Genomic DNA, 72,089 nt, shown 5'->3' with positions numbered 1-72,089 from the left:
TTCCATAAAACTACATATATGTTGGTAAAATTATCATAAAACTACAAATTTAAAATAATATATCTCTAAACTACAGATTTTACTCCAAATTTATCTCACTACTACATAATTAAGGTATCGCAAAACTATATATTTAGTAAGAGTTATGAAAAGTTATATGTTTACTACCGATTTTATCACAAAACTTGGATGTTTATATGTCAAACATAACATCACTAGTGTTATGGATATAGGCCCTAAAATTGATAGTTTTCTGATAACTTAGCCTTAAATGTTTATTTTTTTATTTATATGGTGCTAAATCTATAGTTTTGTAATAATTTGAACGAAGTATACGTAGTTTTATGAAATTTGTTCTATGATTTATAAGGGACTAGCTATACAATTATTAGACAAAATTTCTACTAAAAATTTATCAAACTTAAATATATACAATAGTAATGTAATTACATTGTAACTTACATTGTAACTTATATTTAATTACAATGTAATTGATATGTAACTTTCATGTAACTTTGAAACCGTTAGATTTGCTTTAAGATTCATGCAAGTGGAGAAGAAGAAAATCACAACGCACACACAACTAAGGGGATTTAGTCCCATAACCTCTACTTCGTAAAAATAGCATGTTATCGCAAGATTTTTTAAAAGTTACATGCAAGTTGCATTGTAGGTACATTCAAGTTGCAATGTAATTACACTATGATTACACTATTTTTACATCTATCAAATTTTTCGGAGAAACTGATTTATAATACAATATCACTTCCTTGTTAAATAAATTACTACCGCTTTTTGCATTTCATTAAGAACATGCAGGTATCCAGCTTATTCATAAGGCCGTTCACAATGCATCTAGGTGGCATTTGCCTCAACCTTCCACATAAAAGATTCTATGCCACATGTACTTCTCCCTTGACCAAAGGAAGAACGGGGAGCCAAAATGGGTCACTCGTTCCTCGTCAAGAATCTGTCAGGGAGGGGAGAGGAAATCGTCGCTCGGCGGTCCTCCCGAGATGCTTCGTTGCCTTCAATGCGGGAGTTTGGAGAGACGGCGACCGGAGTTGGAAGGAGCATACCGGGAGTTCGTTGTCACCCCCGATCTCGGTCGTTGAGCTCCGCCGCTGCCGCCGACCGTCGCCTTCGCCACCGATAGAACCGTTGGGGAGAGGGAGGCGAGCGGCTCCATCATAGGGAAGAAGGGTCGCCGCCTGATCTACGCCTCCTGTGGGATGAGAGGGGGGCAGCGAGCAGGGTCACTGCCATGCCCCCACTCCGCATAGCACCGCCGAAGTTCCCACTGTCCCCCTCCCCTCGGCGGCCCACGGCTCCGCGCCGTCGCTGCCAGATCAGGGCGAACTCGACGGCGACATCGACGGCGTCTTACGGCCCCGACGAGGAGAGGCCCCGGCTTCCCGCTCGCCACCGTCGCTGATTGGGCCTTCTCGACCCCTCGCCGCTCGTCGTCGCCCGCTTTGTGTCTGCTGCGCCGCGCTGAAGGAGGAGAGCACGTGAGTTGAGGAGAGAGAGACAGGGGAGAAAAGGTAGGCGTCGGTTGAGGGGAGATAGGGAAAAAGCTGAGAAAATGTGTTTATTTATGTGGGCCCTACTTAAGGCTACATAGCACTGTGCAACTTGTGACTAACAATATTCTTGGGTGTTAGTCTAGGTGACATATGAGGTCCACCTAAATGTATGGCCGCACTGCTATCCCCGCGTTCGTTGAGGGAGGTTTAGTGAGAAAACACATCATTTTCTGCGCGCACGCTTCCTAAACTACTGTTAAGTGTGTTTTTTTAAAAAATTTTCTATAAAAAAGTCGCTTTAAAAAATCATATTAATCCAACTTTTGAATTTAAAATAGTTAGTACTCAATTAATTATGCGCTAATGACTCACCTAATTTTGCGTATCTTCCCAATCTTCTCAATCCCCTTCTCCTCAAACTCAGCGAAAAGAAGATTGGGAAGATACGCAAATCAAGGTGAGCCGTTAGTGCATGATTAATTGAGTATAAACTATTTTAAATTTCAAAAATGGATTAATATGATTTTTTAAAGTAACTTTTGTATAGATTTTTTTTCAAAAAATACACTGTTTAATAGTTTGAGAAGCGTGTGTGTGGAAAACAGAACTAACTTTCACACAACGTGCTGCTGCCGAACACAGATTTCAGGCGATCAACAGAATACCATGTCATACATAACGGATTACAGATGATGAAACAACAGTAAGGAACACTTCTTCTGCCTGATCTGAGGCGATCAAAAAAGTCTACTCCTACTTGACAATTGATCCATATATAACCACATCTCAGCGCCAGCCGGTCGGCAGAAAGCATTCCATCACCACTACACATCGTCCAAGTCCAGCTAGCCAGCGGACAATTGATACATATATCAACCACTACAACCAATGGCTGACGATTTTTCAGTTATCAGCTACCACCATGGCCGCCTCTTCTTCAGTTATCAGTTGCTGTGCTCTTTTTCTTCCTCCTCCCCCTCCTTTACCTGCTCTTCCTCAGGGGCAGCAATGGCGAAGTACGGGGCCGACAGGGAAACTCTGCTTCTGCTCCTTCCCCGCCGGGGCCCTGCCGCCAGCTGCCGGTGCTGGGCAACCTGCTCCAGATCGGCAGCCGGCCACACCGCTACTTCCAAGCCGTGTCGCGGAGGTATGGCCCGGTGGTGCAGGTGCAGCTCGGCGGTGTCCGTACGGTGGTGGTCCATTCGCCGGAGGCGGCCGAGGATGTTCTCCGCACGAACGACGTGCACTGCTGCAGCCGGCCGCCCTCTCAAGGCATGTTTATAAAACAGCTTACGCCTTGTTATTTTCACATACTTCTTTTAGGGCCAGTTTGGTTTGAACGGAATTGAAGTGAATTGGAGGGGATTGAGGGGGGATAATTTCACACCGTAATAGATATGGAACAAAACCCCTAAAAATACGATTTGACAAATACGGACAAAACTCTTTTCATAGTCGGACAATCAGCAGGTATGCGAGCGCATACTTATAAAAATCACGGCTTTCATAGGTGGGCACTACACCTACTAAAAAATCAGTTTTCTCACACGGCCTCGTAAGCCACCAGTTTACGCAAATGAGTCTCCTATGTCAATGGTGTGAAAATGGGTTTTCACACTCGACGCGCTAAGCGGACCGACTAGAGAAAAAGAAAGAAAAAAATATAAATATATGTTTATGAAAAATTATCCAAACTACTCGAATATCTAAGATCAAAATCGCAAATCCATCTGAGCCGCATGAGCTCATTCACGACATAGCTAAATCACTATCACAAAAAAATAATTCACAGAGAAATTCACAAAGCAGCAGTGCTGACGACGACGACGTAGCACCAGACCGAGCCTCATGAGCTGCTCCAACGCCAACACCGACCGCATGCTCACCAGTCGTGCTATGGTCCTCCGCTGGATCTGTAGCCACCAGTTTACCCAAATGAGTCTCCTATGTTAATGGTGTGAAAATAAGTTTTCGACGCGCTAAGTGGACCAACTAGAGAAAAAGAAAGAAAAAAAATATAAATATATGTTCATGAAAAATTATCCAAACTACTCAATTATCCAAGATCAAAATCGCAAACCCATCTGAGCCGCATGAGCTCATTCACGACATAGTTAAATCACTATCACAAAAAAATAATTCACAGAGAAATTCACAAAGCAGCAGTGCTGACGACGACGACGTAGCACCAGACCGAGCCTCATGAGCTGCTCCAACGCCAACACCGACCGCATGCTCACCAGTCGAGCTATGGTCCTCTCCGCTGGATCCGTGTATCGTCGTTGCTCTTAGAGCAGGTACAATAGCCCAGCTATAAACATATTTTAATGAGATAAAGGATGAGAGAGAAAAGCAGTGGATTACAGATCTGTAGCCAGCTGCAGCACGGACTTCAAGACGCAATGTGGGTATGACAGGTGGGACCATATATTAATAGTATAGTAAGCAACTATTGTATGAATTGGCTATTAGATTGGCTATAGATGAATTGGAGCTAGTAGTAGCAGCTATACTATTAAACCTGCTCTTAGAGATACTGCTGCTCCGACAGCCATCACGGTGGCGTGCGTAGCCATCGATCCCAAGGCAACCGCCTCTCCCATGCTCTCCAGGGATGGATCCACTGCACACGTGGCCTGGGGCGGTGGATCGATCTGCCCATTGCGAGGCTTCTGGCACCAGATATGACTGTCACGAGGGTGTCGTTACCAGATTCCTCCAATCACGAATCCCGACGAGCCATTGTAGCTACTCCCATCGAGTAGGTTTGGAAGAGATGAAGGTGAGCTAATAATAAAGAGGACGTGAGAGAGGGGAGATGATAGAGGGAAACGAGAGAAAATAGATGGGAGAGATAGGATTTGTCTTGGAGAAGAAAAAATTATAAGGAGGGGTGTGTAGCCGAAATTACTTTCACTTGAGCCAAATTATAAGGAGTACAAACATCAAAATTATCTTTTAAATTATAGAAAATTTGAGTGAATTTCTCTAGTGGTACACAAAGACGATGCGATCTAGTAAAAAACTCATAAAACTCTCATTCCAGTACACGAACATGTGTAGGTGCATGTGAACCATATCCAAAATATGATATAACACCTAATGTTGCTGACTTGGACCCCTGATGAGGTCATATCGGGACGCGAGGACAAACATAGGAAATATGAGGAAATTTGCATGAGGTTATACCTCATGTTAAATTTCCTTCAAAATTTATATAGAATGAGGTATTTCATACAAATTTTTATAGAATATATTTCTTTTATTCAAATAGCTATATAGAAAAAAAAAAGAGGTTTTCATGGCAGCCGGTGAGATGAGTAGACGCGAGACGGCGAGATTGCTGGCAAGAAGGCACTCCAGTGAGAAGATGACACCAAAACCGATGGAATCTGCGGCAGGTGGTCGTGGTCTGCAGCGGCTACGGCTGGGAGGTCAGCTCATGCCCAATGGTGGTTGCGACTTGGATGGCTGCGGCGCTGCGGCAGGAGATCAAATAGGTGGTGGGCTGGGGCAACCTGACTCCCGCAACAGCGATGACAACATGAAGCTCAAAGTTAGTTCAATCTTTAAACTGGAGACAACCTCGAATTAGCTGCTAATGGTTCGATCTGGCCACGAACTCATTTTTTACGTTATGGAGAGTACCTCTAAATCTGCAACAGGAAGAAATTCTCAACAGGAATCACATCAGTAGAAATCCACGAACTCATTTTTTACTTTATGGACTGCAGTACTCACCGTATCTGACTCGGAGCCATATTGCCTTGGCCTGCAATGGTGCCAGCTCGCCTATCACTGCTCCTTCAATCATCACCAATGTCTACTAGCACTAGCACAAGTCCCCTTCCGTAGTTCCGTATATGGATCCATTTTGCGCCCTTTGGCCTTACTCATCAACCAATCAATTAGATTGAGACTTTCGTCCTTGGACTCAACCACAGCTATTGTGAAACTGATAATGATCGTGCAAATAACCCCCACACTTTTTCGTCCATAGACTGATAATGATCGTGAAACAGAGGAAGGAAAGAAACAAGTGTGGGGTCATGCCTTGGCCACATGCATGCTGACGTGGCAATCTAATCACCATCTAAGTCAGCAAGATTTAGACATGGTGTCCTGTTTTCATCATGGCTCGCACGCACTATATATACACTATACAAGTTTGTGTACTGCAGTTTGTGCTTTGCTAATTCTTGTACTAAATCCTCAACCACCTCATATGTTTATGTACCATCGACTGTAATTTACTTAGGAAATTTTATAATTTTCTTATGGTATTTTCTACTAGCATCCGTTGTTGTTTATCTGGTGAAGCTCCGAGCCATCAACCTTGAAAACCAAGAAAAGGTCCTAGTTGAGCGCCATAAATATCTGAAAACATATGCTCAAGAGCTAACAGGTGGAACCGACAATAGGGATGGCACAATCGACCACCGCCTATAAAAATCGATTTGCACAGTCGGCCATTTTTAACAGATCCGTCTACGAGAAAAGCTTATTTTCATAAGCGGCCCTGTTGCTACCGGTCATCGTCAGAATATTTTTACATTTGGAATTTCTTTTAGTCTGCTTGCAAATATGATGTGAGTACGTGTCTGAGAAATTTTTTTTATAGTGATATGAATTAAATTTTGTATAATTAAAATGATATATTGCATTGACATTTCAATCTTTTTTTAGGTTACGATTTTATTGTAAATATTATAGTATATATACCCCCTCCGTCCAAAAAAAACCCAATCCAAGCTACGAATCTGGACATATGCGTGTCCAGGTTCGTAGTTAGGGTTTGTCTTTTTTTGGAACAGAGTAGTATGAGTAAGACTCAGTACTACAGAGTATATTTCACAGATATAGTTGTTCCCTGTTTGTCATTTTTCGCATGCATAATGTTACTCCCCGCGTTTCAAGTTATAAGATGTTTTGATTTTGGTCAAAGTTAAATTGCGTTAAGTTTGATTAAGTTTGTAGAAAAAGTAGTAACATTTTCAACCCAAGTCAAATTTATTATGAAAATATATTCAATTATTGATTCGATAAAACTAATTTAGTATTACAAATATTACTATATTTATCTATAAACTTAATCAAACTTAAAATTATTTGACTTTAACCAAAGTCAAAACGTCTTATAAGTTATAATCTGAAACGGAGGGAAACGGAGGGAGTATTAACTAGTACCATTCAGGTCCACGAATGCTGAGCTACAGCTACCTGGACGTGGCCTTCGCCCCCTACAGCGACTACTGGCGTGAGATGAGGAAGCTCTTCGTCGTCGAGCTGACCAGCGTGAGCCGCGTCCACTCCTTCGCCTATGCGCGGGCCGCCGAGGTCGCCCGCCTCGTCGACACCCTCGCCGCCTCCCCGCCAGGCGTCCCCGTCGACCTCAGCTGCGCGCTGTACCAACTCCTCGACGGCATCATCGGTACGGTGGCCTTCGGGAAGGTGTACGGCACGGCGCAGTGGTCGCCGGAGCGGGCCGTCTTCCAGGACGTGCTGAGCGAGCTGCTGCTCGTGCTCGGCAGCTTCAGCTTCGAGGATTTCTTCCCGTCGTCGGCGCTGGCACGGTGGGCGGATGCCCTCGCCGGGGTGGAACGGAGGCGGAGGAGGATATTCCGGCAGATCGACGGCTTCCTCGACTCGGTGATCGACAAGCACCTCGAGCCCGAGAGGCTGAGTACTGGGGTGCAGGAAGACATGGTCGACGCGCTGGTGAAGATGTGGAGGGAGCAGCAGGATAGGCCATCTGGAGTACTAACGCGCGAGCATATCAAGGCAATCTTGATGGTATGGATTTAGTTCGTTTCATTTCTATGCTAAATTTCGTCTCTTTTTTCATGTCAGCATTGCGGATCAGATGTGTCGATATCGTCCATATTCCACTATAATTTGTCAAGTTTTACAACATTACGATTGCTCCGTTCTCTAGCTAGGTTGGAAATATATTTTGCGTCTCACTAATGGCGCATAGAGTTCGTTATTGAAATTATCCACCATATACTGTTAAAGCATAAGTGAACAATGCCAGCTTTGTTTGTATCTTTACACTAATGGCGCTAGAAAAACTATTTTCACAGTCCTCTCATCCTTAAATACACATGACCAAAATAAAAATGCCATGCATTAGGTTGGCAAGGGGAGAGGGGTCAAGAGTTGCTTGTGTAAACACATTATTACGTGAGGTCACCTAAAATTAGTTGGTTATTTTAGGCGGCCACCTATGATAATATAATTTTCCCACGTAGCTCTTCTAAGAAATCGTCTGTCGATTTATTTTACATGTCCAGTGCTTTTAAATACCCGCGTGCTCTCAACTGTTGAGACACCCACCCGTGTGTGTCTTAATACATGTGTGTGTTTGTCCTTTCGTCTTCCTCATACCACTACTTCAACTACTTTCACTTCTATCGGTTATTGTGCAAACTCTTTGGAAGAGGAACCGCTAGAAGCCAATCATATCCTACACTACCAAGCCACACCACGCCACATCCCTCACCTACCACTGTTCATCTACTTTTCAATAAATAGAGGGCAATGCGGGTTTTCTCAGAATACTCTCCCTCTCTGCATTAATCTACATCTCATAAGGATTGCAATTCTTTAAAAGGGGTTTCAGTAAGGAATATAAATGACCTAGATGCCCCTTGTTAAATAAGGGATGGTTGGGAGTGAGAGGGTATGTTTGGTGATAAGATGGGAAGAAATTTAAATGGGAGATGATTGACGACACAACTAGTGTTCTAGGGTGATGATCTTTTCGGAAAAAAATTTGAATTCTAGAATTGTGTTCTTTTGGGGATGGAGGGGTAGGTAAAAGTGACCTTGACCCTAGGTATTTGCTGATGAAATTTTAAAAAATTACAACAAAATTTCAATTCATGTGTGTGGCCGAGGTGAACATGCATAAATATGGTGGGAAGTGCCAAATATTTTGGATGAAAAATGATTGGTTCTTAAGCTAAAGGTAATTTATTAGTTTATGAAAACCTACACATAATTGTGTCTATGGAAGAAATGCGATGGTTGTGTCTTCAACAGTCCTCTTCCGTGCATCTTAGATATTTTGCATGTGGTGGCTAGAGAGAGTTCTTTTTGTTGTATTCCAGAAGCTAAAGCGCTCTGTGAAATTCTGTATGGGTCACTCTCCTTGAATGGCTAGTTCTCCTTAGTGGTGTCTCGGTTGCATGTCCTATTTCGTGATTTTTTTTAGGAAAAAACAACACATAAAATTCTAGTATGAATTGCCTTATTTTCAACAAACTACACATGGGTGTCCCATAGCCCACTACTAAGCCTGTTGCAATTCAGATATATCACATTGTATCATATACTCGGATCACACTTTATCTTTCAGAATACATTTGCCGGAGGAATTGACACAACTGCTATAACTGCAATTTGGATAATGTCCGAGCTCATGAGGAATCCAAGGGTGATGCAAAAGGCACAAGCTGAAGTTCGCAACACCGTGAAAAACAAACCACTGGTAGATGAAGAAGATATCCAAAACCTCAAGTAACTCGAGATGATAATAAAAGAAAATTTTAGGCTGCACCCACCAGGGACCTTGTTGGTTCCAAGACAAACCATGCAACCGTGCTTGATTGGTGGATACAATGTGCCATCAGGAACAGGGGTGTTTATAAACATATGGGCAATGGGAAGAGATCCTATGATATGGGACAATCCAGAGAAATTCTACCCAGAGAGGTTTGAGGACAGAAATATCAATTTTAGAGGCTCCAACTTTGAGCTTGTTCCATTTGGCTCAGGGAGAAGGATTTGTCCTGATGTTGCCATGGCTGTGGCTAGTTTAGAGCTTGTAGTGGCCAATCTGTTGTATTGCTTTGATTGGAAACTTCCAAAGGGAATGAAGGAAGAAGATATTGATATGGAGGAAATAGGGCAGCTTTCTTTTCGCCGGAAAGTGGAACTTTTTATTGTGCCTGTGAAACATGAACAATATCAGCTTATGGGACCCATAAATTAATATGCAATTGAAATAAATTTCCTATAATATTTTCATCTCATAGACATATTTTATTTTTCCCCTTATAGTTTTGTGTTGTCATGCTTTAATTCTTTAAAATTTTAAGGAACAACCTAGATTATGTTGTTTAGCTATGGCATTGGCCTGATTTTCATACCTTATTAAGTTATTATTTAAAATTGGTCCATCAACTCTCAAAACTATTCATGTTTTATCTATGGGCCTAATATAAGGTGGTTCTTTTTTTTTTTGATGATATGGAATTTATGTGGAATCTAATGGACAAAGAGCGATGATGGTACTGTACTAAATAACCAATACAAGAATCCACATACTTTCTCTCTATATGTGTCTTCCACCTTATATCTTCCATATATTTATTTATTTGTTTTGATTTTCCAGCTAAAATGATAAATAACGCATATTGGAAGATTTGGGTGCCACACGGCATATTAGCTATCAAATCAGGAATAAAAGCATATATAAAGAAAAGAAGTTAGCTGACATGTGGAATAATAGTATGTTTTATTATTATGTTCAACACAAATGTCAGGTGATTGAGAATAATAGTATGAATTTTATTAGGCCAAGAGATGAAAGGTGAATAATGTTTTTGAGTTGAAGGACTAATTGCGAATGGTATTACTAGAGCGACCAAATCCAAATATGAGGAACCAAATTAATGTGGACTTCTCCTCCCGTTTTAATAATTCTATTGTGTGTTGCCACCAATAAAGCAGGATAGCATTACCTAACACCCCATGTCCTTAGCCATCTGTAGTAGTGGTTCTAGTGGTAGTTTAGTATCTTCTTTGAAAGAAGTGGTTCTAGTGGTAGTTTAGTATCTTCTTTGATCTTTCAGTTATAGAGCGTTATAATAATATTTCGGTTATAGAGGGTTAGCTTATAAGTCTTAGCACTTCAACAATAGTACCGAATTAACTTTTTTACAGGAAGCAAGCACGCAATCATAAGTGGGGTACGGCCACCATAGGGATGTGTCACACCCCGCCTAGACACTGCCAAACAAACATTACCAAGGAGGGTGCACCACAAGAGAACGATGAACTATCTACACAGAACCACAATGCATACCAGTCTAAGGAAATAAGTGTCGTGGTAACAAAATGAATCATTGCAAAACTAGTAATAAATTCATTACTTTCTGTTGCGACCTCTCAAGTAATCCCTGAGTAGCAACCTTCATCTAGAAACAAGAGCCAGTGTCGAAACTTTAACGTAGCTAGAACACCAATCCACAAGCATCGGCTTGGATCTGTGACAGAAACAAAACATATTCTTCATCTCCATCAACCTGAACTTAGAAATGGAAGAAGAACAACAAAAATAGAAAGTTGTACTTTCATACGCCGCAAGCCACTAAAAAATGTTAATAATACAAGCTTTAAAGTAAGTCTAGGTTTATTTTGCAAATTCTTTATTCCAAAACACTTTTCAAACTTCAAAGCTTAAAGTTTTACAAACCATTTGGAATGATACTTATCGTCTCGATCCATCCGTGAGTTGCTTTGTAACAACTCAAGCAGGAAAGCAAGATTTTAGTTTTATTCATCAATTCTCATTTCCTCTAATAGTTTCTTTTCACTTTCTCAAACATTTCTATCTGTTATCCTCATTTCATATCACTTTATCACACCTTATACCTTGGCTCTTCAAGCTTGTTAATAGTGAAATTTGGTAAGCCCAGAGTAGTCATCGGCTTAGAGTCAACATCGGCTTCGAAGTCCTGAGATTAGCCGATGAGAGTTGTCAAGTCGTCAGTTGTTGGATTCTTGCTATATTCAGTTAAGGAAATTGATCTACTAAAGGAAGCTTATCCAGAAGAGACCGAGTTCAAAGAGAATACGGCATGGCAAGTTATCTATTAATTAGGAATAGTTTGTTAGTTTTCTTTTATCTTTAGGAAAGTGTGTTTAGTACCTATAAGGACTTTATCTTTTCCTTTTATCTTTAGGAAAGTTTCTTTCTTGTCCGACAAGGACTTGTATCAACCCATGGGTATAAATATGTACACTCGGGGTCTATGTAATCTATCGCTATGATCAATACAATTCGGCGCATCGCCACCCTTTTTACTTCTACTTTTGTTTTTACGTTCCGGCGGAACCTGGCACCCGACGCAGGGCTGCATCGTCTTCGATCTCCGGCGAAGGGATAAGTCCAATGTTCCGCCGGTCCAGGCAATTGTATCGTCTACGTTGGCGTCGTTCAAGGTTGCATCAGTACATTCGACCTCTTGGATTACTCTGGTTTGGATAATATATTTGTCTGGCTATTTATCATATGTCTATGTTAATCTAGTCCAAGCATCTCAATTTAGCTCTATCGGCTGTCTCTTACTTTAGGGTTTCTACCGGTATCGGCAAAATTGCTTTGCTAGATTAGATTAGCCTAGGCATCTACCACCATGAAAATCATCCAACGGCATGATTGTCTAGATATTGTGTTTCTTTTCATACTTAATGCTGCATCAGTTAAGTTTGATCTACTAAGTCGTGCTTAGAACCATAATCTCTAGCCTACTTTTTGACTGCCAATAAGGGTTTCATCGGGGTTTCAGTCGGTGAGTTATCTGGACGTTGCATCGGCTCATAAGGATTGCATATACATATAAGTTGGATTTAGCCGATGACAACAAAGGTTTCATTGTTTAATCTAATCTTGTAGATTTCATGACATCGGACCTCCAGCCGATGTGTGCTTTAACCTTCGGATCAATGCTTATTTATCATATCAATGCTAGCCGATTGGTTTATACTTGATTATATTGTTATTTTATTACATCATCATCAGCCGATTGTCTTTATATCATTATCTACATTGGACATATAGCCGATTGCTTAAACCCTATCGCTATCGGCTGGTATTGGCATCGGCAATTATCGGCTATCGGCTGGAACCACTCCATCGGCTTGTCAGCCGATCGGCTATTTGATCTACTATTTGCATATCTTGTCAGTTGCAGGATCAAACTGACTGGCACGCTTGCATCTCATCAATCTTTGGACCTGCACAGGAGCTAAGCAGATCTCCTAAGTCGGTGTGTTCATTTTTTCATCAACACAAATTGGCACACCCGGTGGGACCACGAATTTTATATCCACATGTCTGAAGAAGAAGTCAATGCCAAGATCATGGTCACAGTGGAGAATTTAACGGAGGAACAAAATATCGGCTCGGGGGGCAAGCGCATCAGCTTCAGCATGGTGAAGCGCATCAGTATCAGATCATGAAAGCCGATTACAAGATAGGGAAAGAAGATAATTTTGAAGCATGAATTCTCATACTCTAAAACTAGGGGGCATGTGTTAACAATGAAATTTGGTAAGCCCGGAGTAGTCATCGGCTTAGAGTCAGCATCGGCTTCGAAGTCCTGAAATTAGCCGATGAGAGTTGTCAAGTCGTTAGTTGTCGGATTCTTGCTATATTCGGTTAAGGAAATTGATCTACTAAAGGAAGTTTATCCAGAAGAGACCGAGTTCAAAGAGAATACGGCATGGCAAGTTATCTATTAATTAGGAATAGTTTGTTAGTTTCCTTTTATCTTTAGGAAAGTGTGTTTAGTGTCATATAAGGACTTTATCTTTTCCTTTTATCTTTAGGAAAGTTTCTTTCTTGTCCGACAAGGACTTGTATCAACCCATGGGTATAAATATGTACACCCGGGGTCTATGTAATCTATCGCTACGATCAATATAATTTGGCGCATTGCCACCCTTTTTACTTCTACATTTGTTTTTACGTTCCGGCGGAACCTGGCACCCGACGCGGGGCTGCATCGTCTTCGATCTCCGGCGAAGGGATAAGTCCAATGTTCCGCCGGTCCAGGCAATTGTATCGTCTACGTCGGCGTCGTTCAAGGCTGCATCAGTACATTCGACCTCTTGGATTACTCCGGTTTGGATAATATATTTGCCTGGCTATTTAACATATGTCTATGTTGTGGGATCGAGATGTCGACTAGAGGAGGGTGAATAGGCGATTTAAAACTAAATAGCACCTAATCAAAACTAACCTAAGTTGCTAGGCTTAGTGAGGGTCAACTCTAACTAAGCAACTAAGTTATGTTTTGCAAACCTATGGTGATAGTGGCTCAATTATATCTCTAGGAAAGTAAATCACACTCCTATGTCAAAGTTTAGCAATCCTAGGGTGAAATGATCTCTAGTATGTCTCTAGAAATGTAAATTGCACAAATGTAAATGCAACAAGTAAATGAGACAAGGAGACAAGAGATTTTTCACCGAGGTTCGGAAACTCGCCGGTTTCCTACTCCCCGTTGAGGCGAGCCCAACTTCACCACTCAACCACGAAGCCACCGCACGCCTCCTTCGTCAAGGGGTGGGCAAGGCGGGAGCCGGCCCACGGAGAGGACTACCCAAGCCTCGATCACTAGGGTAGTTCTTCCTTCACTCCGAAGGTGGTGAACTCCAAACCACTCACAAACCGGCGCCGGGCCTCCTCCACAATCTTCTCGGAGAGGTCACCGGGCAACTCCTCCACAAGCCGTCTAGGAGGCGGCAACCTCCAAGAGTAACAAGCAATGACCCGGCGTGGAGATGATCAATCAAGTGCCACACTAGCTCTACAATGGAAACAAATGCACTTGACTCTTGGCTAATTAACCCTCTAACACACTAGATGGATGAACACAAAGCTCAAGTGGGTGTGAGAGAGGTGTAAGGGGTGTATGCAATTGAATTGGGTGCCAAGAGAGCCCCCTTGCTGCTGGAGGGGGAGTATTTATACTCCCACCAACCAAAACTAGCCGTTCGGGGCGAAATCCCCCAACTCTGTGCTCTGCCGGTCTGACCGGAGGTATGTGGCCGGTCAGACTGTGCTACTCTGCAACGGCTAGAAAACTAGCCGTTGTAGCCCTGTCAGAGGGCCCCATCGGCCTGGCCGGTCAGACCACCGTTGAGTGGCCGGTCAGACCGGCCTCGGCTCGGTCAGACCACCATCGGCTCGGTCAGACCGAATACGGCTCCGTTGGCTCTGTATCGGCCACCCCGAGCAACACCATCACGGCCTCCAGGGGGCCGGTCTGACCGCGCATGTGCCGCCGGTCAGACCGGCCTTATGCGCCGGTCAGACCGCCGTTTTGTGGCCGGTCAGACCGGCCAGGGCACGCCGGTTAGACCGCCACTATGTGGCCGGTCTGACCGCCCCTGGTCAGGCCGAACCAAGTGCATACAGTGACCAATATATATAGCAAGTGTGTGTTGGATGAAATGTGAGCACAAGTCTAAATGCATAATGACCTAATGTGGCAATTAAAATCATCTCATTGCTAGGTCATTACCCCCCTTGATAGTACGGCGAAACTAAAAATAAACTAGCAAATTTGATCGCCCTACACCTCGATCAATTCTAAATTAAAGCACTAGATTTACCATCTTCTTTCCCTTTGCTTTGCGCCGTCAATTTTAATCCATCGATAGTCATCCGTGCACACACATGACGTGGATCTAACTTAAAATATATCTCAATAGCAATGGTTAGTCCACAATTAGCGCTTGTCATTAATTACCAAAACTAACAACGGGGGCCTAGATGCTTCAATCTCCCCCTTTTTGGTAATTGACGTCAAACACAACAAATATATATAAACAAACATGGAACATATGGACATATATTGCAAAGGAAATCAAAAGCTCCCCCTAAACATGTGCATATCAATCATAGACAACAAATATGGAGCCAATGCACATTTCAACAAGCACAAACACATAAGCAATATTTCAATGTGAACTTCAAGAAATATTCATCCATGAGCATAAGATGGTCACATATATATCAATATCACATATACCATCCATCATCGCACAAGTTCACATCACTTAACCATTCAACTCACATAAGTCACAAATCATCCTAAAAGGGCTCACAAATAAACATAGGCTATTACAAGACTACGAAGGGTCCAAATGACATAGAGTCCAACAAAACGATAAAGAGCACACGATAGAGTAATAGCCCATACCCATACATAATATAGCCCAAACCACCTTAACCTATTAGATATGAGGTGACTAACCTAACTACCACTAGTCCCAACCCACAAGATATAAAGCACACCTAAGGACATTTTTCTCCCCCTTTTGGCATCAAGTACCAAAAAGGTCTTCATCCTTGTGGAGGGGAAGGAGGACGCGCCGAAGAGGAAGCATGGGGAGCATCACGGCGCGATGATAGACAAAAGCTTGGGTGCTCTCCAACATTTGGACTCGAGAATCCAATGCACCCACTCGAGTGTGCAATCTCCCCATGGAAGCATTCAAGTCTCCAACATTAGTGCGCAAGCCACGAACATCCTCATGCAATGCTTCATGCCCGGTAGACAAGCGTTGAATGCTTTCACTTAGGGTATTAATAGCCCCAAGTACCGGGTTGAAGTATTCATTGGGTTGCATTCCAAAGTAAGCATACTGAGGATGAAAGAAAGCATTTGGATCATACCCATGAGGAGGAGGAGGTGCTGAGCTTGAGCTAGCTCCAGGGTGAGAAGAGGGCAGCGTCCTAGGTGCACGGGGAGCTCCAAGCTGAAGGCGGGGCTTGTACTGCTTGTGCTTCTTCAAATTTTGCCTAGCAACCCCAAGCTTGTCTTGAATCAACCTCATGATGTAAGGGGCATAATAGATTCCCTGAGTCGAAGGTCCCCTTGGATATGGCAATCTCTTGCATCATAAGAGACACAATGTCGAACTGACGACCCTGAATGATTGCATCAATGACGTGCCAAGCCACCCCCTTAATGTCATCATTGTTGCCAAGGCGAGGGAGGATAGTGGCTCTCACAATCCTGTTAACCACACTGGGGATAGTCCTCAAGCCGGCAACCTTCCCATGTGTGTACCACGCTCCATCTTCATAGAACTGAGAGAGATAGTCTATGGAGAGCGGATTGTGGGTGTGCTCCTCATGCAAATCATCTCCAAAATCCAAGCGTATGTTGAGGAGCCGCCGGAACTGCCTCCGAGAGATAGAACACTGAAGGGTGTCGGACATCCACTTCATCTCACTATAGTCTCCAGCTACCCACACTGTAGCATAGAACTGCCGTATCAAATCTTTATTGTAGTCTTGCTTGAGGGTCACAATCCGGTCAATGCCAACAGTCTTGAAGAGATCCTGCAAGCTCTCAAACTCTGGAGTCTCATTGATGTCTCTCCAAGAAATCCACTTATACTCTGCAAAAGCTTTCTCTGCATAAACCTGCTCATACACCGTCTTCTGGAAAGCGGTGTGAAACCGGGGATCCGGGGTGTCCCGAGGCCTCAAGAACTGATCATGATGCCTCAAGATGGTATACTGCGATGGATTCCTCATGTTCACCACAAACTGGATGGAGGAATCAATTTTCATCTCATTACTTTGTTCATCCTCATCCTCCCCACTATCACTGACATCATCTCCACTTGCCTCCTCACTAGCACCCTCAACATTTGCCTCAACCTCTTCATCACTTTGAGCGTAATCGTCTCCGCTCGATTCCTCAGGCTCACTCACGGGATCCGGAGTGGGCGCACGACGACCATGGCGAGTGCGGGGAGGCATCACTGTCAAAGAGCAAAGGATGATAGGATATTAGCAATAATTCTAGAAACAATTTGGAGAGGTGAAAATTTGCTTATATCCTGTGGAGGGGTGGTCAGACCGCAGCCAGTAGGGCGGTCAGACCGTCGGCATCAGGCCGGTCAGACCGCCCATGGTGGCCGGTCAGACCGACGGCTGCCAGCCGGTCAGACCGGGCACACACGCCGGTCAGACGGGCGGCTGACCCACGGTCAGACCGCCTGTGGCTCCAGGCAGACCTCCTCCCACAAGTTTAAGCATCCAAAAATTTTCACACCTACACATTTGAGTCTAAAATTTGCTAGAACAATATTGCACAAGATTGGAACATGAACATCAAAGGGTTGAACCTATTTCATCAAGATTGGAACAACTACCCATAGCCCTAGGGTGAAATAGATCGATTTGAGAGAATGCACAAGAGGGAGAGTGATTTACCGGTTGGAGGAGTTGAATCACACTAAGAAACTACCCTCTATTGGTGCAAATCGAAGAACACCACGTGCTTCACCTAGGGTTCCATGCAATGGATCAAAAACTCAACAAAAACACAAACTAATCCATAGAATAGAGAGAGGAAGCGGAGGAGAATCACTTACGGTGTAACCGGAGAGAAATCCACGGTCAAACCGAATGGATTTGATGGAGGGAGGTGGCTAGGGTTTGGGAGAGGAGAGAGGAGGAGTTTTTTTTCGAGTTGGAGAAGAAGAGGGCTGAATGGGAGGAGATTGGGTCGGGTGGAGAAGAAAGAAGGAAGAAAGGGAGAAAAGTCCTGGGCCCACCTGCTCGGCCGGTCAGACCGGCCCTATGCGGCCGGTCAGACCGCCTCGGCCACGCCGGTCAGACCGGCCCTATATGGGCGGTCAGACCGGGCAGCGCCTTGCCGGCTGTGCACAGCCCTTGCACAAGCCGGCAACCCCCACACAATAAAATTCAACAAAAATATTGATTTTTGGAGCAATTTTTGAAATGTGTGAGTTTAAATATTTCTAACCATCCATAATATTTGAAGATTATGATGATTTGCAACAAAACTCACTTAAGTGCTAGGAGGTGACATTTTATGGTCTATAGGGGTTTTTGGCCGAATTGGTTTTCAAATAACTTTTGAATGATTTGGTTTTTGAAATAGGTTTGAATACCAAAAACATTTCAAATCTTCTTCTCTACCAACTTTATTTTGAAACTTTTCTCAAATTCCTTCTCAATCTCATTTTGGGGATAAATCTCATTTTGGCCAAAAACTAAGAATCTAGTTTCTTCAAAAGAGGGCCAAAATGGCATTTTCATTCAAAAATCATTTTTCTTGCTATGTGAGGCTTGGAAAACATATAGGAAACCTTTTGAAACATTTTCCAAGAGATAGTTTTCAAATTACATTGATTTTGCAAAATTTTTGACTTATGTTGACTTGGGCATTTTGAAAATACTACTAGCACCACTAGTTGATTTGCTCACATATAAAAGGAAGTAGAGCACATGCAAGAGTGCAAAACTTCCCCTTAATGTGACATGCTCCATTTTCGCAATGAAGGACCAAATGGCAATAAATCCAAAGCATAAGAGCAAATGAGAGCAAATATACACAATGCAAAAGAAGCAACCATGGTGCACCATCTCAAGCCACATTAGAGAAATCTATGACATTTAACTCATTCCTCAACTTGCAAAAGCGGGTTTCATCAAGAGGCTTGGTAAATATGTCGGCTAGTTGATCATCGGTTCTTATGTGGTTAATGACTATGTCACACTTGGCAACATGGTCTCTTAGGAAGTGATGGCGAATGTCAATATACTTGGTTCTAGAATGTTGGACCGGGTTATTGGCTATCTTTATGGCACTATCATTGTCACATAGGAGTGGGGTTTTGGTGAAGGATATGCCATAGTCCAACAATGTTTGTTGCATCCAAAGTAATTTGGCACAACAACTACCTGCCGAAACATATTCCGCCTCAGCGGTAGAGAGGGCTACGGAGTTTTGTTTCTTGGATGACCATGACACAAGGGATCTACCAAGCATTTGGCAACTACTGGATGTGCTCTTTCTATCCACTTTGCAACCGGCATAATCCAAGTCGGAATTGCCAACAAGTTTAAATTTAGCACCTTTTGGGTATCACAAGCCAATAGTAGAGGAATGCTTTAAATATCTAAGAATCCATTTCACGGCCACTAAGTGACACTCCTTAGGAGCGGCTTGAAACCGTGCACACATGCAAACACTAAACATGATATCGGGCCTAGATGCGGTAAGGTAAAGCAAGCTACCAATTATGGAACGATAAAGCTTTAAATCTACCGGTTTACCTCCCTCATCAAGGTCGAGATGCCCGTTGGTTGCCATAGGTGTCTTGATGGGCTTCGCATCCTCCAAGCCAAACCTCTTGAGTAGATCCTTGATGTATTTGGTTTGGCTCACGAACGTCCCATCCTTGAGTTGCGCCACCAATCTTGCCTTGTTTCTCACCACCAACCCATTCTCATCTTGTTTGTTCCTAAAGACCCACTTTGTCCCTATAGGTTGTTGGGCCAAGCAAATCCATATGCAAGAGCTCCAATGGTCTAGATGTGGACATGATACTTTTAGTAGGATGAGAACATGCAACTTGCTTGCCGGCTTGACAAGCACTACAAAGCTTATCTTTCACAAACTTCACATCTTTCAAGCCTACAACTAGGTCATGTTTTGAAAGTTTGCTCAATTGATTCATGCCAACATGGGCTAGCCTCCTATGCCAAAGCCAACCCAATGAAGTTTTTGCAACTAAACAAGTTTTCAAATTTGCTTCACTAGAATTGAAATCAACCAAATAAAGATTTCCATATCTAAAACCTTTGAACACACAAGACTTGTCAAGAAGGCTAGAAACAATAACTTTTTGCGGGAAGAAAGCACATGACAAGCCAAGATCACAAATTTGAGCAACCGAAAGCAAATTGAAATTTAGAGATTTAATAAGAGAGACATTATCAATTGACAAATCATTGGAGATAGCAATTTTATCTAACCCAATTACCTTTCCTTTGCTATTGTCTCCAAATGTCACTTTCTCTTGTTCTTTCCCTCCTACTTCAAATGTGGTGAACATAGCCCTATCACCGGTCATGTGTTGAGTGCATCCACTATCAAGCACCCAATGGCTCCCACCAGTGCGGTATTTCACCTACAAAAGAAGATCAAACTCTTTTAGGTACCCAAACTTGTTTGGGTCCTTGGAGGTTAGAGACCAAAGCTTTGGGCACCCAAATGGCATTCTTTTTACCACCGAGTATAGGGGAACCCACATATCTAGCAACAATGCTACCATCATGAGCCTTCCTAAGCATATAATGAGAATCAAACATGCAACTCTTGGAAGGCTTACCACCGAGGCAATCACTCACCAAATGCCCAACCTCACGACACTTGGAGCAATACTTACCATTGCTCTTGACAAAACGAGTGGCACGGTGAGAAGGTTTCTTACCCTTCTTTGGAATGAATCCAAGTCCCTCCTTGTTAAGGATGCACCGTTGCTCACTCAAAATCTTGTCAAGAGTGTTCTTACCCTTGAAGCATCTCTCCAAACTCTTGTTGAGCTTAGCCACTTGCTCCTTAAGCTCATTGTTCTCAACAACAAGTGAGGTATCACAAATAGAAACACAAGAGCTAGAGCTAGGCATATCCACAAGATCATCACAAGAGGTAGAAATGCTAGATGATGCAACATGAGCAAATGGCAAGTAGCACTATCATCAAGCAAATCACAAGATATGCCAACATCAATATGAGCTCCATGTTGAGTAGTGGAAAGGAGGTTGTCATGAGCTTCCTTAAGCTTCTCATGAGAAATGGTGAGTCTCTCATGAGAGGTCTTTAGCTCCTCATATAAGACCTCCAAAGAAGCATGATCCTTCTTTAGAGCCTTTAACTTGACAATCTCCTTCTCACTATAAGCATGGAGCTCCTCAAACATACTCACAAACTCATCATAGGAAACATCATCACAATCATCATCACTCTCACTATCACTAAGAGATGTTACCTTAGAGGAGCCCTTTGCCATGAGACAAAGTGGAGCGAGGAGTGATGGAGTCTCCTTGATGGCAACAACGGCCATCTTCTTCTTCTTGGAGCTTGCATCATCATCACCTTCTTCCTCGGACCCGGATGAGGTGGAGCTCTCCTCATTTGAGTCCCATTCCCCGATAAAGGCCTCAATCTTCTTCCCTTCCTTCTTGAGCTTCTTCATGAGCTTGTAGCCTCCACTCTTCTTCTTGGATGACTTGTCTCCATCATCAACCTTGGAAGGGCACTTGGAAGCAAAGTGTCCCTTCTCACCACACTCAAAGCACCTAAAGTTGGAGAGAGACTTGTTGGGTCTTCTATTTCTTCTCCTATTGGAGTTAGAGCCCCTTCCTCTCTCCTTTCTCCTTCCCAAGAGATCATTGAACCTTCTAGCAAGAAGGGCAATCTCTTCCTCCAAGTCCTCATTGGCTTCATTCACCTTGCCCTTGCCCTTGTCTTCAACTTCAGCTTGGAGAGCAATGCACTTCTTGGAAGGTGATGAGGCTTCCTCCATCTCCTTCTTCTTCAACTTGTACATGTCATTGGTGTTGATCTTCCCCAAGAGGCTTGCAGGTGTCATCCTTGACATGTCGGAGTTGATGAGCATGGTGACAAGGGTCTCATACTTCTCCGGTAGAGCCCTAAGTATCTTTTGGGCAACCTCAAGATCGGTGTAGTTTACCCCAAGCCCCTTGAGATTATTCACAATGACATTGAGCCTCCCATACATGTCATTCACAATCTCATGAGGCAACATGGAGAATGCCTCATATTGGATCTTGAGGAAATGAAGCTTGGCATCCTTGTACTCGCTTGTGCCCTCATGGATCTCCGCCAACTTGTTCCAAATCTCATATGCGGTCTCAAGGTTGCTCACTCTATCGAACTCCTCTTGGCTCAAAGAGTTGAACAAAGCATTCATAGCTTGGTCATTGAGTTGGAGGTTGCGGTGATCAATCTCCGTCAATGGCGTGCCGGTAATAGCAAAGCCTACATCCACAATACTCCAAATATGGAAGCTCAAAGCTTTGAGGTGAGTAGACATTTTAATTTTCCAAGTGGAGTAGTATGTGCCATTAAACATGGGAGCCTTCCCTACCTAGTTCACCTCGTTCGACATCTTCTCTCTAGGCGGTGAAGCCCAATTAAGAGAGACCAAGCTCTGATACCACTTGTAGGATCGAGATGTCGACTAGAGGGGGGTGAATAGGCGATTTAAAACTAAATGACAACTAATCAAAACTAACCTAAGTTGCTAGGCTTGGTGAGGGTCAACTCTAACTAAGCAACTAAGTTATGTTTTGCAAACCTAGGGTGATAGTGGCTCAATTATATCTCTAGGAAAGTAAATCACACTCCTATGTCAATGTTTAGCAATCCTAGAGTGAAATGATCTCTAGTATGTCTCTAGAAATGTAAATTGCACAAATGTAAATGCAACAAGTAAATGAGACAAGAAGACAAGAGATTTTTCACCGAGGTTCGGAAACTCGCCGGTTTCCTACTCCCCGTTGAGGCGAGCCCAACTCCACCGCTCAACCACGATGCCACCGCACGCCCCCTTCGTCAAGGGGTGGGCAAGGCAGGAGCCGGCCCACGGAGAGGACTACCCAAGCCTCGATCACTAGGGTAGTTCTTCCTTCACTCCGAAGGTGGTGAACTCCAAACCACTCACAAACCGGCACCGGGCCTCCTCCACAATCTTCTCGGAGAGGTCACCGGGCAACTCCTCCACAAGCCGTCTAGGAGGCGGCAACCTCCAAGAGTAACAAGCAATGACCCGGCGTGGAGATGATCAATCAAGTGCCACACTAGCTCTACAATGGAAGCAAATGCACTTGACTCTTGGCTAATTAACCCTCTAACACACTAGATGGATGAACACAAAGCTCAAGTGGGTTTGAGAGAGGTGCAAGGGGTGTATGCAATTGAATTGGGTGCCAAGAGAGCCCCCTTGCTGCTGGAGGGGGAGTATTTATACTCCCACCAACCAAAACTAGCCGTTCGGGGCGAAATCCCTCAACTCTGTGCTCTGCCAGTCTGACCGACCGGAGGTATGTGGCCGGTCAGATCGTGCTACTCTGCAACGGCTAGAAAACTAGCCGTTGTAGCCCTGTCAGAGGGCCCCATCGGCCTGGCCGGTCAGACCGCCGTTGAGTGGCCGGTCAGACCGGCCTCGGCTCGGTCAGACCGCCATCGGCTTGGTCAGACCGAATACGGCTCCGTCAGCTCTGTATCGGCCACCCCGAGCAACACCATCCTGGCCTCTAGGGGGCCGGTCTGACCGCGCATGTGCCGCCGGTCAGACCGCCGTTTTGTGGCCGGTCAGACCGGCCAGGGCACGCCGGTTAGACCGCCACTATGTGGCCGGTCTGACTGCCCCTGGTCAGGCCGAACCCAGTGCATACAGTGACCAATATATATAGCAAGTGTGTGTTGGATGAAATGTGAGCACAAGTCTAAATGCATAATGACCTAATGTGGCAATTAAAATCATCTCATTGCTAGGTCATTACCCCCCTTGATAGTACGGCGAAACTAAAAATAAACTAGCAAATTTGATCGCCCTACACCTCGATCAATTCTAAATTAAAGCACTAGATTTACCGTCTTCACCGTCAATTTTAATCCATCGATAGTCATCCATGCGCACACATGACGTGGATCTATCTTAAAATATATCTTAATAGCAGCGGTTAGTCCTCAATTAGCGCTTGTCATTAATTACCAAAACTAACAACGGGGGCCTAGATGCTTCATATGTTAATCTAGTTCTAGCATCTCAATTTAGCTCTATCGGCTGTCTCTCGCTTTAGGGTTTCTGCCTGTATCGGCTAAATCGCTTTGCTAGATTAGATTAGCCTAGGCATCTACCACCTTGAAAATCAGTCAACGGCTTGATTGTCTAGATATTGTGTTTCATTTCATACTTAGTGCTGCATCAGTTAAGTTTGATCTACTAAGTCGTGCTTAGAACCATAATCTCTAGCCTGCTTTTTGACTGCCAATAAGGGTTTCATCGGGGTTTCAGCCGGTGAGTTATCTGGACGTTGCATCGGCTCATAAGGATTGCATATACATATAAGTTGGATTTAGCCGATGACAACAAAGGTTTCATTGTTTACTCTAATCTTGTGGATTTCATGACATCGGACCTCCAGCCGATGTGTGCTTTAACCATCGGATCGATGCTTATTTATCATATCAATGCTAGCCGATTGGTTTATACTGGATTATATTGTTATTTTATTACATCATCATCAGCCGATTGTCTTTATATTATTATCTACATTGGACATATAGCCGATTGCTTAAACCCTATCACTATCGGTTGGTATTGGCATCGGCTATTATCGGCTATTGGCTGGAACCACTCCATCGGCTTGTCAGCCGATCGGCTATTTGATCTACATATTTGCATATCTTGTCCGTTGCAGGATCAAACTGACTGGCACGCTCGCATCTCATCAACCTTTGTACCTGCACAGGAGCTAAGCAGATCTCCCAGCCGGTGTGTTCGATTTTTTCGTCAACAAAGCTATGCATATCCTATAGCACTTTGCTTCCACACAGGAAGCCTACTCTATGATGCCATTCTGAATCACGAGTCATACAAGCCCATTTAAAACCATCCAGGTTATTTGTCACACACATACCAACTTTAGCAACGATTCACATCCCACAAATTAATTTATATAAAGCATAGGCAAAAAAATCTACACTAAGAGATCACCTCACATTCGCCCTTAACTGTGGGCACGACTGTTCAAATAGCTTAGTTAAACTCCGCTGAGGTTATACGCTTTACACACATGACACACTTTACTCCAACACCCGCCGGCATTGAAAGTTCATGACAAGGCCTTTCTAAAGCTAACCAATAAATAGCATATGTCACATAGTTGATCAAGTCCAGGACAAACATCAGGCAAGACAAACCATCGTCTACTTAAGGTATACCGGGGATGCTCCTACATCTATCCATAAACGCCACAATAGATGCAAGTGCCACCATGGCCAATATCAGAACACAAAACTTTGTTTCATCTCCGCTATCCCACAACCACTGGCATACCAGATAAACATGAATCAATAATTTACTTTTCCAAGGGTATCCCACAAACCCCATGTGGTCACACTGTAAGATGATTGGATAAAATTCTTCAAGGCAACACCAGATAGGCAATGCCCCACATCGCGACTCGCAAAATATTATTCCTTTTCAAAAACCACTGGTACCAAGTATCAGGTTTTCTGAAACAGTTTCTAACCCATTATTTCAAAGTTGACATAAAAAGTGGAATGCGAGGGTTTCATTGATATGCATGCCCAAAAAGCATAATAACAACATGAAGTGCAATTGATGAGCCCCCCAGGCTCCTCCCCGCACGCCTATGTGTTGAAGTCGATGGCACTAGAGGCAGCAACACCGTCCTTCTTGCCACCAAACAACTCCATCCTCTCCTTCTCAGCGCAGCCATGCAGCCACGAGTTGGCATCCTACTGCAAGTACTCAAACCACTGCCACTTGTTGGCATCATGCTCTGGGTCAAGGTGCCACTTGTTGGCATCATGCTCTGGGTCAAGGTGGTAGCAGTACGTGTGTGTCCTGTTGGGTACCCACCGGCCACCGCCCCTCGCCACCCTTCTTGTATCATGAACGCGTCATGAACCTATAGGAGGCTCTGGGAAGCATCAATTAACAACACAACATGTATTCACACATTCAAGGGACATATAGCAAATTTTATGGTTTGGAAGCTCCTCCAAGCTACATAGTGCGTGCTCGTGCTCGACGGGAAGGCGAGGCTGTGCACCTCGCCTCCCTGGAGCCGCTGTACCGAAGAGAGAGAGAGAGAGAGAGAGAGAGAGAGAGTAGATTAGATATCAATTCCAGCTTGCTTTATTTCATTTACTCCTGGCCATATAGGGGCTTATAAACTTGTAGCTAATTTGCTGAATAAAAGGATAACAAATGTAATCTAACTGATGTTAAGAACTTCTTCTTGCCGTGCTCACTGTGCACTGCTACCGTCGGTTGGCGTGATTGTTTCCCGCCTATTCTGCACGTAGGTTCATCCATACACACCAGCTTGTTGAATTACATTAGGCTCTGATCTGATCATAGATGCACTGTCAGCAACAAATCTAGACTGGTGAAAAAGGACTGAGAACAATGTTTGAAGGACACTTCTATGAAACGAACAATGTTTGAAGGACACTTCTATGAAACAACGACTACAGGTTTAGATTCCAACCACTGTACTACTATACATACTGTAATTTTAACTATACTGTACCGAAACCAGGTGTAAGTTAAGAGACGCGTTATACCTGATATTGCAATTCAAAGGTGCTATTAAACTCAACATCAAGATGAGGGATTTAAAATAAGGTTATTTCAGAGGGAGACAACCAGGTGAGGAAAAAAAAGGAAGTTGGGCCAGTAGCTAGCTGGGCTGGCTTGAGGAGCTGCGCACAGGCGCCAGAAGAGGTAGGTGAAAGAAATCTAGTTGATCTACAAATGTGGCTAGGCCTTCAAGATGAAGAGATGAGAGAGAGAGAGAGAGAGGGGGGGGGGAGGGGGAGTACTATGCTGAACTTGGATAAAGAGGAGGCTTGGGCCAACCGTTTGGCCTGGGTAGGACAGAAGGAAAATGAATGGGTGGGACCATGTGCACAGTAACTTTTAATATTATTTAGGAAATTTCAGAGACAAGTTTTGGGTGGATTTGAAATTGAGGTTTGGGTAAAAATTTGAGATTTTAAATAAAAGAAACTGTATGAACTCGAAGGATGGTGTTTCTCTTAGATGTTGATATTTTATAAGAGATTGGAGTTGTGAATATACTAAATTTTGGATGGAGGTGTAAAAGAAAAGATTTACATGAGATATTTGGTCAAAAGCTAATACCCAAAATTTTCAGAAATCCTAGGCATTCAGAGGAGAGATATTTGATTGAAATTTTGATGGGTGAAATGAAGTTCAAATTTGTACGGAGAGAATATCGGTCAAAATGGGAGGTTTTATGAGAAATATTTTCGAACATAAAAAGTGGAATAAGGGGGGTTTTATTTGAAAAAATAGTTTTGGGTGAGTTTTAGGATTGCAAGGGTTTATTTGATTTGAGACCTTCGCACTAATCATAATACACACACAAAAAAAAGAAATTTCAAACATATAATTTTTATAGAACCCTGCCTATTATGATTCAGGTTGCACAAAACCACATGAATTTTAGCACATGACACATAACCTTGGGTATTATGTTTATGTTTCTAAACTTTAATAAACCACACTACTTACCATTTTAACATACTCCTATATCAAAATTTAACAAAGTGGAGGTCCTATAGTGGATGTCATGGAAGTTTAGTACTATAGTACTTGTGGCTATGCACCATATGCCGAAATCCCTATGGTTTAGTGCAAATTAGACCATAATAAATAGAGTTTTATGAAATTTACTCAAATTTACTCTAGTAAAATAAGTATTACATGACATTCTAGACGATATCTGAACTAAACTTTTGAAACATTTGACTATCAATGACTTTTAAGATTTGCCTTTCAAAATATGGTCTTTGTAGATTTGCCTTGATAAGTAATTTTATAATCATATGAAATTATAAGATTTTATAAATTTATTCAAATATAACATTATGGTCAAAGCCACATCGATGAATCAAACCAAGTATTTTCGACAATAGAGAATACGGGTAGACATTATTAATTAGCATTGTACAAACCCTGTCTAGGGCTAGGGCTAATAAGTACAAAACTTGCATAAGTGGCTGCTTGTCCATAATTACTTTGGCTAAGTACTACCTGACTATACATGAGTACATGGCACCGACAGAAGCATTTCAGCCTCTGCATTTGGATTTCCAGAAACCAAAACCTAAACAAATCACATGATTTTGTCTTGGAAGAATAGGAATATTATGCTAAATAGATGGCAAAAATCTAGCATTCGTAGAATAAATTACGATTAAGGTTGTGCAATATGCAATTTAATCTTAAAAATAGAGACATCCTTTTAACAGTTCACAAAGCCATCAATACTATTGATACTATAAGATAGCTGGAAGTCACAAACCAGACGGTCGGTGCAAAACTTTGCTGGTACCCAGTCAAATACACCGTTCATAGTAACGATTTGATGAAACACAGTCCTACATAACAACATGCAAAACTTGATTCCATTTTATTACTCTTCCATAAGATTCTCTTCTGTCTGCTGCTGGGAAACTTTAACCACGACTTTTGTTTTTTGTGTTGATAGGGTAACCTTCTTTGGAAGCATTTGAATATCCTGTTCCAACTCCTTAGCATCCCTCTCCCGTTGCTTTGTCTTACCCTGTTTTTGCCTGTTAAAAATTCAGTTCATATCAGGCAAAGATAATTTCGTGAATAAACAGATACTGAATAAAAATTCAGATGCCAACCTCTCTGTAATATGTTTCTTCTGCCGTTCATGTCTAATCTTTGTAATAAGAGGGATAGCCTTAAGTGTTTGCTCAGTGACATTCCGGTCATAGCGCTCTGGCCTGTTCCTTTTCCTCTCAAACTCAAAGGTGGAGTCCTGATTGATATCATCAAACAATTCAGCTCATGGTTCACATAGTGGAAAATGTGTTGCCACTTACCACTGAAAGAATATCAAACAATAGCAAGCAAATACCTGTGTCATGTCCTTCCCATGCAAGCACCTGTACGCTTTTGTCCATTTAACCTTACGAGGATTCCTCTTCATCTTGAAATTTTTATGACATTTTGACCGGCAAAAGCGAAAGATCTGCGAACAGAAATAAATGTAACTAAATGTGCCAACAATATCCAGCACAATAAAATCTAAAACGTAAACGTGAATGGCATTCAACATAAAGTGCTATTTAAGAAGACAATACAAAGGTATTGGCATGGCTATACAGCATTGAAAAATGTAAAGGAATGCACTTTAAGAAGACAATACAAAGGTATTGGCATGGCTATACAGCATTGAAAAAATGTAAAGGAATGCACAAAACAGCAAGATATTACTCAAAAAGGTCAAATTGAGAACATCTGTGTTATTCTGAAGACTTTTAATCAGAGAAAGCTAAACTAGTTATGTTTAGTAGTATACCAGAAAGGCAGTAACAAACTTTTGCACAACTTATCACAAATAACAGCATTGATAGGGCAGAGCATCAGATATAACAAACTAATGGAATGAATACCAGCAAAGGTAGTTAGCCACCTCTCTTTGATGATTGATGTAATTAGTTTAATTACTCTTACTATATATGGCGTATAAAGATTCATATGTTCTAGCAACTTATGTTGAATGAAAGCCTCATTGTTATCCAAAAAGGGCTCAGCTTTTAGCATCCACCACTACTCCAACCATAAAATAGAATGGAAAACGACTGAGAAACATAGACATCAAACTAAAAAAAAATTTAATGATTATATATCTCCACTAAATCACTGTTATTACAAAACAACAATAGACTGGCAGAAATATGACAAAGTACCTCAACCTATTTGGAAGTACAATAGATTTCTAGGAGTACCATGATTTATTTGTATGATATGCCAATGAAACTTTAGAGGTGTCTGGATTTAAAATGCTGTGGCAATAAAAATTTTGAGGTGTTTGGGGAACAAAGAAAATAAATAAGATAGTTACATAACTATCTTTTTGGTTCCAAAAATCATCAATCTACCTCTTCCTCTTCTCAAAACCAAGAGCGCAGACATTACATTGATCCCAAGCCATAAAAAATCTAATTTTCCTCTCTTTTTTGCTTCTATTGCTGAAACCTTGCCAGCCAATATGACTTTCTTGTTTGATTTGTGTAGTTCCAACGATAATAATTAGTGTTGTAAAAGCCAGCCCTAAAGATCTGCCTAGGCACCTATTTAGGCGCTAGGTGCCTAGCCACCTTGATTAGGCATTAGATGGTCAATTAGGCGCCTAAATATCCTTGGGACCTCTTGTGCTGCTATTTAGTATTTCATTGTCTAACTTTTATGTAATATGATCTCTAATTGCTTAGAATCACTAGTCAGGTTGGACCTAGAAGCCAGCCCTGCCATCCCTGTAGCGCCTAGCCCTTACTGAACCAAGATAATGACATGGAGAACTGGCAACACTAGATAAGATTACATACTCCCTCTGTCCCAAAATATAAGGGATTTTGGTGGAGGTGACATATCCTAGGTCTATGAATCACCCAAAATCCTTTATATTTTGGGACCGAGGGTATATATAATCTGTGTCTCTAGTCGTTAATTGTATATTGTTTTCTTGCCATGCACAAGGATGGAGGTAATAAATTAAGCTATCCTGCCTATAGTACCACCTTTTTTTGAAACAAAATGCAGGAAAGTAGCACCAAACACATAAAACTTTGTAAAAACTACAACCGTGATATCTAAATTCCTGGCTATCTAAATTTATTGATGAGTGCAGTGTGCGAATTCAGTGACTCCCCCCCCCCCCAAAAAAAAAAAAAAAAAAGGTTCTAATTTTATTTCCCCTTAACATGGCGCACGGAAAGGCGCGCTTCTCCATCCACATCCCCAAACGGGGACATAACCTACAGGATGCGAATAAGAAGAGACACAGGATGAGGAGGAGGACAGCGCGAACCTTGGCGTCGTTGCGGACGAACTGGATGCCGTGGCCGGGGTAGACGGTGGAGGAGCAGAACCAGCACTTCTCCAACCTCATCGCGCCGCCTCCGAACTACCGCCCCTCCTCCGGAATCGCAGCGGCACCACCCACGCTGCTGCTGCTGCTCTCCGAACTAGCCACAAGGAGATTGGAGAGGAAGATTGAGGCCTGGTATGGCTATGGGGATGGGGCGAGGCCGACGCGGCGTCGACAGGAGGTCGCTCCAAAGAGGCGGCGTTGGGGGAAGGGAAAGGAACCCTAGTTCCTCTCTTTTCTTTTGTTTATGCTGTTGATGACTAGGCTAGATGGGCTGGTTTGGCCCATTACCCACAACACACTTGCGCCTCCGCCTACGGCCCACGAGTGATCGTTGATCTGGACCCGCGGCACAGACGAGAACTCACACCTCAGCCGACGAGGTCGGCTTTTTGGGCCAAAAATTTTGTTTACCTGTTTTTATCCCTTAAAAGGAATAAGTCCACTTAGTGAGCCTCAAAAGTCAAAAGTGATCGAAATCTAATCCGTGGCCCTAAACCACAAAACCGGATATCTTGACCCCCTAACTCTTAAAACTGGTGCAATTTGACTCCATCAGCGGTTTTGGAGGACGGTTTTACTGACGAGGTGCCTACGTGGCATTATTCACTCGGCTTTCTTTCCACATAGCGTCGACGTGGCGTTTAGGCGGCGACAGCGTGAGGCACACGTGGCGGGATCGATGTCGATGACGTCCTCCACTCACTGGTGGAGAAACGTTTTTTACTCCCGGTTTGCAACCCCCCTGTAGTCCCGGTTTTCCAACCGGGACTACGAATCCGGGACTAAAGATTGTTATCTTTAGTCCCGGTTCAAATACCCGGGACTAAAAATCGATCTTTAGTCCCGGTTGGTGTTACCAACCGGGACTAAAGATAGAGCGTCCATACCAACCGGGACTAAAAATGAAGCCAGATCCGGTTAGTATTTTCTTTTTTCTTTTATTATTTTTTACTTTGAATATTGATTTCACCATATCCCCAAATCATCCCCAAAATCACAGAACAAAAGATCATCTCCAAAATCCCCAAATCATCCCCAAAATCACAGAACAAAATATCATCTCCAAATCCCAAATCGATTATCTACAAATCCACCATATCCAAATACATCACAGATAATCAAAACAAATACATCACAAATTCTAAAAAGAAACATCACAAATACATCACATATTTACATCGCGCATATCAAATACATCACAAATTCTCAAAAGCAAATTCATCACAACTCCATGGAAAAAAAACAAATCCACTGGTCGCTTTACCGCTGTCACCTGGCCGCCGCCCTTCGCCAAGCTGCACAGCCGCCGCCGCCGCCGCTTCTGCCGCACGTGCCGCCGCCCTCCGCTGGGCCGCAGCCCAGCCACCGCCGCGGCTGCTGCATCCGCTGCTCGCCGCGCGCGGCCGCGCCTGCGTCGGGGAGGGATCTGCCGCGACCGCAGGGGAGGGGGAGAAGAGGGGAAGGGGAGGAAGGGGGAAGAAGAGAAGAAGGAGATGAGAAGATGAGAAGGGAGGAGAAGATTGGAGAAGATAAGGGAGAGGAGGAGAGATGAGTAGATGAGAGGATAAGACTGTTGGTCCTCTCGAGGAGGCGTGGTGCCATTTTTTTTTTTTGTTTTTCTTTTGTCTCGGTTGTTAAAAGCAACCGGGATTAAAAATGGATCTCATAGAGGGGTCTGACACAGCCTGCCTTCTTTCGAATCGGGACTGAAAATGATCTTAGTCCCGATTGGTGTTACCAATCGGGACTAAAGATCAAAAAGTGACGTCAGCTTTTTTAACCGGGACTAAAGATCATTTTTAGTCCCAGTTCTTATTTAAACCGGGATTATTGTGGATTTTGAGCAACCGACCAAAGATAGTTTCTCTACTCGTGACTGTCACCGCCGCCGCTTTCCTCCCCACGTCGACCCTTCTACGTGGCGCTTGACCTCCGCCACCCTCTTCCTCCGCAGGACGGCGCGGACAGTAGCAAGGCATCGGCGGGTGAAGGAGCTGGGGAGGGTCGCAGGCACGCGGGGTCGCCCGCCCTGCTGCCGCAAAACTAGGCGGCACAAGAGCGGCAGCAGATGGCCAGGCCCCTGCCGAGCACGGAGCACCACCACCACCGCAGATCGAGACGCGCGAGGCGGCCATGCCACAGCTCACCACATGGGGCGTCGCGTCGCCCGGCCGGGGTCGCTCGCCTCCGCGCCGCGCCTGAGGCCTATCCACTTTGCTCACACCTCGAGGACTGCCTCTGTGCGTGGGGCACGCCGCCTGCGCCGCCCCTTCGTCCTGACGTCCTCCCTCTCTACTGACGACGCCGTCGTGGACGACGCAGTTGCATGCGATGTGGTGGTGAACGCAGGCACATAGGACCAGTTACATCTAGTCCGAGCAGTATTCCCATCAGCAGCTATTAACCTGTTACCCCTGCCTTGCACCACCTCGGTAGTATTTCCATCGGCAGCTGCTCCCAATCCATATGCTCCCTCCCCTCTCTCTCGTTGTCCCGTGAAATGAAATCACACCACCACCGCATCGCTTGTTCGATCTCGAGTACTCCAAAAAGCGTGAGGCGTCATTCGTTGTGTGGCGCGTCAGTCAATCGTCGCGACGACACCTGCAGCGGAAACGAATAGCACGTCGCTGAGCTCCTACGTGTTGACCGCCGACTCAATCTTGGCCAGCAAGGAGGCGGTGGAGCTCATCCCGCGCCTCCGCCGCTCGCAGGCCACCACGCCACGTCCGTGCCCCCGCCGCTCACCGCCGTCTCCGCCCGCCGCGGGAGAGGGAGGGAGATGGAACTCGAGGGAGGGGAGAGAGAGAAGGGACACGTGGGTCCCACAATTTCTTTTACCTATCAATGATAATTGGGTCCTACATATTTTTTTTAATTCTACATGTCACCTAAACACCACGTGTAAAGGAGACCTAGTGAATACCGCCACGTAGGCTCCACGTCAGCAAAACCATCCTTCAAAACTGTTAAGGGAGTCAAATTGCATCGATTTTAAGAGTTTGGAGTCGAGATATCCGGTTTTGTGGTTTAGAATCACTGTTTTGTGGCAGCACGAAGGAGAAGAGGAGGGAGGTAGCTGTGGGGAGGGGCAGGCGATGGTGGAAGGAGTAGTCGGGCGGCGTGGGTGGGGGTGGGAGTGTCGGTGGTGACCCGGTGGGGGCGGCGGAGTTCGCGTCGGGCTGGTGGCGGTGGGGAAAGAGGAGGGAGACAGCAAGGCGGCAGTCGTGGTGGCTGTGACGTCGGTGGATGGGGGAAGATGTTTTGGGTGATGATAAGGCGGCAATTGACTCGTCGGTGCAACGCGGCTGTGGGGGTGTCGGGGCGGCGCGGTCGACAACCAGGCGCGGCTGCGCGGTGGCCAGGCGTGGACAGGGAGAGGGGGAGGGCAGCCTTGGCTCGAGGGAAAAGGCGATGGAGGTAGAGGTCGGCGCGCGGGCCAGCTAGGCGTCGGCCTCGTGAGGAGGATGCGACGGTGCGCTCGACGGCGGCATCGGCACAGCAAGGAGAAGAATGGCTGGGAGGAAGGAGAGCAAGGGAAGGAAGGGGGGAAGGTGCTTACCTCGCGGCAGTCGGGTAGCGGCACACCGAGCGTGGTCGACGGGCGTCGAGGTACTGCTCGGCTCACGGTTCGTCCTCGCGCGCCAAGTGCTCGATTACGTCCATAGAGGTTCGTTTTCAGTTTTAGTTCGATTTTTAGTTTGATTACGTCCTCGGTTCCAGTTCGAAAGCAAGCTTTTGTTGTTTGATTACGTTCCAAAGTTCACAGTTCGATCGTTCTGATGTTCGTTCATTTGTTCGTGCAAGGGGGTTCACGGGACGACGCGGCGGCCAACCTCAACCCCTTGCCCAACGGAGGCTCGGCTCGTGGCCAGCCGCGGCGGAGCAAGCAGCGAAGCGGCTGCGAATGCGCTGGGAATGAGGCGACAGTGGCAGAGCAGGTGCAGGAGAGGAAGACGGAAATGGAGAGGCGCAGTGGTGCTGGGCTTTGGCGGCGGTTTTATAGGTTTGTGGCGGTCGTGTCGACATCGCCACAGGACAAGGTAAGTGTGGCTCTGTGAACTTGGCTCTTCTCATTCGGTGTGGTCTCTACTCATGTTACCTGTGTTTTGGGGATGCATTTGGTGGATTGGGAGCATGGGTGCAGGGGATGTTGTTGAGGAGGGGACCCAGCTATTTGATGGCAGCAACAATTTGACTCAAATATGTGTGATGGCTTGCAGGCATTTCATCGAACACCTTATGTGCATTCATGCTGCGTCGGCTTAGGGAGGCAAAGTAGACTTATGGTAGGCTGCCTAAGGGAGAGGGAGGCATGGGCTGGGTTGGCAGAGAAAAGAATGGATCAAGTGTAATAGGAGACTTGGATGTTTTGCTAGGAAGTTTTGTAATTTGCTAGGGAGTTGTAATTTGATTTGGCTCCGTATAATTGGACTGTACAATGGACTGTATAATCGGACAATGATTTGTTTGAACTTGTACTGCTGGACCGTTTGTATCTTTTCGAGGAATTTTGTAAATTTACAAGGGAGTTTAGAATTTGGAAATTGGAATTTAAATTGACACTTGTAGATGGACTGTTAAATATGGGCTTTTGGATTTAACTTGGTATTTGGATAAGCAAGGGTCACGCTTAAGGTTCTCGAGCATTTTGCTTGGATGGATACACCGCGCCCTCGACTAGGGATTTGGGGTTGACGTCCGATAGACAATTTCAACGGTAGTCATTGTGATTGCTTGAATGAATGAATGACGGTAACACAGAGGGGTGTTGGGAACCGGAAATGCTAATAGACGGGTGATCGCTCCCCCGTCCGCCCAGCGATCACCCGTCCGCCCCCTCCCCTATACTCGATATACGCCTCCCTCCTCTCCCCCCTTTCTCCTCCCTTCTTTTCTTCCTACTACAGTACACCACAAAAATTTTTTTAGAAAAATAAAAAGTTAGAAAAATTTATGTATAGAAATACTATATATATTCAAATTTGAATCGGCTATGTAAACTTTTGGCTTATAAACTTTGGGTCTATGAACTTTAAGTGTATAAACTTTAGATGTATATAAATACTATATATAGAAAATATTTGAATTCAAATTCAAATTTGAATCAGATATAATTCAAATTCAAATTTGAATCGGGTATGTAAACTTTTGACTTATAAACTTTAGGTCTATAAACTTTAGATGCATAAAAAATACTATATATAGAAAATATTTGAATTCAAATTCAAATTTAAATCAGATATAATTCAAATTCAAATTTGAAACCGGTATGTAAACTTTTGACTTATAAACTTTGGGTCTATAAACTTTAGGTGTATAAACTTTAGATGTATAGAAATACTATATATATAAAAAATTTGAATTCAAATTCAAATTTGAATCGGATATATAAACTTTTACCTTATAAACTTTGGGTCTCTAAACTTTAGATGTGTAAACTTGAGGTGTATAAACTTTAGGTGCATAAACTTACTAAAATAGAAAAGTAATATGGTGCCAAAAAAGGAAACCAGGTAGAGGGAGGGAGAGGGGAGGGGATCGATCGCTACCCTCATCTCCAGGCGATTGATCGTCCATTAGGATCCCCCGTTGGGAATGGCATATGGCATACAAATCCATTCGACCGGGTAGGGTCTCAAGGTAAGGATAAAATTGGAGATATTTGAGTTGACGTATGATAAATAAATCCGTCGAATGATTTTAGATTTTTCGAGGGAATTATCGAATTCAAATCGATAGAGCGGTTTCAATTTAACCGTAGGATTCCAAGAGTCTGAGAGAGAGAGAGAGAGAGAGATCACATTGTGATAGAAGGAGAGAGCTTCTGGTCTTTGATTGGATTAGCACCAAAGCGCTTAACCAAATAGACGGAGTGGGTAGGGGACAGGGAAGGACATCGAACAAAGGACAGTTTTAGGGGAGAGTGGATTGAATCGAGATCTTGGCACCAAACTAAACACACACAAATAATAACAAATTGGGATAATTGCATCACTGCCCCCTCTTTCGAAGCCAATTGCTGTTTTATCCTTACTTTTTAGGGTTTGCAGTTTTACCTCTACTTTTTGAATCTGAACCAGCCATCTACCCTCACTTGTGACAGCCGTTTGGTGGGTCCCATATTTTGTGTTAAGGAAATACAAAAGGAAATATGTTACCTTTCTACCCCTGAGGGAATGGATAAGGCCTGAGTGTGTTTCGTGCGGGCGAGAAGGTTTTGTGCGTCAGTTTCGTGCGCGCGAGGCGGAGGCATGGACGCGCTCGGGCGCGGGCGGCTGCACGTGGAGGCAGCGGCGGCGGCCACGGGCGAGGCGGCGGCGGCGGCCGTGGGTGCGGGCGGCGGCGGCGGCCGCGGGCGCGCCCGGAGGCGGCGGTGGCGGCCGCGCGCGCACGCAAGGCGACGACGGCCGCGTCGAGGGCTGGGCGGCGACGGCGGCGGCGACGGCCGCGGGTGCACGCGGAGACAGCGGCGGCCGCCGCGAGCGCGTGCGGAGGCGGCGGCGGCAGCCACGGGCTCGTGTGGAGGTGGCGGCGGCGGCCCCGGGCGCACGCAAGGCAACGACGGCCGTGTCGAGGGCTGGGTGGCGACAGCGGTAGCGGCGGCCGCGGGCGCGCGTGCAGACGGCAGCGGCGGCCGCTGGCGAGGAGGTGGCGGAAGCCGCGCGCACGTGCGGCGGCGGCGGCGGTGGCCGCGGGCGCACGCGAGGCGACGGCGGCCACGTTGAGGGTTGGGTGGCGGCCGCGTCGAGTGCTGGTGGACAGCCGCGTGAAGGGCCTGCCGGCGGCCACTTTTTGTTCAAATTTTGTAAATGCTGTCGAAATTTTATTCATATTTTGGTCAAATTTTTTAATTGCCTAGTAGATGCTCATATTTGGTCGAAATGCTCATCATAAAAGCTGAAATCATAAAATAGAGACAAAATCACACAAAGCTGGAAAAAAATGGGGGCAAAAATGCGATAACCACCAAGGGTATAAATGTCCTTTTTTTTACAACTAACACTGTTAAAACTGGCTGTTAGAAGTAGGGGTACACGGCTGATTCAGATTCAAAAGGTGGGGGTAAAACTGCAAATCCTAAAAAATAGGGGTAAAATAGCAATTGGCTTCTAAAGTGGAGGCAGTGATACAATTGCCCCTAAGAAATTTTATTATGTGAGCCAGGCTAAGCCTCTTGAAGAGGGAAACAAGACTTTATATGAGAGAACCTTCTCTTTTAAAATAGCCTTTTTAGGGATTCACTTTGCAAATAAGATTTTGACAAATAATCTTCTACTAGATGTCATTTCCAAGTTATTTTCCAAAGGACTTATTCCTTTTTAAGGATTCTTAGAAAATAATCAAAATTATATTTCCTTTCTAAAATAGTATTTGTTTTAATGAACAATCCCTTAGAGGGTTTTCATCCAAAACTGTAATATATGTCCTTATGTATAAAACAAATACATCAATGAGGTTTTAATACATAGAGAAGGGTTTTGAGGAAAATAATTGGTACTTGCAATATTAACATATTTCATAACCATGGTTCTTTGAATAAATAATATCTTAAATCAAAGTACAAGCATATTCTCATACGTCCGTCCTTTCACCCACGCATAACAAGAAAACGGGAAATAAAACCCAATAAATTCCAGCATGCAAGAAAGTTTGAAAAGATTTTTGGTTATTATCAATTTTTAGCTTCGTATTTCAAAACTGAAATTTTCAGGGTGTTATAGGTTTGGCCCCACTTTAGGTCTGTTTGAGCTAACTTGTGGTACCCTCAATCCGTGTGCTTGCAGGTGATTTGCCGGAGGTTTGTTTCTTTACATGTTGGCTCATTTCTCTTTCACTTTGGTGTATAACATCCGTATACAAGTTAATTCTCCAAGTATAGTGGAACTACATTATTTATTATTGATATACGTGTAAGAAATGTTAGTTCTCCCTTTAATTATTATGATAATTCATGGTTGAAATTGTACTTAACGACTGTTAAGAACACCCCCAAGTTAAACCTTTGCTCGTCCCCTAGGTAAGATAAAACTTAGGTTGTTGGTCAACACCACCATGTTTTATAACATATCCTTCTGCCTAGAGTTTGAATAAGTTGGCAATAGTATTTTCACCTTTATTACTTTGTTTCATATGGGGCTTTTAGCTTCTCCTTATCTTGGGTGGTTAAAAGATAGAACGGATCGTAGAGCACCAATCACTTACTCTTTTGTTCAACTTTCCTTCCGGAGGTTTTTAAGAATTTTGCAATTAAAACAAAGTTCTTCAAATGATACTCTCGATCGTTCAATGCGTATTGTTCTGCACCAAGGCATAATATTGTTTCTTTATCATCTTAGCTCTAAAGGTTTATATGTCTAACTCAAGGTAAGGATAAAAGATGTGGCAATACTTGTATCACATACGTGCAAGATTTGTCGCACAAGGCGTTTACGGGCGGTTTTTTGCTCCGCATGCTATAAAGGACATGTGCAATTATTGGATTTTTAGGCGAATCAAGAACCATCTATGAGAAAATATATTTACGCATATAGATATCTTCAGTCTCCGTATGCTTGTATGTTTTATGTTTTCATATCTTAGAATCTGGTTTAGCAGATAGCACTTCTCTCATCTCGTATCCGAAATGGCATGCTTGCCGATATGTAGCTCCACATGCATATGTTACTTTCTCCGGTCATAAAGTTGACATTTAAGGTGAGATTCGATCGAATTTCTAATATTATGAGTATCAGCTTAAAATTAAAATATGTTTATTTTTAAAATAATAGAATAAAATCTAGAACTTTGCTCAACGAGCTACAACCAATTATTAAACAAATTCATGCAAACTAGCACACATAAGCAAGTCTTGAAAAAGCACACCAACAAAAGCTGAAGGAAACACGAGCTAATAATTGTGCGCACAAAACAAAGACCCCTTAACTATTGATCAATCCTAAAAATATGCTTATAGCATCTAATAAATTGAAGTCTTATAACAGTATTTTTCATGATAATATGTGCATAGCGTTTCTTTACTTTTTTGAAGTAAGCATTATATACACCAGATTTTTCATGTTTTAAATAGCCAAAACACCGTTTTTTTTCAAAGCTGGTATTGTTTTTTCAATGCATGATAGACTCAAGAAAGGTAGCATTTTTCAAGGCAACTCAGTTTGTTATTGATGCTAATTTTTTTTTTGGTAAAAATTGACCAAATCTCGTGTGTCATCGACACGTTTTGAAGCACCGAAAGTTTTCGTTGCCAAAAACTGAGATGGACAGTGAACAAGGACAGCAGATCTACTAGTCCGTTTAATTTCCTGAAAGCGTGTTCCTAGAGACTGCAATTGTTAACGAAGAAAACTGGTGGAGCAGATCAACACTTGGGCCTCAAGAGGTTGTTAACAACGACGTACCAAAATCAAGCCAGCCGCTGTAGCCTTTCACCGTCCAATGTCGCCGTTTGCTGACTTCTGAACCGCTGAAGCAGTGTCCTTGCAGCATGCTTCTATCGTGTGTTCAAATTCCCTTTCACGTACGGCTCACCTTCCAGGCGAATGAAAAACACATGCCGGACGAATAATTAAGGTTTTGCTACTTATTACTCTCTCCATTCTATAATAATTATAGTTATGTATAATTTGTTATATATGAAGACTCTCCTTCCCACGATAATTATCATTCTATGTAATTTATTATATATGAAGATATGAGACACTAGTAATAAACCCTAATAGGTGCATGATGCCGCTACATAAAAAACCGACACCTATGAGATTTTTCCTCGTCTTTTTTTCAATAAATAAAAACCAGTAGCTATAACCAGTCATTTGTGCTAGTCCATAAAAAAACTGACATCGATAACTATTGGTGTCGTTTCTTATAGTAAATCGGCACCTACAAATATCATATAGATACCGTTTCTTATACTAAATCAGTAGCTATGAGTGTGGTTCAATAGGTATCGTTTTTTTTTTTTTTGCCATTCTCAACAAAAACTAGCACCTGTGATTCATAGATACCGGTCGACAATCAAAACCAACACCAATTATAACACTACTCATATTTGTATTTTATATTAATCTTTTTCATATGAAGTCAGACAGAAATAAACTTTATAACAAATTTGTATACCTCGAGGAGATATACAACTTTGTAGTTGATCACTTTTTGGTTTGAGGTCATTTAGATGTCCAAAAATATATTATAAGTTCTCCAACCTATTTGGATAAGTGAATTTTTAAAATTTCTAAATGATCTCAGATGAAGACAAAATCTATACGAAAGTTGTTGATCTAGATGAGAGATATGACTTTATAACTTTACAGTTGACAAAATTTTTCATTTGAGCTCATTTATGATGTTAAATATGAAATATAAGTTTCAGATGAGAGTAGTGTAAAAAAGAATAGTAGTATTTGGTTATAAGATAACCAGTGTTTTTAGGTGAGATAGAAAGAAAACTTTGAGTAGAGAGAGATTGCTGGTTTGAACCCTTCAATCCATATGCGTGTGAAAATGTGAAAATTGGTGCAAAAATCTTGTGAGTTTTTGGATTTTTTTTTTCACGCCCACCCCACTTTCTGTAGTAGTGAGAATAAAAGATTATTATGTCCCTTATTAATGATGGATAGTTGAGAGTAGAAGCGCTGTTGAGGCTTAAGATAGATCGAGAAAATTTTGAATAGTAACTGATCGATGAGACATGTAGTGATAATTATTTCAGAACAAATTCCAAATCATAAGATAGGAATAACTATTTTGGGATTGATCAACTAGTTCCCTTCACACGATGCTTGTCCATGCTTCAACCTTCGAACACGATCATGTCATGTCTGGCGACTATCAATGCATTGGGAATACATATTGTCTGCATTAAGCCATTTGCCAGGCTGCAGTATCTGTGTACGTGCATGACAATAAGAGAAGTACAATAGCCAGCTATAAACATATTTTAATAAGATAAAAGATGAAAGAGAAGAGCAGCGGGCCACATATCTGTAGCCAGCTGCAGCACGGACTCTAAGACGCAGTGTGTGTATGACAAGTGGGACTATATATTAATAATATAGTAAGAAAATATTGTATAAATTGGCTATTAGATTGGCTATGGATGAATTGGAGTTTGTAGTGGGCTATACTATTGAACTTGCTCTAACATCGAGAACATTGGTACTATTGTTTACGGAGATTTGCCTAACCTATACTATTTATTGACATTGACAATGAAGCTACTGATTTTCTTTTCTAATTTCTCAATCGCTTTTTTAATACTAGATCAATATCAAGAACTACTTAAGTATAATTTGTCTAGTAGTGAGGCTGATTTGGATAGGATGCAGTACTGGTCGTCAATTCTCTAAAGAGTTACGCATAAAATCAGAGGGATTCAAGGTATCAAAAGATCATATATTTAGAAAGGTTATCAAGTCATCTTTTCAATGGATCAAGTGACACATGATTTGGATATTCCAATTAAAAGTAGTGACAATTTTAGTGAAGGTTGCGCAAGCTGACGAAAAGATGACTCGTGAGAATTGCCTAGTTAGAAGGGCTTGTGGGTTCTACGACGTGATTAGATGGTTTCTATCTATTCCAAGACTCTCCATAATTTGGCAAGTATCTCGTCTACATGGATTGAGAATTGTTTCCAAAGGAGAGATTTGAAGATGTATAGGTTTGGATTCAGTTCTAGTTTGGTTTGGACAGCTTAGACACTCCGGCGGTAAAACGGTCGTGAATTTCGCATACGGACTCTGTTTTGGATGTTTGAGTATTTGTTGGAAAGCTAGTTTGATGGCCCACGTCAAAGATTTGGTCTCACTTTCAGATTCCTAGCGGTTTATTCGCTATTTACCAAACCAGCCGATGGCTGATGCAACATAAGTTTTTTTTTCTGTGTCCAAGTTAGGTAACGAGTTCGTTTCTTGTTTTAGCGGTCTTAGGATTGCTATATAAGTAATAGTTGTGCGTCCATAATAGGAGAGACTTGGTATTATGAATAATAATTAGCTTTTAGCTATAACCATGTGAGGGACTTGTTACCCATTCTTCCTATGATTTGGCATAGCCACATAAAGGGGAATAGGATGATCCTATCAAGATCATGCTTGTTTTCCGCTTGGATAGAGGGTTCAATTATCTTCCGCTTCCTGTGGTTTTACGATAGTGAGATGAAAGGTGTGCTACACTGGCTGCATGTTGGTCATCCACTTCGTCGGTTGTTTGATGTTTCAGTACTACGTCAAGAAGGTCGTGTGTCCCCCATATCATTAAATAATGCAGGCTACAAATAGGATTAAGTGTTACAGGCAACCAACCCCCCCACGCGCGCGCCTTGTAAGGGCTAACGCTCCGGTAGCTCACCGCACACATGGTACAGGCCTAAAACTACTCTCTAGTACAGACCATGGCCTATTGTGCATGAACCACACAGAAAGGATTATGCTCGATACCACACCTTGTATCTAAAATCTGCATTGGTTTGCTATATACATGTTGAGTGAGCCCACATTCACACAGTAACTCCTTTAAACTTCTACATAAAAGGGTTAACCCAGGTGTCGGTGACATACGAACTAGGATCTCCCGAGCAGTCAGCACACACCATGTCACTGGGATCTACGTTGAGGATCGAAATAGGGGTGGCACGTGGCCCATCCGAAAACAAGAAGAGCGTACCGCTCAGGGTGAGGGATGTCCGGAGGGGTGGAGGCCTTAGTAGGAGTTTGAACCACATGCTCGACCTAGCCTCGAGTCCAAACATTGCCACATTTATGTCCGATACAACAGTTATCTACCTGGGGACTGGAAGGATGGAAGATAGAGCGGCAACTGTGGCAGCTATCATCCTTCACTTTACTTGTGTCGGGCATAACACGAGTATGGGAAAAATGGGGACATAGCTGACTATTGCGCCCACCTCATTTACTGCCTTCCACCAGGCAATGATGGGGCTGCCCATGGCTAGCTGGGCGTGGTGAACCCTAAACCATACCACTACAATTTTCAAACGGGTTGGGTTGTTATAGGAATGTAAGTGCAAAACAATTAATTGTAAAATATAATTATGATTGTTTAATTGGACCATAGGAAAAATATAGGAATTGGACGTGAGTTAGACTTAAAGGAAACTTTCTATGAGGTCATGTTAAAAAATCCTCCAAAACTTATATAGATCGAGGTATTCCTTAGATATTTCATTAGATTCAATAGTTTCTAATCCTTCATTTTAAAGGACCATATAGGAAAAAAAATCTTATTGGATTGAAATCCTATGAAATTTCTATCCTACAAAATTCCCATGTTTTCTCTTCAAATTGATATCCTTGGGATTTATCTACAAACACTCCTCCCAACATGTATGTATACCGGGCGCTCTGCGTGTCCATTCATATATCATATATGGCCCAAATACCACCCTCTCATGCCAGCACTACACTGTCATCACTACAAATATTTCTTCAAAACTTTATATTTAAGAGTGGATCGAGCTACAAAGTTCCACACATGCTCTACTCCGTGCCACTATTGTAACTCATCAAGTATTTATTATGAATATTTGAATTTTATTTTAAAAAATGGATGAGTTGATGGGTCAATCATACTTTGAATATCCATATTGATAGCATGTGACAAATAATATTGTATTAACTTCAAATGACTATAGAAGGGGGTTGAATACATTTGCATGTGACAAATAATATTGTAATATATTGTATACTTTCATTATACCTTTGCTATTCCAGATCGACTCGTGGTAAGCGGGGTTTGAATGGACATGAAGTTCATAACATATATTGTTTCTAATAATTTTAAGCTCCCCAAACATAACTTCACCAAAAGGAGCCCTTAGGAGAGATCCCATGGGGACTTTATCTAGATAATGCTCCATATGAGTTTGACCCATGGCAGTCTGTTACAAAACTTGAGAATATTTTTCATCAACAAAGCGTTATTCTGCAATCTTGTGTTGGTTAGACCTAGGCCTCATTTCATTTTGGGCTGACAGACTCTATCCCACAAGACCAGAAAATTTTTACTAGATTTTCTACTCTGTCCACTAAAGGTTGAAAATCAATTACCATTGGCATTGTGTCTAGAGGGAGGCCTAGATAGGTGAATGGCAGAGTACCAGTGGAACATCCAAATAAGGCAGCTAAGTCCTCAATTTTTCTGCTTCTACGTTCAGGGGGATCATACAGGACATATATGGAAATTGACTTTCAAACTTGTATTGGCTGCAAAAGAATTAAACAAGGCCTTTAAAAAAAAGTTCTCTTCAAGAAGCATTGAAAAGAGCATAGTACCATCAGCATATTGGATTATTGGGAAACCATATGGTGTGGATATTGGCATAGAGAGAAGCCCTTTCTCATAGGCTTCATTCACTTTATATTACTACCTTTGATAACAGCATTTACTGTACCCTTTTTGGAGTACCCTTTTTTTTACATAAGGTAATTTTACTTTCCCCAGCCTAAAAAAGCAGGCCCAAAACAGGTACAGAGTCCGATACATAAAACAAATAAAACAGAAGAACAAAAAGCTCTTCCCTCCTCCGCAGTAAACCTGGAAACACTACAGCCCCAAATCAGAAAGCTTCAGGAAGGTTGATCAGCTTGAGTTGGAGTAGCTTGATCATGACTTCCTCCATCCACTTATTTGCCATAACAAGCATGTCCCCCTTTAGCATGATTCGCCACCGCTGCATTAAGGATATAGTCCTATACACCACCTGCAACGGAGATTTGACCAGGATATCTTCAAATACCCATCCATTACGAGTAAACCACAAAACCCAACACATAGCAGCCCCCAGAAAAAGACCAATCTTATTTTAGAAGGAATGAAAAAGACCAATCTTAGCATTTTTCTTCTTAAGCAAACAACAACTATCCCAAAAGTTCCTTGGAATATTAGATAGATTCAGAGCTTCTCTAATCACACACCAAGCAAAATGAACTATAATACAATTAAAGAGAACATGATTAGAGGACTCTTTTTATCAAACAGAATTTGCACAGATAATTCCCCCCTTCCAATTCCTCTTCACTAATTGCACAGCATAAGGAATCCTCCCCCTTCCAGCCAAGTATATGAAGTGCTATGTTTAGAGGTATCTTAGCTTTCCAGAGCCACATCATCTCCCCCATCTATGACCCCTCCGAACTTCATATCAATGTATATACATTGATCTGATATTGAAGCACTTATTCTTTTCATAAGGCCAAACTACCTGGGCAGGTTCTGTAGACAACACTACCTCCCTTAACATCCCTTCCAGCTCAGCTAACTCTCCTTGGTCTCTTATAGATAGTTGTCTTCTAAACTCCCATCTCCACCCACCAGCCAACCACATTTCACTTACAGACACCCCCTGATTTCTGCTTATGTTATGTAACTTAGGGAAAATCACGCTCAAAGGCACTTCTCCACACCAAACATCATCCCAGAACTGTACACGGTCCCCTTTCCCCACCTTCCTAACTGCTAACCTTCTCACCCACTGCTTTTTAGGCTTAGAGAAAAAAAGGTTATTAGAGTAAATAGTCTATGCGATGCAGTGCATGTCTATAGTGTTTTCGAAAACGGTCGTATCGGTCGTTTAGTAGGCTTTATCCGTATAGTGGTTACAATTGCCATTTGTAGCTATACATACTACTATATTAATCGCCTGCATTTTGTTGAATCATCCGAATAAAAGTCTCCTTGTTGTAATTGACGATGAGTCAAAGTAACAAATTTATATTCTATAATCTTGTTTAGCATTAGCCCATTCGTTATTCTGTTATCAAAAAACATATAGATTAATCATAACTGTGCATATGACTTTGACCACAAACAAACAATCATATCTTCTGTTTTCTAGCTTTTTTAATTTTGCAGGGCTGTTGATGAGGTTGAGGCTGCGTCCAATTAGTATTTAGCATAAGTAAAGATTTCTTTATTGAACTCGTTTAAGAAAAACCAGGAGATTATTATAATATAATATAGTGTAAATTAAAAGTGACATGCTTAATTAAAGTTTCAAAACTCCTTTTTAAACGAGGAACATGAATATACTAAGACAGAGTACAAAAGTAGAAATCAATCTTTCCACTATTTAGAGTGAAGCGCACAGATGGTATCTAAACTTGTTTTATTCCATTACTCTTTTATCTTATTCCATTATCTTCAAAAATATATTTGCACATTGCAGCCACACTTGCTGATAGAAGCGATGAAATTAACATTATGCCACTGTCAAAAGTAGGTTTCGCTAAAATACCACTTCTTATATGGGCTTCGTTAAATTGCTATTCTCAAACATTTCTCGTTGCTAGAATATTCTCGGACAAAAATACCTTTCTTTCCCATCTCCTCTCCCAATGTGTGCTCACCGGTGATGACAGAGGAACACTAGTGACAGGGGAACCTCGCTGGCGACAAAGGAGTGATTGAGGATGGTGGCACCAAGCAACGAGCCGATGGGCAACCATGGTTTCCTTGAACTTTGGTGTGATGGCCGGCCTCCTCCACCGCCTGTGGCCACCACAACCACCTCGAGGCCCAACGCCACTGCTGAGGTGGAAAATGGGGATGACGGAGACAGTAGCACAGAGAACTTGATGGAGAGAGAGGGGCCCGAGTGGCGGTAGAGCACGAGCGCGGCGAGTTATATGGCTGCGGCTACACTAGAGAGGTAGTCTAGGATGGGAGAGGCGAGCACGCCGGAGCACGATTGGGGCACCAGTCAGGCTTAGACATCTGTGCCATAGCACCGGTCAATGGCCTCCTCCATCTGCTGCGTCATCACACTTGACCCCCATCCTCCGACGTTGACAGCCCGTTGTGTCGTCGAGCACATCCGCCAACGTACTACGCACTGCCCCGCCCTGCTAGTGTGGCTTGCAGGTTGTTGGCGCTCGTTAACCAAGCTGCGACGATGGGACTGGTGCCCCTGACGCGCCAGAGACGCTGCCACTACGCCAGATCGGCCCATCTGTGACGGCCTATCAGTGACGGACCAAAGTGCCTCGTCAGAAATAACCTCATCTATGACGGGTTGCAATAAATCACGTCATAGATAGGGCTCAAGAAAATAACCCGTCACTGGTAAGTACTCATTTGTGACGGATCTATATAAGGACCCGACACACAACATCTTAGACGTGTCCACTAGGGGTGGACAGAAAGCTCGTGGCTCGTTAGCTCGCTCGGCTCATGACAAGCTCGGCTCGGCTCGGCTCGGCTCGTTTGATTTTCCTAACGAGCCGAGCTGGAAGTTTAGCTCGTTAGAGATAACGAGCCAGCTCGAGCTAGCTCGCGAGTTGCTCGCGAGACTTAACGAGCTAGGCTGCTAGACCACAAAACCCATAGGCCCATTTATTTAGAAGGCCCAATAGACAAAAACCAAAACCCTAGATTCCCTTCCCCCTTTCCCCTTCCCTGGTGGTGGCGGCTGAGCTCCCCATCTCCCCGACACGGCGGCGCCACGCGACACGGTCCACGCGGCCACGCCCAACGCCGCCGCTCTGCACCTCCACCCTAGCGACCGACGCCGCCAACTAACCCCAGCGCCCGCCGCCGGCGGCTCGCCGCTCTCCGCCTCTCCCTGCCCCCACGCCCGACGCCATCGGCGAGCTCGAGCTCGTCCCACGCGCCGCCGTCGCTCTCCGCCCCTCCCCCTGTGCCTGCCGCCGCCGGCAAGCTCGAGCTCGTCCCATCCGCCGCCAAGCTCCTCCCCGTGGTCGCCGGTGAGCTCGAGCTCGTCCCCTCCGCCGCCAAGGTCCTCCCCGTGGTCGCCGGTGAGCTCGAGCTCGTCCCCTCCACCGCCAAGCTCCTCCCCGTGGTCGCCGACGAGCTCGAGCTCGTTTCCTCCGCCGTCAAGCTCCTCCCTGTGGTCGCCGGCGAGCTGTGAAGGTGCCGGCGAGGTTGAGCTGCTTCCGAGCCTCCGTGGTCGCCGGCTGCCCCCAAAGCTCACGAGCCTAACGAGCTGGCTCGAGCTTTCAAACGAGCCGAGCCGAGCTGGGTTGTTAGCTCGTTAGGATAACGAGCCGAGCCGAGCTAGCTCGTTATCCTAACGAGCCAGACCTAGCCGAGCCGAGCCAGCTCGACATCCACCCCTAGTGTCCACATATAGACCCGTCACTGATGACCTCTTACCTGTGACGGGTTTTAACTTTGTAACCCATCATCACATGTGAGATACCTCACCTCAAACATGTTCGATTTTTATACCCGTCACTGGTGACTTAAAAAAAAAAAAAAGAAACCCCCACCTCCACCCCCACCCAGGGGGCCCACCACCCACCCACCAGTCAGACTTCCCCTTATCCCTCTTCTCTTCTCTTGTCTCTTCCTTTCTTGATCTTCTCGCTTCATCCTCTCTTCTCTCTTCTCTCGATCTGCCGACCACTGGCCGTCGCCCCATCCACCCTCCCCCCTCCCCCCACGACCACCGTCGCCCCGTCCACCCTCCCCCCTCCCCACACAACCACCGGTTGCCGCGGCCTCCCGCCTCCTTCCACCTCGCTCGCCGCCGACCTCCAGGAGCTCGGAGCCGCCGCATCCTTCCCCCGTCTCTCGACAGCCGGTCGCCGGATCCGGCCTCGACGAGTTTGGGGGACGAGGATCCAGCGACCGCCGCCTCCTCACCACCGGTGTCCGCGGCGACCTCCCTCGCCTCCTGACCGCCGGTCTCTCCGTCGACCGCCAGCCGCCGCCGCCTCCCCCGCCGACCTCAACGAATACGGGGGACGCGGATCCGGCGGCAGCCGCCTCCCCCACCTACCGACCGTCGACAGCCGGATCTGGCGGGCCCATGAGATCCGGTAGTAGCCGGATCTACCGGTTGCCTTCTCCTCTGCCCCCGGACCACCAGCCGCCGGATCTGGTGGACGTCCGCAGCCTGCCCCCGACGTCCTCCGCTACTCGACGATTGGGTGACGCGGATACGGCGGCCGCCACCTCCACCCCCAACCGTTGGTGTCTGCGTCCTCCATGTCTCCTTCACCCACAAGCGCCGCCACCATTTCCGATTCGGTTGGCAATTTTGTTTGCTAATTTTCATTGCCAAATTTCAGATTGGGCTATATCTTGATTGCTTGTGTGGATTTGTAGTTTGTTAAGATGGGGACCATTACTTTGTGATGTATATTGTTACTTAAGTTGTGTGATCTGTGATATATATTACTTGTGTGAATGTGCTTCATATGTTGTTGTTCTCTGACGTTAACAGATCTAAGAATAAAATGCAAAGTTTCTACGAATAAAATGCAAAGTTATCGTGTCTTGTTCTCTGAATTGTTCTCTTGCATATCGAGATATTGCTGGGGGCTGTGGGCTTTTGAATTTTTTTGGGTGATTTTTCCTAACTGTGACGGGTGGTGAATTAAACCTATTAAACCTGTTAGAGGTGATAGACACCTCTGACGGGCTGGAAAGAGCTAGCCGTGGGCCGGAAATACTAGGCCGTCAGATGTGACTGGGACTTATCAGTGACCATTAGTTTCTGACCAGGCCCAAACCCATCAAAGGTGATAATTAAGGCCCGTCACAGGTGACTAGCTCTGGGACTTATCAGTGACCATTAGTTTCTGACCAGGCCCAAACCCATCAAAGGTGATAATTAAGGCCCGTCACAGGTGACTAGCTCCGGTGTAGTGTGCCTTCCACGGATTCACCAGCAAGCACACTGGCGTTGCGAGTGAAGGTGGGGAAGACGGGTATTTTTGTCCAAGAAAATATTCTAGCATTGATGAACGTTTGAGAATAGTAATTTAATGAAGCCTATATGTAAAGTATTATTTTGGTGAAACCCACTCTTACCCTGGCATAATGTTAATTTTCTCGGTAGAAGAACGCATCTCCTACTACTACCCTATATAAGCATGCATCCACCACTACACATCGTCCAAGTCCAGCCAGCACTCCAGCAAGCGAAACCACCATGGCTACCGAGCTTCTCGCCAGCCAGCTACTACCATGGCAACCACTTGTTCAGTTACTAGCTGCGGTGCTCTTCCTCCTTCCTCTTGTCTACCTCCTCTTCTTCAAGGGTGACGGCAATGGCGGGGTGATGGATTCTGCATCTGCTCCTTCCCCGCCGGGGCCCCCTCGGCAGCTGCCGGTGCTGGGCAACCTCCTCCAGATCGGCAGTCGGCCGCACCGCTACTTCCAGGCCGTCGCGCGGAGGTATGGCCCGGTGGTGCAGGTGCAGCTCGGCAGCATCCGCACGGTGGTGGTCCATTCGCCGGAGGCGGCCAAGGACGTTCTCCGGACGAACGACCTGCAGTGCTGCAGCCGGCCGTCGTCGCCAGGCAAGTTAATTTGTAAAAAACTGGGCTTCTCGCTTTACTAACTACTTTCATTATTTGATGTTTACGATGAAAGTTTAGTTTACGAAAGAAATATGGTATACGTAAATTTGCCTCAGAAAGTAATATCATCGTATCATAAACCTAGACTAGGGATTTTTATGCCTGAAAAAGTTAAGTCACAGATGCGGCTACAATCAAATATATACGTAGAAAAGTTATGTCAGAGATATGGATACCAACCGAATGAAGTGTTCATACGCAGGTCTTCCACGCCTGCGATATATATAAAGTCTATATCATCAAAGACATGGTTCATAAAATGCGCATCTTGAAATCACACGGGTGTCTTATTGTGTCTGATCCACGTTAACCCTCCGATTAACCGGGATCAACAATTTCTTCAAATCACGCGGGTGTCTTATTGTGTCTGATCACCCTGCGATTAACCGGGATCAATAATTTCGTGGTACTGATTAACACTACTACAAAACTAATCTTTCTAGACGTTCAAAACCAATATTTGCACATGGCTGGGCTATTGCCAACAACCAAAGGTAAGAGACAATCGTGGATTTTGACAGGCGGATAACCAACGTCAACAAAAATCGATTTTTGCTAGCGGATCTCTTTTTTTCTTAAGAGAACACAGCAGGAGAGGCCCCCGCTGTTAGATTAATTTTATTAATAAAATTTAAAAAATTACAAAGAGATTACAACAGACGGATCCAGTCCCTAACTACATCTTGATCTCGTGTATTGAGCCTAAACAATAAAAGAAGCAAATCTCCCTTAAGAAGTTGCTTCCAAGGAGAGAACAAATGCAATTTATCCTTAAAAATGAAACCATTCCTTTGCTTCCAAATATTCCAAGCACCTAAGAGAAATTTCTCCATAAAACTTTTTCCTAGATAAAGAGTTTTAGCTGACAGAAGCATGTTCTCCAATGCTAGCGGATCTCTTAAGGTGCCACCAGCGTCAGCACCCTTATGTCACCGCCAGCAAAGAGATATTTGGAAAAAAAAGAAATAAAAACATTTTTCACAACAACAAGATTTGGTTCAAATCCACATTTTTTTAAACAACACACAAACATCTACATCAATAGATTAATATCAACAAATAGAAACATCAACATTGTCATCGTCTTTGCCATGTGGAGAGCCATCACAGTCTTCGTCATGTCGAGCTCCATCGGCGAATGGCATGCATGGATCCTTCTTTCCTAACTGTAGTTCTGGGTCACGCCAAGCTGCAGCCCTCACCTTCATGCTCGTTGCCAAGCCATCCACCGTCGAGGCTTGCCACTGCTGTTGTCATCCCGAGGCTACCTCGCCATCATCATCCCACTGTTGGCTCAAGGAGTTGCTGGGGGGAGAACGAGCGAAGATTGGACGCCATTTTGCCGGCCTGCAGCCATCCCACCATCGCAGTTGCTAGGGGAGAGTGGAGAGGAGCGAGTGAGAGAGATGGATGAGAACAGGTGAGGATGAAGACAGCGGGTGAGACAAGAGGGATGAGAATGAGTAGAAAGAAGGCTTTACCTTATCATTTGGGAGGGTGTTACCCCCCCCCCCCCCCGGTGGTAAGGCGGTTACAACCATGTGAAATTCGTGTTTAAAAACAGCGACATGTTTGGCAGAAACATGAAAAAAATGAAAAACACTTATATGCGTGCAGAAATTGGGATAATTAGAAGAATATTTAGGATACTTGCAAACCTAACTTGTGGATGTAAAATACAAAAATTTGGCATGACCTTTTCTATATTATAGACTTTGTAGTATAATAATGCAAGAATTTCTATACTATGGACTTCATAGCATAATAATGCAAGAACTCATAGCACATTCAACCCCATACCGACAGAAAGGAGGAGAGAGCAGCCGGAAGATATTTTCTCCACTATTGGGTCCTAATAGGCCGGTTAGACAGTGCCAATGAAGGCCCAATACTTTTTCTTTTTTCCATTTCCTAAACTATTATTGACTTTGCCCTCAAATTTGATTTTATCTTACTCTTTTTCAAAAAAATTATTCACCATGTGTGATTACAAATCAAGAACTACATCCATGATTTTTTTTTATTTTCTCGATATTTTTTGGAATTTTTAAATTTGCTCAAAGTTCACCGAACCCTTACCACTGATAACACTTACCGTATCCCTGCGGTAAGCACGATTACCCGTGGTAAACGAAACCCTGGTGGAAAGTATCTCATGGACTATTTTATAAGGCTTCAATGTTTTACTGGTGGTGCTATATATTAAGAGGGGCGTTTATAAAAAATAGGGTCATGTTTACAAGCGGTCCTTTTAAGGATTTTATCAGTGAAAATCGATGTATTTTGCTGACGTTTATTTTTTTTCATCGGAGAAAAAAAAGAGGTGACGCATGGAAAAATCATTTTGTAGTATGTAGTGATCGATGTGCGCATGTTCACCGTTCATCTATTAATCAGGTCCACAGATGTTGAGCTACAACTACCTGGACGTGGCCGTCAGCCCCTACAGCGCCTACTGGCGTGAGATGCGGAAGCTCCTCGTCATCGAGCTAACGAGCATCCGCCGCGTCCAGTCCTTCGCCTACGCGCGGGCCGCCGAAGTGGCCCGCCTCGTCGACACCCTCGCCGCCTCCCCGGCGGGCGTCCCCGTCGACCTCAGTAGCGCTCTCTACACGTTCTCCGACGGGGTCATCGGCACGGTGGCCTTCGGGAAGGTGTACGGTTCGGCGGCGTGGTCGTCGTGGGAGTGTGGCGCGTCGTTCCAGGAGGCGATGGACGAGACGATGCAGGTGCTCGGCAGCTTCAGCTTCGAGGACTTCTTCCCGTCGTCGGCGCTGGCGCGGTGGGCCGACGCCCTCACCGGTGCGGCGGGGCGGCGGCGGAGGGTCTTCCACCGCATCGACGGTTTCTTCGACGCGGTGATCGACAAGCACCTCGAGCCTGAGAGGCTCAGCGCCGGGGTGCAGGAGGACATGGTCGACGCGATGGTGATGGTGTGGAGGGAGCAGAAAGACGAGGCCTTTGGACTGACGCGCGATCATATCAAGGCAATCTTGCTGGTATGTTATATTAATTTGTTGAGCAAATTTCATAAGACCACAGGGTGTTGACACACAATACTAAACCACAAGTAACTTTACTATTTCAAAGTTTTATCATAATAAAATTGTAAATCTCAAAAATCACCTAGTAACTTTTTAATACACATTATATAAAAGCATTAGTATTAAAACTAATTGATTAAGTACTTAGAGCATCACCAACAGTGCCCCAATTCCATTCCTATTAATTTTTTTATGGAATTTTAGTTGAAAAAACTGATCCAACAGTATCCTGATCATCTCTCAAAATTTTGCCGCTCCCATCCCCGCGTATGTCGCTCTCCTTTTATAAGGGTGGCTTGATCATCTCCTAGAATTTAGCCGCTCCCATCCCTGCCTATATCGCTCTCCTCTTCTAAGGGAGAGGGCTCGCTCCCAAAATTAGTTTCACACTTTTTCTGTCCATCGATCTCCTGGTACGTGGATCTGGCAAAGGGGCCACATAAAGGAGCGAGCACTATTAAGGCAGAAGCTCAAGCTCATGTACGGGAGAAACAATTTATGCTGATTTCGGTTGTTAGTTTAGCATGGGCCCACCTTTTAGTTTTTGAAATTAATTAAATTTAAGGTTTCTCTTAGAGAGAAGTTTTTCACTACCTATTTTCAGTTTAATTAGGAAGCCCAGTAACAAAATTTTGATGGTGTATTATTCACATTCCATTGATGATGCTCTTACTAGAGAAGATAGGTGAGATGAAACATACTTAGGCCCTGTTTCTTTCAGCTTGGGATTATTATAATCTAGATTATTCAGAGTAAGTTGAAAGAAACAGACAACTTATTTGAAGTAGCTTATTATAATCTGAATCCTAGCTTATTATAATCTGATAAGCTCATTTAGGTGAGTTTTTTTCCAGATTATTGGGTGAAAAATTACCCACCATGCCACACACTCCCTTTTTAGACTTGCAAACCCAACAATCTAGACTCTAATAATCTAGGAAAGAAACAACTAACCGTTTATTCTACTACAGATTATAACAATCTAGCTTATAGTAATCTGACTCAATAATCTAGATTATAATAATCTTAAGAATTATAATCTTAAGCTGAAAGAAACAGGGCCTTATATACAGGTAGCAATCCAATAGGGAAAAATGTTCAAAAAAAAGAAAAGTGTTGCTAAAATCAAGTAAAAAAAATATGGCGCCATATATTTTAGAAAACTTAAATAGAAAATAATTCACTTAACCATAAAAAAAAATACTACAAAAGCTACGTCATTTTTCCCGACGTAAATGATGGGGGAGACCATCAAAGATAGATGAATATTGCTGACAGTTCAGATCAACGTACGTCAAATTAGTCCCGACGTAAATGCACATTATAGAAATTAATCCTAATGCTTGTCCGTTAGATAATTTTATTTTTCTTTGACAAGCTAGTCCCGAAGGAAATTTAGTGACATTGACACGTCAAGAACAATTTTCACGATGGGTTTTGACCGTCAGTGGTAATATGGTTTCTAGTATTGCTTAGATGCACAGGTGGAGAGTTGCTTTTTTAGTCCCGGTTCGTAACCCTCATATAGTCCTGATTTAAAAACCGGGACTATTAATCCGGGACTAAGGATCGTTATCTTTAGTCCCGGGTGAAATAACCGGGACTAAAGATCGATCTTTAGTCCCGGTTGGTAACACGAACCGTGACTAAAGATCTCTCTCTTTAGTCCTGGTTGGTAACCGGGACTAAAGATCGACAAGGCAGTCTTAGGGCAGTTCCCATTTTTTTTTATTTTCTCCCAAATCAAGTTGGATGTATATACCCAAATCACACAACAAATCCCCAAATCCCCAAATCTGACTGCCATGCATATACCCAAATCCCCAAATCAATGTAACATCCCAAATCATTCACATCCTAAATACAAATCCTAAATCTTACAAAACATCACAAATCTTAAACAAATTACACACAAATGAAATGCATCACAGATCGATTATACATATCAGATCTATGCAATGAATCACAAATTGTAATAGAAGAAATTATACATCTCTCAAATCACAAATAAAAAAAGGGGGGAGAACCGGCTGCATGCCACGGCTGCCGCGCGCTGCCCCGCCGGCCGCCACGTCGCGCGCGGCCCCGCCGCCCTCCGCTGTGCGGGTCGCGGCCCCGCCGCTCGCTGCCGCCCACCGACGCGGGCCCTCAGATGTGAGGAGGAGAGGGGAGGAGGTGGAAGGGGAGGAGGGGGAGGAGGAGGAATGGGAGGAGAGGAGATGAAGTAGCCAGATCTGATCTGAGAGATAGGAGGAGAATATGAGGAGGAAGCTGGTCTGGGACTTAACCGATTAGATGTGGAAGAGAAATATTTACTCCCGGTTGGTGTTACCAACCGGACTAAGATCCTCGGCCTCCTGACATGCCTCTGACAGGCCACGAACCGGGACTAAAGATCAAAATTTTTATAACCGGGACTAAAAACAATCTTTAGTCCCGGTTCTTTTTGGATCCGGGACTATTGTGGAATTTGCTAGACCGACCAAAATGGTTTCTCCATCAGTGATGGCTACAATATCTGTATAATTAATTAAAAGAACCCATGTATTTCAGCTAAGTCTAGAACTCATGTATAGTAGATCAAAGTAAAATTGATTAAGGGTGTAGCAGTATGAAACTTTAGGTGTGCCCATTAATTTGTGCAATTTGCATAGTAATACTTCGGGTTTTTGTGGAGGTTACACTTTGTCGAGTGAATTTAAATTTGGTTTTGTATATGCGCAAATAGATTAGAAATATTAAGTATAAATGCACAAATAAACACCCAATCTACAAATCGATAATTATCTCTATATCCCCACAAAGATATATCTCTGTAATAGCCTACCCTCCAAAACCACGAAGCCCAACCCAACCGATGAGTGGGTCCACTTACACATACCACACCACTTACACTTTTATTCTCACTTCGTGTAAATAGGGTTAACCGGGAAATTATATGGTTGGAATGACAATGTTAATAGCTTAATAGGAAGAACAGATCACACGCACTTAGATAGAAGTTGGCAACTATGTATTATCTCTTCTCAAACCCAACTGGGTTGAGCCGCCGCCGCCAACGCCGCCAAGTTGCCAAGCCTGTGTTCTTGAGTAGGGTACTCTGTTTTTATATTACAGTTTCACTAACCATTCTTTCCTTCTACGCTACTGCCAGCTACGACAAAGAGAAATGGACCTATTACAAGGCCCAGTCCGGCCCAACGTACTTAGCATTCGGTTTGACAAATCTTGTTGCTCGCCTTGGCGCCACCTCCTGATCCTCCTGGTCAGCATCCGGCATGATCTGCTCCTCAGCCTCCACCCTTGCTGCATCATCGGTCTTAGTAACATCAGAGCCTCCAAGATCGCTGACAATCCTCCTCCCTTGGAATTTGGCTTGCCCCCAAGCCAAGGCAACAGGAAAACGAGAACGCAACTCCTCCAAGTCCTCCCAAGTCACATCCTCCGCTTCAGAATTAGTCCAACGAATAAGAACTTGTGGAATAGTTGAGTTACCTTTTTTGATAAGACGAGTATCCAATAACTGGGAGGGAATCTGGAAAACACTGTCAGCAGCAGGCAGAGTAGTCTGTATAGTGCCCTTAAACCCCTTAGCGTCCTTCAGTTGAGAGACATGAAAAACTGGGTGTATAGCACTTGTAGCAGGAAGCTGAAGTTTATAAGCAATGGTACCCACTTTGTGCTCAACCTGGAAAGGTCCAAAATACTTGAAGGCCAGCTTGTGATTTGCTCGAGTGGCAATAGAGGTTTGGATGTAAGGCTGCAGTTTAAGATAAACCCAGTCACCAATAGCAAAATCCCGGAAATTGCGTTTCTTGTCAGCCATATGCTTCATTTGTTGTTGTGCACGATTGAGTTGTTGCTGGACCAGTGACTGCATAAGATTTCTTTCCTTGAGCCATTGTGCAAGATCAGGAATGGCACAATCTTCAGCACATATATCAAAATGGCTGGGAGCATAGCCATATAGTACTTCAAAAGGAGTAGAATGTAAGGAGGAGTGATAGGATGTGTTATACCAATACTCCGCTAAGTGCAACCAGGTGACCCATTTGGAAGGGGTGGCATGAACAAAACATCTGAGATACATTTCTAGGCACTGGTTGACTCGTTCGGTTTGGCCATCCGTTTGTGGGTGATAGGCCGAACTAAGGTGAAGTTTTGTTCTTGACCACTGGAATAACTGCTCCCAAAGTTGGCTAGTGAAGATTCTGCACGGTCAGAAACAATAATCTGAGGAAGACCATGTAACTTAAAAATGTGAACCATGAACACCTTAGCCACATCAATTGCAGTGAATGGGTGAGCCAAAGGAATGAAATGACTATACTTGGAAAATCTATCCACCACGACAAGAATGCAGTTATAAGAGTTCGAGCGAGGCAAACCTTCTATGAAATCAAGGGAAATGGCTTGCCAAGCTCCTGCTGGCACAGGTAGTGGTTGAAGCAGCCCTAGATACTTAGCGCTATCTGGTTTAGCTTGCAAACAAATTTGGCACTGCTGGACATACTGCTTGACTTGAGATTTCATGCCCTGGCAAGCAAACAGATGTTTCAATTTGGCATAAGTAACAGGGAACCCTGAATGACCTCCAATTGGGCTAGCATGCAACTCTTGAATCAATTTGGATTCTAAAATAGGGTTATTACCAACCCAGATTCTGCCCTTATATTTGATCACGCCGGAATGCAGAGTATACCCAGGTTTAGCTGCAGAGTTTAGAGTCAATGTAGTTAACAAGTCAGAAGAATGGGCATCATGTTGATAACCCTGAACTACCTCCTAGAGCCAGAGTGGAGTGCAACTAGAGATAGCAGATAGTTCAGAATCACCTTGAAATTTCCTTGACAGTGCATCAGCGGCAGCATTAGTTGTACCCTTTCGATAGCAGATTTTGTAAGAAAGACCAAGTAGTTTAGTAAACGTCTTATGCTGCCAAGGTGTATGGATACGCTGATCAGACAAATGAATCAAGCTATGATGGTCAGTTAGAATGGTGAACTCGCCCATCTGGAGCTAGGAACGCCAGTGATCAATTGCTGTTAAAATAGCCATGCATTCTTTTTCGTATGTGGAAAGTCCTTTGGTTCTAGGCCCTAAAGCCTTGCTGATGTATGCTAAGGGATGACCATTCTGAGATAATACTGCTCCAATGCCTGCTTCAGATGCATCTGTTTCCACTGTAAAAGGTTTACTGAAGTCAGGCAATGCCAACACTGGGGCTGAAACTAATGCCTCCTTGAGGTGCTGAAAAGCCAGATCAGTTGCATCAGTCCAGACAAAAGGTACTCCCTTCCTTAATAGTTGGGTTAGAGGTTTACTGATAACTCCAAAGTTTCTAACAAATTTCCTATAGTAACCAGCTAACCCAAGGAAACCCCTCAATTTCTTCACAGATGTAGGAATAGGCCAGTCAACTACTTCCTTAATTTTGCCAGGATCTGTAGATACACCTGCTGCACTGATGATGTGACCAAGATATGTAAGCTGCTGTTGAGCAAAGGAGCATTTGGACAATTTAACCTGCCATTGATGTTTCTGCAGAAGGGATAAAACTTGTTGCAAATGGTCCAAATGTGAGGCTAGGTCAGGACTGTAGATGAGAATGTCGTCGAAGAATACCAAGGCAAATTTTCTGAGGACAGTTTTCAATGTTGCGTTCATAGCTCCTTGGAAAGTTGCTGGAGCACCAGTGAGTCCAAATGACAACCTTGTATTCATAATGCCCAGTGTGAGTCTGAAAGGCTGTTTTATGTTCATCCCCTGCCTTCATTCTAATTTGAAGGTAACCAGCCCGTATGTCAAGTTTTGAAAACCACTTAGCACCCGCTAACTCATCTAACAATTCATCAATAACAGGCATTGGGTATGTACTTTTAACAGTAATAGCATTTAGCTGCCTATAATCAATCACCAATCTCCAGGATCCATCTTTTTTCCTGACCAGAAGAGCAGGAGAAGCAAAGGCACTCTGGCTTGGTTGTATAACTCCAGATTCAAGCATTTTAGAAATTTGGGATTCGATTTCATCTTTAAGGGCTGGATTGAATCTATATGGTTTCAAATTAACTGGTTTAGAACCAGGAAGCAGTGGTCACACACTCTTTGTGGAGGTAACCCTTTTGGTTCAGCAAATACAGACTGAAATTGTTGAAGTATTGGCTGGACTACTTCAGGTATGCAACTGGAATCAATGTGCAGAGCAGAATATAATTGAATCATGCACTGATCAGAACCATTCTTAACCATACCATGACACTGTTCCAAGGAAATGAGGGGGCACTGTCCAGTAATTGGAGTAATACCATGGAATTTAACAGTCTGTCCAGCAATCTGAAGTTCTAACCATTTATCCACCCAATCAACCTTCATGGGACTGAACTGTTCAAGCCAGTCCATTCCCAGGATGATATCATAGCTTCCTAGTGGCAGAAGCTTAAAAGTACTTTTGAAATCATACCCTTGCATCCACCAGTTACAATCGACCAGCTCATGAGTACACTGCATGATACTACCATCTGCCACTCTAACATTAACTGAACTAGGAAGAGGAGTGAGGCCTGCCAGTTTCTGACCAATTTGCTGATCAATGAATGAGTGGGTGCTACCGGAGTCAACTAACATAAGCAGCTCAGTACCCTGTACCCAACCTCTTAGCCGAATGGATTTAGAGGAATCAGTACCCCACAATGCCTGTTGGGAAATGGCCATCAGTTGGTTCTCTACTTGGTCATTAGTAAATTCAGTAGTACCAGGTTGATCAGACTCCAAATCAGAATGCAAGGCTTCCAATAATTCCTAAATAACATTAACTGCACTAAAGTAGCACACTTATGATCACGTCCCCATCGTTCTCCACAAACAAAACAAAGGCCCTTAGACCTTCTATATGCCTTAAGAGACGCCAATCGGTCATCTTTGGTCTTATCTGCTTCTGAAAACTTCCTTTCTGTTGGACTACTAGGAGTTAAACCTTTGCTGTTAGGAATCACAGATGAGTAGGTGGTAGTTCTTGGTGCTGCAGGTTTGATATAAACCTGATTGTTCCCACCTTTGCCACTAACAGATTTCATCCCTTCCAAAACCTCCTCCTGCAACAGAGCTATTGAGCATGCAGTATCGAGATCCTATGGCCTGTGTACCATTACTACCCCCTTAATATCAGCTCTAAGCCCTTCAACAAATTTCTGAGCAAAGTAGACTGGAGTTAAAACACTGTCATATGCCATGAGCTGATGCATTAGACTATCAAATTGCTCCACATACTCTGCTACTGAGCTATTTTGCTGTGTATGGAACCACTGTCTAATGAGAGCTTCCTGCCGATCTCTAGTAAATCTAGCACACACCAATTCACAAAGAGTTGGCCAAGTGATACCAGCAATCTGAGAACGGATGGATTGCAACCAGAATGCCGCATTTCCACAGAAATTCAAGGTTGCTACCTTAACCCAGTGCATCGGCAAAATGCCATAAACATCAAAGTACTGTTCACAGTTGCTCTTCCACATTTGCGGGTTGTTTCCATCGAATTTCGGACAGGTCATAGGGGAAGATTAGCACTCAAATCTACGGGTGTAGTGGCTGAACTAGAGGACGGCGACTCAAGGTTAGAGCGATTCAAAGTGAAGAGAGACGGATCGCGCTTACCAGCCAGCCATGACGATTCCTGCCCTGTGGGTTCCTGAGGGTTCTCCTGCTTGAAGATTGTGCCCTCAATGTGAGTGACCTTGTCACTGAGGGTCTGTACGGATGCGCCTAGCTCCTCCACCTTCTTCTCCACCAAGGGAATTCGCACTTCGAACACCTTCTTGAGATCCAAGAAATCCTTCCTCGCCCTCTCCTTTGCCTCCTCCCTTTTCTTCTCAGCCACCTCCCTCTTCCTTTCATTCTCCTCCATAGTTCGTAACAACAGATCCAATTTGCTCTCCGAAGCCATGACTTCAAGAGGTGGTGGACGAATCTGTACCAGAATCAATCGCTCCACTCTCCGAATCCGGCTCAACAAGGGAAAGGCAAGTTTCCTTTTCGCGGAATTCAACCCTAGGGAAGATTCCAATCCTTTCCTGGGATTATGCGAACCAAATAAGAGGGTTTTTGGGAGCGGAAGGCTCTGATACCAGATTGTTAGCAGCTTAATAGGAAGAACAGATCACATGCACTCAGATAGAAGTTGGCAACTATGTATTATCTCTTCTCAAACCCAACTGGGTTGAGCCGCCGCCGCCAAGTTGCCAAGCCTGTGTTCTTGAGTAGGGTACTCTGTTTTTATATTACAGTTTCACCAACCATTCTTTCCTTCTACGCTACTGCCAGCTACGACAAAGAGAAATGGACCTATTACAACGCCCAGTACGGCCCAACGTACTTAGCATTTGGTTTGACAAGTCTTGTTGTTCGCCTTGGCGCCACCTCCTGATCCTCCTGGTCAGCATCCGGCACGATCTGCTCCTCAGCCTCCACCCTTGCTGCATCATCGGTCTTAGTAACATCAGAGCCTCCAGGATCGCTGACAGACAAGCCCTTATAAGTTGGTTCCACTCTTAGCAAAGTGGTACTAACATGCACACAGCTAGGATGTTACACACCCTACCTCAAAGGACAATTTACCCATATAGCCACACAGGTATATAGGCAAATGTCTAGCAACACCCCACCCCCCTCTTAGGGCACGTCCACACGTCCAGTGCCGACGCCATATGCCATGCCATGTGCCTCACACAGAGCCCACATGCATCATGCGCCGGCATATCCTAATTGGACCAGAATGTCACGCACCCCCTCTCAAAGGACCCGACGTCCCCGTCGGCCCAACTTACCCATACGTCGAGTCCAACTTACCCATATAGCCACAGGCATATAGGTAAATGTCTACGAACACGCCTCCTCTTAGCGCACGTCCATACGTCCAGTGCCGACGCCATATGCCTCACACACATTGGGCCAGGAAATCACCCCCTCCCCCTCTCAAAGGACCCGACATCCCCGTCGGCCCAACTTACCTATATAGACACATGCATATAGGCAAATGTCCAGGAACACACCCCTTTTTAGGGCACATCTAGTGCCGATGCCATATGCCTCACATAGAGCCCACATGCACCACGCGTCATATTCCCGCATACTGACCCGCGCAACCGCGAGAGTCGGCTTTGATACCATTTGTAACAGCCTACCCTCCAAAACCGCGTAGCCCAACCCAACCGACGGGTGAGCCCACTTACACAAACCACCCCACTTACACTTTCATCATCACTTTCTATAAAAGGGAGTGATATGGTTGGAGGGACAAGCCCTTATAAGTTGGTTCCACTCTTGCTAAACTAGGAATGTGGTACTAAACATGCACACAACTCTCATGGGCCACACAAGTCACATCTTAATTGGGCCAGAAGGTCATATATGTACTGGAAGGGGGAACATCACGTACGTTTTTCACATCTCAAGAAGTAGCATATATAGAATTTGTTGTTTAAAACTAGAATGAGTACCTTTGAACATCGATAGATGTAAGAAACCCATGATTTTGTTATAGCAAACATAAGGTTGAATCTTGGCTAATGCAAATTTAATAAGGACTTCACGTATAATAAGGCATAAAAAAAACTTCTACGTGAGTAGCGTGGAAGTTTTGGATCACCAAATCAATTTTTCTATACTAATTTGATACTAGTGGTGGTGTCCGAGTCTGCTTTTAACACCACAAAATGGCATGTGAGCCTATAAGCATAAGGTTCTCACAACATCTTAATAGCCCAGAAATACTAATTCTAGAAATGATAAAGGTTATATGAAAAACCTTCAAATTGCGTACCACCCACAGATGAATTGTAAGTGTCCAATCTTGTATTATCCGATTGTATGGCTTGTGAAAATAGATAAAGTGGATAAAAAAGGTAATCTAGCAGCCTTTGGAGATGGCATTATATGTCTAATCGACTAACTATGCTATAAACTTATAATTTTTGTTTTTTCTTTTATATCATATATATCCATTGCAAGCATAGGCCTTTAGCAAGTAATTGAAATGGTTGAATGGTTCATACAACTCAATCATTTCGTTGTCTAATTTTATTTTTTAAAAAAATATGAAAATTGTACTATTTTTTTTATAAATTGCACTATTTTCAACAAAGTACAAAAATTTTACAAATCATAGCCCAATGCTATATACGTTGCAAGTTATAAATTTAAAGAAAGGTTGAAATGGCTACATGGTTCATGCAACTCAGTCATTCTCTTATCTGAAGGTAACTATATAACTGTACATAATATTATTCTCCTTTCTTTCCAAATTGATCATCATATATGTTTATGCACTAAGACCAAGGATAATTTAAATCACATCAATCAAGAAACCATGCACACATTCTCCCACAATATATGCATCGATTAAAACACCATGCCAATTACACCTTAGCATATACACGTTCTCCCATGCTACATTAATTGTATTATGATGAAATCCGTGTCCATATGGTTATATGATGATCAATTTGAGAAATTTTAAATTCTATTATATGATGATCAATTTGGGAATGAGGGAGTAGGAGAAATACAGATGTATATACATAAACAACACACAACTTGTTTTGAAAAAAAATAAAGGTGCCTATAATTAATCAGAGCACCACATCTGACTTCAGGATGCATTTGTGGGAGGAATCGACACGACTGCTGTAACTGTCACTTGGATTATGTCCGAGCTTATGAGGAACCCAAGGGTAATGCAAAAGGCACAGGCTGAAGTGCATAACATTGTGAAAAACAAATCAAAAGTATGTGAAGAAGATATCCAAAACATGAAGTACCTTAAGATGATAATAAAAGAAAATTTCAGGCTGCATCCACCAGGGACACTGTTGATTCCTAGACAAACCATGAAAACATGCACAATTGGTGGATACAGTGTGCCATCAGAAACAAGAATATATGTAAATGTATGGGCAATGGGAAGAGATCCTAACATATGGCACAATCCAGAACAGTTCTATCCAGAGAGATTTGAGGACAAAGGAATTGATTTCAGAGGGTCACATTTTGAGCTCCTTCCTTTTGGGTCAGGGCGAAGGATTTGTCCTGGCATTGCTATGGGTGTGGCCAATGTGGAGCTTGTAGTAGCCAATCTGTTGTATTGTTTTAATTGGCAACTTCCGAAGGGAATGAAAGAAGAAGATATTGATATGGACGAAATAGGCCAGCTTGCTTTTCGGAAGAAACTTCCTCTTTTGATTGTGCCTATGAAACATTGATAGTAGGGTGGACAGTGAGATCACCATAAGGGACTAGTATTATTATCCATTTCAAATAAAATAAAAACTATTTTGTGTTATTCACATGGTTTTATATGCGTTTATTGAACAAAAAATGTATGTAGAATGAATAACTTAATGTACCAACAATAAATTTCGGATTAGGAATGGCTTTCGGCCTCCTTTACTTGTAATTTCTGAACATTCCATAGCGGCAAACTAGCCATATGTTTGATAAATGTACGCTGCAATGAAATAAGGGGAAATGCTTGTAAAGGATGGGTTGTGATGACTTTAGATATAAAAGTACTATAGGAAAAGAAGATTATTGCGCTAAAAATAGCACACACCAATGGTTTCCTCAGCCATCTGCTAGGAGGTTGCTGCCAATTACAATGGTGACCGCCAAAAACCACATGGATCTAAGAAAAATAAATGGAACAAGAAAACCACAAAATCACTTTTTTATAATGTCGAAAACTAGAAAAACTATAGTGTCCACAATATAATGTCCACGTGGATCAAAATTTATTTTGAAGCAATGCTCATGACAAAATATTGAGTTAGCTCAGCATTTTTTAAAAAATATTATAACTAAATATCATTATAAATCATGTACTACTTCTAAGGATTTTGGGTGTTTTTTCTTTTTTATTAGAATTTGAATTCTAACAAATTTTATCAAAGCCCATGGTTACCAGCGGTTTAGGAAACCCCGGACACAACTGCTGCTGGACATGCATAGCCGGATCACTTTGTTGGTTGCCGAGCTAGCTCCATAGTAATAAGTAGGGAGTTTTTCCTTTGCTCACTCTACCTAGCAGAGATATGCCTTAGGAAGCTATTCTAATTGACCTAGAGCACCAGATAGGAGGAAACATATCCTATGCACACAAACCTTTCGTGCACACTCTGTGTACATCAACTATATCACAGAAAATTTTCGCCATGCGCGCACGAGAGAGAGTTGACCACGATTTGAAATAAAAATTCGCTCCCCAGAAGTGATGTACGATATATCCGGAGATGGGAACCTGATCTATTGAGAGATATGATAGGGATTCTGTTAGAGATGATTTTTTGACCAAAATTTCCTAAATCTAAGGATAGAAAATAAAATAAGGAAGCTATTGGGCATGCTCTCATATATGATATGCTTCAAGCAGTCAACATTACAAAAGAAACAAGGAAAGTAAATATTAGGGTAACTAGAGTTTGGGAAAGCATAAATTCCAATAGCAATGAGTTAATTTGCCTGACATGATACTTATTGACGAAAGAGGTTAGTATAACTACTCTTCTTGCAAATATTTTTTTTACATGTAACAACACAAGAGGCTACTACTGCGCTATATTAAATATCGCAAATAATTCTGATATATATAAATGTATTGTCACTTGAATTTGTTTAAGCAGAAAGACACTTAAATCAGGTTATTTTAAAGAAACATGAGATGCATGCTATTTTATAGAAATCTCGCAACATGAGATGCATGCTAAAATATCAGGTTAATAAGTTTGATATGTATAGTGATACTAGTACTCCGTTCTTATCCATACTTTCTAGAGAAGTCATGCATGTATGCATGTTTGATTAAGATTGTTGAGCGACTATTATCGTGGATTATTTTCTTGATTATAAGGATAAACTAAATGTTTTGAGAAATAATTTATAAACAAATTTTAAACAAGTGAAGTAGAAGAAATTTGTTTGAAAAAAAACATATGTTTTGAAGCATGAAACAAAATAATTCATTTCATTATTCTGATGAGGCACACACGCCTTTTGACTATTGGTCTAATCAAGTACTGACACTGAATTTCTATTTGGATGTATCGGTTTCACTACCAATCACAGTATAATTTGGAAGAAATTGATGGTAAAGGTTTATGTTGAAGACTATGCCAAGTCAAACCATGCATGTCTTATATTTCCCAACAGAGAGATTAATTTCTTGGCAATATTAATGTTTCTCATATTAATTTCAAACACATAAAATTTAGAACAATTATTTATAGAATGATTATAAAAGAAGACAAGTGGTCTAGGCTTACCGATTCTCAACTTAGCATTTATTAACATAATTCAGCATTTGAAATCAGTAATTAGCTCATTTGAATTAACATGTACTTTCTTTTAGGCCCTATTCTTTTTACCTAATCACCGGATTATTAAAATACTACTCTTCAAAAAGTATGTTTTCTTAGAAATCTTTCTCCTATTGCATTCTTTAAACTACCTATTTAAATTTATTTGTTAAGTATATTTCCAAAAATATTTAATTAATTCTTATAATCAAATCAATAATCTTCACCATAATCCAATGAATAATCTAAATCAAATGGGGCCGCTATAATACACACTCTTACGTCATACTTGGACGTGGAGGAATACAAAGAACAATACAAAGAATAGATAGAGCTGTCACCACATGTCGCCTACCTCACTTTTCGTGGGGCATATCTGCATCCAACGACATTTATCTAACCCAAGCATCATGCTTACACTAGTAAATAATGACACTAACTCCCCTGGGACTCTCACCCTACGAATGGACAAGCTAGAGCTAGGGCAACCCATGAAGGTCATTGGACCATTACCATAGCATAGATAGACTAACCTAATCAAGTGAAACATATGAATAAAGAATGTTCCCTATTTATAAAGCATATAACTACTAAAGCAGTATATGAAATATGAACACAAAAAAGTAAAGAAGATAATTCTATTAATTCAACTAGAATCTCTAGGAAAACTCTAGGAGAAAACTCCGAGAATCTTCGAGAATCTTACAAAGAAGAGGAAAGTTCTAAAGACATACCAAAATCTCCGAGAAAACTCTAGGACTAAAGATACTCTAAGCGTATTTCCACTAATATTATGGAAGATACAATCTAGCGTAGAGAGAATAACTCCTCAAGGTGTGTGTTATGAAGTGAGAAACTCCACTCCTTAAATAGGCTGCTTATGATGGTTGTTAAGGTCAGTAACCCGCACAACCGTCATCGGGGAGCAACTAGGAGGTGTCACATGGAGGATGGAGATCAGAGGTGGTGAGATTAGTTTGGCCGAACCACCCTGGGCCTCACCCCTCTTAACCGCCTTTCACCAGGGAATTGACAGGTAGGCCCCTATGGCAGTTCCCTGTAGTTTGGCCCCACTTTAGGTCCGTTTGAGCTGACTTGTGGGCCCCTCAATCCATGTGCTTGCAGGTGATTTGTCAGGGGTTTGTTTCTTTGCATGTTGGCTCATATCTCTTTCACTTTGGTGTATAATCTTTGCATACATGTTAATTCTCCAAGTATAAATGATGTGACCATGGCTACTATGGATACAACTGTTGCTCACATCATGGATCAACAAGAAGACTTCAAGATCAAGTCCTCCAAGTGCTGGGATCCAATTCGGCCACCTGCTACACTGCTGACTTCAAATGACTACCGAATCTACATACGACATCCGTTTTCGGGCCGTGAGTATTTGATGAAAAGCTCTTGGATTCCTCTTTCCAACAGATCCAGCCACAATTCCGAATTCCATATCGTTTTGCCGCAATCAAAGAAACAAGGTGCAGCGTCACCAATAGTGGGCCTAGGGGCATGTAATTTCGTCTGGGACCCCGGCTTAAGTGGGGCCCATGTGGGGTGCTCCCCAATCTGGTGGAGCATGACCCTAGGGCACCCTTAGTTGTCCTCCCAGCTCTATAAATAGCAAGGTACCCCTTCAGGGTTTCTTGGGTTTTTTTAGATTAAAGTTTAGCCATTGCTACTTGTTTGCAGCGTGCGTATCGGCTAGACTGCCCGTCTTCTTGTTATGTGGAACCCCAACTTATCGTTTGTATTGAATTCCTATTTGCAATTCAGATTGCTTTTATCTTGTTCTTACTTGTTTCTGATTAGCTTGCAGGAATAAGGTTGATTTGCATCGGCAAGATCAACAACCCACGGAGAGGTGTATCGATCGCTAAGGCACAACACAACAACATCTTGTACGGTTGTAGTTGGATCGTCAACGTTTCTTCCAAATTGTAGTTATCTCAACTCACCAAAAGATCGGGCCAAACAGCAGCCTTGAGTGTCGAGTGGAACTCAGGGTTCATCAATAGTTGAACTACATTATTTATTATTGATATACGTGTAAGATATGCTAGTTCTCCCTTTATTTATTATGATAGTTGGTGGTCAAAATTGATACTTAACGACTGTCAACAACACCCGTAAGCTAAACCTTTGCTCGTCCCCCAGTAGAGATAAAACTTAGGTTGTTGATCAACACCACCATGTTTTATTTCACAACAGTACTATGCTTATAACATATCCTTTTGCCTTGAATTTGAATAAGTTGGCAATAGTATTTTCACCTTTATTACTTTATTCCACATGGGACTTTTAGCTTCTCCTTGTCTTAGGTGGTTGAAAGATAGAATGGATCGTAGAGCACCAATCACTTACTCTTTTGTTCAACTTTCCTTCTGGAGGTTTTCAAGAATTTTGCAATTAAAACAAAGTTCCTCAAATGATACTCTCGATCATTCAATGTGTACAGTTCCACACCAAGGCATAATATTGTTTCTTTATCATCTTACCTCTAAAGGTTTATATGTGGAGCTCAGGGTAGAGATAAAAGATGTGGGAATACTTGTATCACATAAGTTGCAAAATCAAAAGGAGGATCAAAAAGATGTGCAAAGTGTGTGGCTGTATAGGGAAGGTGGTATGTGATACTCCTTATCATAGGCTCTTTTTTATTCCCAATTGGAGATATGGTTGTTGATGGTCATTAAGTATCAATTTCGACTGCCAACTATTATAATAAATAAAGGGAGAACTAGTATTTCTTACACATATATCAATAGTAAATAATGTAGTTCCTCTGTACTTAGAGAATTAACATGTATGGAGAGAATAAAAATCAAAGTGAAGGAGATCATGTCATCTTTCAGATCTGCACAGTGAAGTGTATGTTGGATATGCTACTCTTTATTTGATGATATGAAAAAGTATCACACTTAACAAATAATGTATATGCATACCAAAGATGAAGAAGTTAAACTCTTGTTTGGCATCCTCGGAGGTTCACAAAATCGGTAAGTTGAATGTCATTTTTTACTCAAACAAACATTGGAGGTTCACAAAATTAAGCATATTGGAGCATTACAAGCCATGTTTTTTTTTATAAAAGAAGAAAGAAAACACCCAGATTGCCGACATTTTTATCAAATTAATCCTTAGCACACCAACCGTCCAAGCGTACAAGCAATGCCATCTCAACATGGAGTTTCCCGGTTGATCTTGACAGAAGGTGTTAAAGTCTGAGATCTAAGTTTACGTGCAGGATTCGTCACACAAGGAGTTTTTACGGTGTTTTTTTGCTCTGCCTGCTATAAAGGACATGCACAAATCTTGGATTTTGTAGGCGAATCAAGAACCATTTATGAGAAAATATATTTACGCAGATATGCTCGTATGCTCGTATGTTTTATCTTTTCTGTTTTCATATTTTGGAATCTGGTTTTGCAGATAGCACCTCTCTCATCTCGTCTGAAACGGCATGCTTTGCCGATATGTAGCTCCACATGTATATGTTAGTTTCCAGTCACAAATTTGACATTTAGGGTGAGACTCGATCGAATTTATAATATTATGACTATCAGCATAAAATTAAAATATGTTTATTTTAAAATAATAGAATAAAATATATACCTTTACTCAACGAGTTACAACTAATTATTACACGTACAACTTCATGCAAACTAGCACACATAAACAAGTCTTAAAAAACACACCAACAAAGTTGAAGGAAACACGAGCTAATAGTCGCCCACACAAAACAAAGACCCCTTATTTATTGATCAATCCTAAAAATATGCTTATAACATCTAATAAATTGAAGTCTTATAATAGTATTTTTCATGATAATATGTGCATAGCGTTTCTTTACTTTTTTGAAGTAAAGCATTATAGACACCAGATTTTTCATGTTTTAAATAGCCAAAACACCGTTTTTTTTAAAGCTGGCATTGTTTTTTCAATCCATGATAGACACAAGAAAGGTAGCATTTTTCAAGGCAAATCAGTTTGTTATTGCTGCTAAACAATTTGTTTTGTAAAAAAATGACCAAATCTCGTGTGTCATCGACACGTTTCAAAGCACCGAAACGCATATGATTTTCGTTGCCAAAAACTGAGATGGACAGTGAACAAGGACAGCAGAAGTATCTACTAGTCCGTTTAATTTCCTGAAAGCGTGGTCCTAGAGACTGCAATTGTTAACGAAGAAAACTGGTCAAGCAGATGAATACTTGGGCCTCAAGAGATTGTTAATAACGACGTACCAAAATCAAGCCAGCCGCTGTAGCCTTTCTCCGTCCAATGTCGCCGTTTGCTGACTTCTGAACCGCTGAAGCACAGTGTCCTTGCAGCATGCTTCTATCGTGTGTTCAAATTCCCTTTCACATACGGCTCACCTTCCAGGCGAATGAATAACACATACTAGACGAATAATTAAGGTTTTGGTACTTTTTTTTTTTAGAAATACAGGACAAACGCAGGCGCTCATAACGTGCGCA

The 72,089-nt window shown here is 43.0% G+C and overlaps 3 protein-coding genes and 1 pseudogene across 3 annotated transcripts; 3 read left to right on the top strand and 1 right to left on the bottom strand.

Annotated features, from left to right (window-relative positions):
• The first annotated feature begins 2,321 nt into the window (after positions 1–2,321).
• On the top strand, positions 2,322–9,568 carry LOC127780050 (4-hydroxyphenylacetaldehyde oxime monooxygenase-like; annotated as a pseudogene).
• An 18,369-nt stretch (positions 9,569–27,937) lies between these two features.
• LOC127778255 (probable ribosome biogenesis protein RLP24) lies at positions 27,938–31,095 on the bottom strand. Its single transcript, XM_052304828.1, has 4 exons — positions 30,811–31,095; positions 28,855–28,968; positions 28,619–28,755; positions 27,938–28,540 (listed from the first exon to the last, which is right to left on the bottom strand). The coding sequence occupies exons 1-4, from the start codon at positions 30,889–30,891 to the stop codon at positions 28,381–28,383; spliced, it is 492 nt and encodes a 163-aa protein (XP_052160788.1). The 5' UTR covers positions 30,892–31,095; the 3' UTR covers positions 27,938–28,380.
• Positions 31,096–34,337: 3,242 nt separating this feature from the next.
• On the top strand, positions 34,338–35,336 carry LOC127778286 (uncharacterized). The gene is made up of 3 exons (XM_052304866.1): positions 34,338–34,543; positions 34,681–34,916; positions 35,097–35,336. Exons 1-3 carry the CDS (start codon positions 34,387–34,389, stop codon positions 35,226–35,228), a joined length of 525 nt encoding a protein of 174 aa, XP_052160826.1. The 5' UTR covers positions 34,338–34,386; the 3' UTR covers positions 35,229–35,336.
• A 13,938-nt stretch (positions 35,337–49,274) lies between these two features.
• LOC127778330 (4-hydroxyphenylacetaldehyde oxime monooxygenase-like) lies at positions 49,275–65,600 on the top strand. Its single transcript, XM_052304916.1, has 3 exons — positions 49,275–51,161; positions 53,619–54,220; positions 64,915–65,600. The coding sequence occupies exons 1-3, from the start codon at positions 50,792–50,794 to the stop codon at positions 65,518–65,520; spliced, it is 1,578 nt and encodes a 525-aa protein (XP_052160876.1). The 5' UTR covers positions 49,275–50,791; the 3' UTR covers positions 65,521–65,600.
• The last annotated feature ends 6,489 nt before the right edge of the window (positions 65,601–72,089 follow it).

Source organism: Oryza glaberrima, chromosome 7, assembly GCF_000147395.1.
Source record: "Oryza glaberrima chromosome 7, OglaRS2, whole genome shotgun sequence".
Taxonomy (NCBI): Eukaryota; Viridiplantae; Streptophyta; class Magnoliopsida; order Poales; family Poaceae; genus Oryza; species Oryza glaberrima.
Note: the sequence above shows the minus strand (reverse complement) of the source record. Positions and strands in the feature narration are given on the sequence as shown.

Coding starts and splice junctions, on each gene's coding strand:
- LOC127778255 (XM_052304828.1), bottom strand. CDS start 30,891: ATGAGGTTGGAGAAGTGCTGGTTCTGCTCCTCCACCGTCTACCCCGGC. Junction 28,756..28,854: donor ATGGGAAGGACATGACACAG/GTATTTGCTTGC, acceptor GATATCAATCAG/GACTCCACCTTTGAGTTTGA. Junction 28,541..28,618: donor AAGAAACATATTACAGAGAG/GTTGGCATCTGA, acceptor AATTTTTAACAG/GCAAAAACAGGGTAAGACAA.
- LOC127778286 (XM_052304866.1), top strand. CDS start 34,387: ATGGCTGGGAGGAAGGAGAGCAAGGGAAGGAAGGGGGGAAGGTGCTTA. Junction 34,544..34,680: donor GCTCGATTACGTCCATAGAG/GTTCGTTTTCAG, acceptor TGTTCGTGCAAG/GGGGTTCACGGGACGACGCG. Junction 34,917..35,096: donor CGACATCGCCACAGGACAAG/GTAAGTGTGGCT, acceptor GATGGCTTGCAG/GCATTTCATCGAACACCTTA.
- LOC127778330 (XM_052304916.1), top strand. CDS start 50,792: ATGGCTACCGAGCTTCTCGCCAGCCAGCTACTACCATGGCAACCACTT. Junction 51,162..53,618: donor CAGCCGGCCGTCGTCGCCAG/GCAAGTTAATTT, acceptor TCTATTAATCAG/GTCCACAGATGTTGAGCTAC. Junction 54,221..64,914: donor ATATCAAGGCAATCTTGCTG/GTATGTTATATT, acceptor ATCTGACTTCAG/GATGCATTTGTGGGAGGAAT.